The sequence below is a fragment of the Lithobates pipiens genome, unplaced genomic scaffold, assembly GCF_037356315.1.
Source record: "Lithobates pipiens isolate NorthernLeopardFrog02 unplaced genomic scaffold, aLitPip1_a1.2 Scaffold_13, whole genome shotgun sequence".
Lineage (NCBI taxonomy): Eukaryota > Metazoa > Chordata > Amphibia > Anura > Ranidae > Lithobates > Lithobates pipiens.
Window position 1 is genome coordinate 536055962 of NW_027507718.1, and position 71180 is coordinate 536127141.

At 56.3% G+C, this 71180-nt stretch overlaps 1 protein-coding gene across 1 annotated transcript; it reads right to left on the bottom strand.

The window, feature by feature from the left end:
• Positions 1-10994: 10994 nt before the first annotated feature.
• On the bottom strand, positions 10995-35143 carry CREB3 (cAMP responsive element binding protein 3). Its single transcript, XM_077478231.1, has 10 exons — positions 34999-35143; positions 19692-19814; positions 19332-19599; positions 16457-16557; positions 16263-16343; positions 14114-14220; positions 13908-13976; positions 13616-13700; positions 13418-13502; positions 10995-11993 (listed from the first exon to the last, which is right to left on the bottom strand). The coding sequence occupies exons 2-10, from the start codon at positions 19812-19814 to the stop codon at positions 11566-11568; spliced, it is 1347 nt and encodes a 448-aa protein (XP_077334357.1). The 5' UTR covers positions 34999-35143; the 3' UTR covers positions 10995-11565.
• Positions 35144-71180: the final 36037 nt, after the last annotated feature.

Genomic DNA, 71180 nt, shown 5'->3' on the forward strand with positions numbered 1-71180 from the left:
GTAAAAATAAGGTTGAAAAAATTGATTGGTGAAAAATGTTCTGTGTCCACCTGGACTCCTGGCTGGGCAGTGACGGGGGGAATGATAACTTCTCCTGAATTAGGAGGAAGCCATAAGGGGTTCTGAAGGGAATAGGGAAGGCTGGCATGGGACCTAACCCTTTGGGACTGAGGGGACACCCCACTGGTACGTGGCCTTTGCCGAGGCACTGCAGTGCTGGTGGATGGCACTGCCTCTTCACCAGAACGCCTTCGTCTGACGGGAGGACTCTCATCTTCCTCCTCTGAGGCTGTCTGTGTTCCACTGGTTAGGATAGGCTCATAGTCCACATCAGACTCAGAATATGATGAATCCGAAGCGGAGAGCTCCCCGTTGCTCTCGTCAGCCGCAAGAATATTGTATGCCTCCTCGGCTGAAAATAATCTTTGTGACATTCTCACAAATGGCACTGATATGTGGCACTGATGACACGTGACACTGACAGATTGCACTGGTGATAGATGACACTGATGTAGCAGGTCAGAGTTAGGTGGCACTGATAAGTGGCACTGATGACACGTGACACTGGCAGATGACACTTGTGACAGATGGCATGTGGCACTGATGACACGTGGCACTGATGTGGAAGGTGACACTGACAGATGGCACTGACAACAGATGGCACTGATAGATGGCACTGATGACAGATGGCACTGTGACACTGTATGGGCACTGTGTGGGCACTGATGACACGTGGCACTGATGTGGCAGTTGACACTGATGGGGCAGGTGACACTGATGTAGCAGGTGGCACTGATAAGTGGCACTGATGACACGTGACACTTGCAGATGGCACTGGTGACAGATGGCACTGATGACATGTGGCACTGATGACACGTGGCACTGGTGTGGCACTGATGTGGCAGGTGACACTGACAAGTGACACTGATGTGGCAGGTGACACTGACAGATGGCAATGACGACAGATGGCACTGAGATGGCACTGTGATGAGCACTGTGACACTGTATGGGCACTGTGTGGGCACTGATGACACGTGGCACTGATGTGGCAGGTGACACTGACAGATGGCACTGATGACAGATGGCACTGATAGATGGCACCGATGACAGATGGTAATGAGATGGCACTGTGATGAGCACTGTGACACTGTATGGGCACTGATGACATATGGCACTGATGTGGCAGGTGACACTGACAGGTGGCACTGATGTGGCAGGTGACACTGACAGATGGCACTGACAGATGGCACTGATAGATGGCACTGATGACAGATGGCACTGAGATGGCACTGTGATGAGCACTGTGGCACTGTGTGGGCACTGATGTGTGTTTTCAACTAATAAATCTACTTGCACAAATCCGTTGGCACTCTCAGATGCAGCGCAGATCCTCTCTCTCCTCACTCGCTGTCTCTGTGTGAGGAGGGAGAGCCGGCAATGAGAGATGATCTCATATGTTTACACTTGAGATCATTGGCAGGTCCGATCGCGCTGTAAACGGCTGCTGTGATTGGCCGTTTACAGTGATCTGTGACTGGCTGTGTCCAGGGGACACGGCCAGCACAGAACTTGCCCCGATGCGCGCTCGCGGGAGTGCGCATTGCGGAAGTAAACAGGAGGACGGCCTCCCGGCAATTGGCGTTTGCTCTGCAGCCGTCTTTCGGCTATATCGCAGGTGCCTAGTGGTTAAATTGATCCGTAACCTCCAAGTATTTTAGTAGACATCTCCTGACATCGAACCCGTGGAAGACACGCTCCTGTTCCCTCACAGGATTTGAACAAAAAGTAGGTAAGCAGATTTCCTGACTCCTATGAAATCTTGACGCCACCTTTGGCAAAAAGGCCGGATCGGTTCTAAAAATAATCTGATCCGGAAAAACCTGAAAAAAAGGTGCCCTCCTTGAGAGGGCTTCCCGCTCACTGACCCTCCTTGCGGTAGTGATTGCCACCAACAAAACAGTCTTAAAGGGTTAAAAATGTCACCGTACAAGACTCAATAGGCTCAAAAGGATCCCCTGTAAGAGCCTACAACACTACGGAGAGATCCCAGACCGGAAAAGGATGGGCGCTGACTGCTCTCTGCCTACCTAAAGCTTTAAAGAACCTGGAAATCCAACGATTCACTGCTAGTTGTTGTTCAAGAAATACACTTAAAGCAGAAACCTGACCCTTAAGAGTACTGAGGGCCGGTCCCTTATCTGCCCCACTCTGTAGGAACTCCAGCACTGCTACTGGACTACCAACGCTAAAGGAGCTCTCCGGGCACCAAGCATTGAATTTCTTCCAGACTTTCAAATAAATCTTGCGCATCTCTTCTTTCCTAGAATTTAGAAGAGTAGCCACCAACCTTTCGGAAGAACCCCTTACTTTTCACCATCTCCTCTTCAGTAGCCAGGCTGCCATATTCCACCTCTCCACCTGAGGGCAGCAGATTGGGCCTTGATAGAGGAGGTCTTCCCTGACCAGCAATACCCAAGGCGGTTCCACTGTCAGCTTCTTTAGGACCGAGAACCATGGCCTCCTGGGCCAGTGTGGTGCTATCAAGATCAGGGTCGTGTCCTCTGACTGGAATTTCCTCAAGACTGCGGGCAATAGAACAGAAGGGGGGGGGGGGGGAAGGCATAACACTTGGAAAAATGCCAGCTCTGAGAAAGAGAGTCCACCCCTATTGCCCCGTCCCAGTGGTTCAGAGAAAAGAAGGGGGAAGTTTTTGTGTTTTCCCTCGAAATGAAAAGGTCCACACATGGGACCCCCCACTTCTGGACAATCATCCTGTAGATGGCTTGACTCAGGACCCAGTCGCCCTCCCTCAGCTTCCTCCTGCGGAGGAAATCTGCCATATGATTTAGTTCCCCTTTCAGGTGTACTGCAGACAGTGAGAGCAACCGGACCTCGGCCCAGTTGAATATTGTTTCTGTCAGAGCCCAAAGGGAGCTGCTTCTGGTGCCCCCCCCTGTCGGTTGATGTAAGCAACTGCCGAGGAATTGTCTGAGAGGACTGGAGATGATGTCCCTGGAGCTCCAACTGAAAAGCTCTGAGAGCCAGGAAGATGGTCTTCAGCTCTCTCCAGATCGAGGACTTCCCCACGTCCTCGACTCTCCAGGATCCTTGCCCCAGACTCATCCCCAGGACAGCTCCCCAACCCGTACCGCTTGTGTCTGTTGTGATGACCTTGGATACTGGCAGTACCTATTCCAGACCCTGCGATAGATTTGCTGCCTTCCTCCACCACCACAGGGACCTCTTCACCCGTATTGGAATGAGAACCATTGAGTCCAAGGACCTCTGAGTGTGGTCCCAAACTTCCAAGATGAACAGCTGTAAAGGACGGAAGTGCAATCCCGCACACCTTACTGCTGGGAGGGCAGACGTCAGTAGACCCAAAGCTGGCATGGCCTTTCTTATGGAGGTCTGTTGATTGCATTGTAGAACTGCCAAAGCTTTGTCTATCTTGCAAACTTTCTCTCCTGGAAGGAACACTCTCTGCTGAGTTGAGTCCAGAATACAACCTAGGAACGTAACCCTCTGGGATGGAAAAAGGTTGGATTTCTCCAAATTTAAGAGCCAACCCAGATGTTCCAGCACACTCCTTGCTGCCTATAAATCCTGGACCAGCTGCTCCGGTGAAGGAGCAAAGAGGAGCAGGTCGTCCAGGTATGCGACTACTGCGATTCCACAAAGTGGCAGAAAAGCCAGAGCCTCCGCCATCACTTTGGTGAATATCCGGGGAGAAGAGGATAGCCCAAAGGGGAGGGCTTGAAAATGAAGATGTTCCATTCCCTCCCCTGACCTTACTGCCAGTCGGAGGAATCTCTGACTGTCCTCCGCGATCGCAATGCACAGATAGGCGTCTCTTAGATCTATGGAAGCCATGTAGCAATTCAGAGGAAGTAGTGTTTTCACAGAAAAAATAGAATCCATCCGAAACCTCTTGTAGGAGATTGATAGATTCAGGGGTTTCAGCTTCAAGATGAGCCTGAATTTCCCTGAGGGCTTCCAGACCACAAAAACGTGGGAATAAAACCCTCTGCCCATCTCCCCAGGTGGGACTCGTGACACTACATCCTGCTGTTCCAGCTCCTCCAGAAAACGCCAGTAAAGCTTCCGCCTTTTCCGCACACCTTGGCAAATCTGTTATTAGCAGCCTGTGTATGGGGGGGGGGGGGGGGCTTGAGAATTCCAGTCTGTGCCCCCTCCTTACAATCCCTAGAATGGACAGATTGGAGGTAACCGACTCCCACTGTGGGGGGAAAGCACCCAGTCTTCCTCCCACCGGGGTTAACTTGTCATTGGGATTTTCGGGGGCTTTTCAGGAGGGCGAAAAATCGCTCCCCATCGCCCTTTTGCCTTTGTTGGTCCAAACTTTTTTCTGAGACTCTGCCCTCGGAAAATTAAACTTCTTCTGCGGGCGAGCCTTCTTTTTAGACTGCCCCCCCCCCCCCAACTTTTTCTTTAAGGGAAAGGCCTTCTTTTTTAACGGCTGTTCAATCTAGGACAGCCTCCAAGTCAGGACCAAACAGTAAACCCCCCCCCCCCCCCCCCCCCGTGAAAGGGACTCCGCAAAGCTTGGTCTTTGAAGCATTGGCCCCCCTGCCAGGTCTTTAGCCGGAGAGCTCTCCTGGCTGAATTGGCCAAGGCAGAGGATCTAGCAGACATGCGGACTGATTCTGCTGAGGCAATCGCAATGTATGCGACCCCCTTTAAAAGAATCGGGAGAGAATCGTCTCTTTTGCGGTCCCAGCCTCAATATAAGCCTTTATGTGTGTTAGCCAGTGCTCCATGTTATGCGCCACCACTGTGACAGCCATGGCAGGCTTAAGATTCCCTCAGGTGGAGTCCCAAGTCTTCTTGAGTAGAGAATCCATCCTCTGATTAATGGGGTCTGATAGCACCCCCATATCTTCAAAGGCCAAATCTGTCTTTCTGGATACCTGAGAAAAGGCAGCATCCAGTCTAGGAGATTTGTTCCATACGGCCCCTGCAAAAGGGAATCTGCACTTTAAGGCTCTGGAAAAGAAAGGCTTCCTTTCTGGGTCTCGCCACTCCTTTTTGATGGCGTCAACCAGAACCTCATGGACCAGAAAGACCTTCCTCTTCTGCTCTCCAAGACCCTCCTACATCTGATCATGGAGAGACATCGATTTTGTTCTCCTCCTGGATACCTAGGGTGGTGCGGATGGCTGCCAAGAGCTCCTCCACCTCTTCCAAGGAGAGTTTGTAACTGGAGGTTCGAATGGAATCACCATCCATAGTCTCTCCGTCTGACTCCCTTGAGGAGTCTGAGGCTGCGTTGTCAGGCTTATCCTCAAAAGTCTGTCTGGTGCCCCCAGGTAACCCTCCACTGATAGAGGGACCTGCTGAAGGACCAGGTGTGGCATCTTGCTGCTCTGGCAGAGGATTAGCTGGGGGTTGTGGGGGCTGGAAACTCGCAAACTACCCCTTAAAAGATTGGAAGGTGCTGGAAAGCTCCTTAACGGACACTGCCAGTTCAGAATCCTGCTCCGCAGAATGTTCCCTAACCAGCCCCTCAATAGTCCCTACACAAAACTTTAGTCCAAGATTCCCCAAAGTACTCCTACATGATGGACACTTCCTCTTGATATTGTGAGGAGACCTAGACTTTTCAGTGGTCTTGCCCTGAAAAATGACAAAACAAACCCCACAGCATCAGAAACTACCAGCCCCGCAATACACCAGACCGCACCTGACACCAGGAGTGCACCCCCCCCCAGGACCGACCACCACCAGGGTCCCAGAAGTACACAGTACCTCCCTCTGACCACCTAGAGGGGAATTCACGCGTGGAGCTAAACGGGAAGATGATAAGGGAACACCACCCCAGGGTTTAACTTACCTTAGAGTGGCTGGTGATTGCTTCACCCGAAACCGATCGGGAAGCGTCCGCTTCAGACATTCCTTCCGACCAGAACAAAGAGTTGGTCAAGATCGTTGTTTCTACTGCTGACACTATAGCAAAATGAAGCTTCTACCAGCCGTCACGCAGCTCGCTTTACATCCCGTGGCTGGAACCGGAAGCCTCGTGTCAAGCGGAAGTGCTTGCCCCTGCCGGAGCTGAGGTCACCCGCCGTCCAGCACCGGAATCTAGCTCCATACTGGCCGCCACAAGCGTTCCCTCAACCCCCAAGATTGCACCGTGGTGGAGTGTTCCCTCAACCCCCAAGATTGCCCCATGGTGGAGTGTTCCCTCAACCCCCAAGATTGCACCGTGGTGGAGTATTCCCTCAACCCCCAAGATTGCCCCATGGTGGAGTATTCCCTCAACCCCCAAGATTGCCCCATGGTGGAGTATTCCCTCAACCCCCAAGATTGCTCCATGGTGGAGTATTCCCTCAACCCCCAAGATTGCCCCATGGTGGAGTATTCCCTCAACCCCCAAGATTGCCCCATGGTGGAGTGTTCCTTCAACCCCCAAGATTGCTCCATGGTGGAGTATTCCCTCAACCCCCAAGATTGCTCCATGGTGGAGTATTCCCTCAACCCCCAAGATTGCTCCATGGTGGAGTATTCCTTCAACCCCCAAGATTGCTCCATGGTGGAGTATTCCCTCAACCCCCAAGATTGCCCCATGGTGGAGTGTTCCCTCAACCCCCAAGATTGCCCCGTGGTGGAGTATTCCTTCAACCCCCAAGATTGCTCCATGGGGGAGTATTCCTTCAACCCCCAAGATTGCTCCGTGGTGGAGTGTTCCCTCAACCCCCAAGATTTCTCCATGGTGGAGTGTTCCCTCAACCCCCATGATTGCTCTGTGGTGGAGTATTCCTTCAACCCCCCAAGATTGCTCCATGGGGGAGTGTTCCCTCAATCCCCAAGATTGCTCCATGGGGGAGTGTTCCCTCAATCCCCAAGATTGCTCCATGGTGCAGTGTTCCCTCAACCCCCAAGATTGCTCCATGATGGAGTGTTCCCTCAACCCCACAAGATTGCTCCATAATGGGAGTGTTCCCTCAACCCCCATGATTGCTCCGTGGTGGAGTATTTCCTCAACCCCCAAGATTGCTCCGTGGTGGAGTGTTCCCTCAACCCCCAAGATTGCTTCATGGTGGAGTGTTCCCTCAACCCCCAAGATTGCTTCATGGTGGAGTGTTCTCTCAACCTCCAAGATTGCTCCATGGTGGCGTGTTCCCTCAACCCCCAAGATTGCTCCATGGGGGAGTATTCCCTCAACCCCCAAGATTGCTTCATGGTGGAGTATTCCCTCAACCCCCAAGATTGCTCCGTGGTGGAGTATTCCCTCAACCCCCAAGATTGCTCCGTGGTGGAGTATTCCCTCAACCCCCAAGATTTCTCCATGGTGGAGTGTTCCCTCAACCCCCATGATTGCTCTGTGGTGGAGTATTCCTTCAACCCCCAAGATTGCTTCATGGTGGAGTATTCCCTCAACCCCCAAGATTGCTCCATGGGGGAGTGTTCCCTCAACCCCCAAGATTGCTCCATGGTGGAGTGTTCCCTCAACCCCCAAGATTGCTCCATGATGGAGTGTTCCCTCAACCCCACAAGATTGCTCCGTGGGGGAGTGTTCCATCAACCCCCAAGATTGCCCCATGGTGGAGTGTTCCCTCAACCCCCATGTTTGCTCCGTGGTGGAGTATTCCCTCAACCCCCAAGATTGCTTCATGGTGGAGTGTTCCCTCAACCCCCAAGATTGCTTCATGGTGGAGTGTTCCCTCAACCCCCAAGATTGCTTCATGGTGGAGTGTTCCCTTAACCCCCAAGATTGCTTCATGGTGGAGTGTTCTCTCAACCTCCAAGATTGCTCCATGATGGGAGTGTTCCCTCAACCCCCAAGATTGCTCCATGGTGCAGTGTTCCCTCAACCCCCAAGATTGCTTCATGGTGGAGTGTTCCCTCAACCCCCAAGATTGCTTCATGGTGGAGTGTTCTCTCAACCTCCAAGATTGCTCCATGATGGGAGTGTTCCCTCAACCCCCAAGATTGCTCCATGGTGCAGTGTTCCTTCAACCCCCCAAGATTGCTTCGTGGGGGAATGTTCCCTCAACCCCCAAGATTGCTCCATGGGGGAGTATTCCCTCAACCCCCAAGATTGCTTCATGGTGGAGTGTTCCCTCAACCCCCAAGATTGCTCCATGGTGGCGTGTTCCCTCAACCCCCAAGATTGCTCCATGGTGGCGTGTTCCCTCAACCCCCAAGATTGCTCCATGGTGGCGTGTTCCCTCAACCCCCAAGATTGCTCCATGGTGGCGTGTTCCCTCAACCCCCAAGATTGCTCCATGGTGGCGTGTTCCCTCAACCCCCAAGATTGCTCCATGGTGGAGTATTCCCTCAACCCCCAAGATTGCCCCATGGTGGAGTATTCCCTCAACCCCCAAGATTGCCCCATGGTGGAGTATTCCCTCAACCCCCAAGATTGCTCCATGGTGGAGTATTCCCTCAACCCCCAAGATTGCCCCATGGTGGAGTATTCCCTCAACCCCCAAGATTGCCCCATGGTGGAGTGTTCCTTCAACCCCCAAGATTGCTCCATGGTGGAGTATTCCCTCAACCCCCAAGATTGCTCCATGGTGGAGTATTCCCTCAACCCCCAAGATTGCTCCATGGTGGAGTATTCCTTCAACCCCCAAGATTGCTCCATGGTGGAGTATTCCCTCAACCCCCAAGATTGCCCCATGGTGGAGTGTTCCCTCAACCCCCAAGATTGCCCCGTGGTGGAGTATTCCTTCAACCCCCAAGATTGCTCCATGGGGGAGTATTCCTTCAACCCCCAAGATTGCTCCGTGGTGGAGTGTTCCCTCAACCCCCAAGATTTCTCCATGGTGGAGTGTTCCCTCAACCCCCATGATTGCTCTGTGGTGGAGTATTCCTTCAACCCCCCAAGATTGCTCCATGGGGGAGTGTTCCCTCAATCCCCAAGATTGCTCCATGGGGGAGTGTTCCCTCAATCCCCAAGATTGCTCCATGGTGCAGTGTTCCCTCAACCCCCAAGATTGCTCCATGATGGAGTGTTCCCTCAACCCCACAAGATTGCTCCATAATGGGAGTGTTCCCTCAACCCCCATGATTGCTCCGTGGTGGAGTATTTCCTCAACCCCCAAGATTGCTCCGTGGTGGAGTGTTCCCTCAACCCCCAAGATTGCTTCATGGTGGAGTGTTCCCTCAACCCCCAAGATTGCTTCATGGTGGAGTGTTCTCTCAACCTCCAAGATTGCTCCATGGTGGCGTGTTCCCTCAACCCCCAAGATTGCTCCATGGGGGAGTATTCCCTCAACCCCCAAGATTGCTTCATGGTGGAGTATTCCCTCAACCCCCAAGATTGCTCCGTGGTGGAGTATTCCCTCAACCCCCAAGATTGCTCCGTGGTGGAGTATTCCCTCAACCCCCAAGATTTCTCCATGGTGGAGTGTTCCCTCAACCCCCATGATTGCTCTGTGGTGGAGTATTCCTTCAACCCCCAAGATTGCTTCATGGTGGAGTATTCCCTCAACCCCCAAGATTGCTCCATGGGGGAGTGTTCCCTCAACCCCCAAGATTGCTCCATGGTGGAGTGTTCCCTCAACCCCCAAGATTGCTCCATGATGGAGTGTTCCCTCAACCCCACAAGATTGCTCCGTGGGGGAGTGTTCCATCAACCCCCAAGATTGCCCCATGGTGGAGTGTTCCCTCAACCCCCATGTTTGCTCCGTGGTGGAGTATTCCCTCAACCCCCAAGATTGCTTCATGGTGGAGTGTTCCCTCAACCCCCAAGATTGCTTCATGGTGGAGTGTTCCCTCAACCCCCAAGATTGCTTCATGGTGGAGTGTTCCCTCAACCCCCAAGATTGCTTCATGGTGGAGTGTTCTCTCAACCTCCAAGATTGCTCCATGATGGGAGTGTTCCCTCAACCCCCAAGATTGCTCCATGGTGCAGTGTTCCCTCAACCCCCAAGATTGCTTCATGGTGGAGTGTTCCCTCAACCCCCAAGATTGCTTCATGGTGGAGTGTTCTCTCAACCTCCAAGATTGCTCCATGATGGGAGTGTTCCCTCAACCCCCAAGATTGCTCCATGGTGCAGTGTTCCTTCAACCCCCCAAGATTGCTTCGTGGGGGAATGTTCCCTCAACCCCCAAGATTGCTCCATGGGGGAGTGTTCCCTCAACCCCCAAGATTGCTTCATGGTGGAGTGTTCCCTCAACCCCCAAGATTGCTCCATGGTGGCGTGTTCCCTCAACCCCCAAGATTGCTCCATGGTGGCGTGTTCCCTCAACCCCCAAGATTGCTCCATGGTGGCGTGTTCCCTCAACCCCCAAGATTGCTCCATGGTGGCGTGTTCCCTCAACCCCCAAGATTGCTCCATGGTGGCGTGTTCCCTCAACCCCCAAGATTGCTCCATGGTGGCGTGTTCCCTCAACCCCCAAGATTGCTCCATGGTGGCGTGTTCCCTCAACCCCCAAGATTGCTCCATGATGGAGTGTTCCCTCAACCCCCAAGATTGCTCCATGGGGGAGTATTCCCTCAACCCCCAAGATTGCTCCATGGTGGAGTGTTCCCTCAACCCCCAAGATTGCTCCGTGGGGGAGTGTTCCCTCAACCCCCAAGATTGCTCCATGGTGGAGTGTTCCCTCAACCCCCAAGATTGCTCCATGGTGGAGTATTCCCTCAACCCCCAAGATTGCTCCATGGGGGATGGTGTATTCCCATATCCCCCCACCCTCCATTTTCTGACACCCCCTTTCAAGTGAGGAAAAATTTCAAACACGTCCCCATTTGGCCAAACTGGTAAAAATTTGGCCAGTCCCTGCTGAATATGGAAGTGACCATTCGCTGCAGGGTCAGCAGGGGGTGGCCAAATTTTTTAGTGGGATTTAAGAGAGGGGGGGGGGGGGGGGGGGGTGGTGACTGGCCAAACACAGAAACAAATTGCGTTCTTGGAGCGTTCCGTTATTCGTAGGTTATTCCACACATTGGGGAACATTGGAGATGGGTCGTATGTAAGGCCTATATACTGGACCAAAGATGTGACGTTTCAGTGATGACAATGGACAGTTCCAATAAAGTTTATTAAATTCAGACATGACAGAGCATACGTAAATATCTACATAAAGTATCAGTGCAGCTCATATATCTCTATACACCCCGAGAATCACATGGACCTGCTAAGTGCCTCTTGTTAACCCTGAGGGACCCCTGGCCCACCTCCATAATTGGAAATTTCTGAATAATGATGGAGGACTTTTATATACACCCGAGAATTACAGAGTCCTCCAAAGTGCCTCCTATTACCCAGATTAGTGCTGAGGAACCCCGACCCTGCTCCATAATATTGAGGAATCTGAACAATACAGGACTTTTGTATCTTTATTTACAACCCGAGAAGCACAGAGTCCTCCTAAGTGCCTCCCATCACCTTCATCAGTGCTGAGGGACCCCAGGCTCCCTTGACCCAGCTCCGAAATAATGGGACATTTCTGAATAATGTAGGACTTGTATATCTTTCTATACACCCCAAGAAGCACACAGTCCTCCCAAGTGCCTCTTTTCACCCTATGGGGGTGTGGGATTTCTGGCCCAGTAATGGGAAATGCAGTCTATGTACACAAGGCACGAAGCCATTACATTTCATCTGAATGGTGCGGGGTGATGATGACGCTTCGAGTTTTATCCAACCAGTTGGATTTGTCCGGCATGACCTGCAGCAGTTCTGACGGACCAGACAATTCGCCCCCAGGTCGGGGGTCAGGCTGTCCTTCCACTGGCTGCGTCTGTTTGGGGAGGTCGGAGGAGGAATTACTGTTAATGGAAGGTTTGGATTCTGCGGTTCCAACATCTTGAACCTCGGGGGTGTCATTCTGAGCTCCCTGCAGGGAGGGGTCCAGGTGGAGCTCCTGGTGTGAGAGGTCCAGCAGAGAGTCATCCTGGGGTGGCCCCACTGGGCTTTTCTCCAAAACAGCTTCGGGAAGAATCTCCAGAGCTTCATCCAAACCAGGTGGACCGACAACGGGGAGATCAGAGGGGAGGTTTCGCAGCTGACGAAAAAGAACTGAAAAACAAAACCAAAAACATAAAGAAGATAAAACCATCAACATGACTGGGAGGTGCCGAGAACGCCATGGAGGTCCTACAAACATGGACAAAGGTTCCCGAGAACCCCATGGACATGATACAAGGGAGGGTCAGAGGCTGAGGACATGATACAAGAGATGGTCAGAGACTGCAGAGATGATACAAAAGATGGCCAGAGGCTGAGGACATGATACAAGAGATGGTCAGAGGCTGAGGACATGATACAAGAGATGGTCAGAGGCCGAGGACATGATACAAGAGATGGTCAGAGGCTGAGGACATGATACAAGAGATGGTCAGAGGCTGAGGACATGATACAAGAGATGGTCAGAGGCTGAGGACATGATACAAGAGATGGTCAGAGGCCAAGGACATGATACAAGAGATGGTCAGAGGCTGAGGACATGATACAAGAGATGGTCAGAGGCTGAGGACATGATACAAGAGATGGTCAGAGGCTGAGGACATGATACAAGAGATGGTCAGAGGCTGAGGACATGATACAAGAGATGGTCAGAGGCTGAGGACATGATACAAGAGATGGTCAGAGGCTGAGGACATGATACAAGAGATGGTCAGAGGCTGAGGACATGATACAAGAGATGGTCAGAAGCTGAGGACATGATACAAGAGATGGTCAGAGGCCGAGGACATGATACAAGGGAGGGTCAGAGAATGAGGACATGATACAAGAGATGGTCAGAGACTGCAGAGATACAAGAGATGGTCAGAGGCTGAGGACATGATACAAGAGATGGTCAGAGGCTGAGGACATGATACAAGAGATGGTCAGAGGCTGAGGACATGATACAAGAGATGGTCAGAGGCTGAGGACATGATACAAAAGATGGCCAGAGGCTGAGGACATGATACAAGAGATGGTCAGAGGCTGAGGACATGATACAAGAGATGGTCAGAGGCTGAGGACATGATACAAGAGATGGTCAGAGGCTGAGGACATGATACAAGAGATGGTCAGAGGCTGAGGACATGATACAAGAGATGGTCAGACTGCAGACTACATTTTTCTGGACCTTTCTTGCACTAAAGGTGCCAATAATGGCCAAAAATTAATATTAATTTAAATTGATGATATTAATTAAAAAGTTGAATATAATACAATTGTATATAAATATTTTTTAAAAACTGTCATTTTCGGTATTGGTTTTCGACCTAGTACATCCTTCATTTTCGGTGCCAAAATTTTCATTCGGTGCACCCCTACCGAGAACCCCATGGATGTCCTACAAGAGAAGGAGGAGGAGGTGTCCTGGCCACCATCTACACCTCAATGGAGGAGGAGGAAAAGGTGTCCTAGCCACTGTTTACACCTCAATGGAGGAGGAGGAGGTTCCACCGTCTACACCCCAATGACCCGGGAACACATAGCAGAACACTTACCTCCACGGTGGCTCTGGGATCCAATGTTCGTCCCAAATGGATAGAGACTGGGGAAGAGGATGAGGCAGAAGGAAAGAGCCAAGACCTGCCGGGAGACACAGATATGAGTGGAGCGGACACATGGCAGACACACATTATGACGCAGGGGGCGCACACACACACACACACACACACACACACACACACACACACACTCACCATGACGCAGGTGCTGGCAGCGGTGGTTTTGCTGCCGGTTTGACTCACAAGTGCCTGCAGGTTTCTCAGTTGCTGTAATAAGGACCTAAAAACAGAAGCTTCATATCAGACATACGCCCGTTATTACACCCTACAGATGTCATGTGTCCCATTAGAGAGAACACTGCTGGCTGTGTGATGTCATGTGATCAGAGCCAATGATATGTACACAGTGACATCACTACTGCCAGTACATGGGGTGATGACATCATCTGCACAATATATAGAGAAGAATTTGGGGTAATGGACTCACATGTTCTGTTTCTGCAGCTGCTGAACCTTCTTCTGAAGAACCTGATTGTGAGCCGTACACTCCGTCACCCTATAGGGGGCAGAATAGAGGATTATATATAAAAAATGGTTTATACCCCCCCCCCCCATGTAGCTGTGTATACGGTTACCATAGAGACAGTCAGCCCGGTCCCCACGCAGACTACAGACAGTATATAGAACACTCACCGGTTCTCCAGGCCGTCCACGTATTCCTTCTTCTTCTTGCGGCTCTCCTGTGCGGATCGCTTGTTCCGGATCTTCCTGCGGACGCGTTTCAGGGCGCGTTCCTCCGTCTGTAACCATAGAGAATAACGTTACTTCCCTGTATCCTCATCACCAGAACTCCACCAATCAGACATGACCAGAGCGGAGAATAGACTGAGGAGGAAGGAAGGTGACGGGTGAAGGATGGTGGGATGTCGGTGTTGGGAGTGATCACCGGCTGGAAATGGAAGGGCTTCAAGGTGAGATGTCCCCGGCACACCGCGCCTCTCCGGAATGGATCCAAAGCTTCATCCAACCATCAAATCATAATTCCAGAAGCCACATTTCCATGCCGTACAGGACCCTTCATCAGGAATGTCATGTCACAGGAAACACTGAGGAAGGGTCCGGTGTGGCTCCTAATTTCTGGAATTATGATGTGATGGATAAAGGTTTGGACCTGTTCTGGAGATGCTCAGTGTGCCGGGAACACCAGGAGGAGAAGACTCTGATAGGTGGAGATGGGGGAGGAGAAGACTAATAGGTGGAGATGGGGAGGAGAAGATGGGGGAGGAGAAGACTGATAAGTAGAGATGGGGAGGAGAAGACTCTGATAGGTGGAGATGGGGGAGGAGAAGACTCTGATAGGTGGAGATGGGGGAGGAGAAGACTAATAGGTGGAGATGGGGAGGAGAAGATGGGGGAGGAGAAGACTGATAAGTAGAGATGGGGAGGAGAAGACTCTGATAAGTAGAGATGGGGAGGAGAAGATGGGGGAGGAGAAGACTCTGATAAGTAGAGATGGGGAGGAGAAGACTCTGGTAGGTGGAGATGGGGAGGAGAAGACTCTGATAGGTGGAGATGGGGAGGAGAAGACTCTGATAAGTAGAGATGGGGAGGAGAAGACTCTGGTAGGTGGAGATGGGGAGGAGAAGACTCTGATAAGTAGAGATGGGGAGGAGAAGACTCTGATAAGTAGAGATGGGGAGGAGAAGACTCTGGTAGGTGGAGATGGGGAGGAGAAGACTCTGATAGGTGGAGATGGGGAGGAGAAGACTCTGATAGGTGGAGATGGGGAGGAGAAGACTCTGATAGGTGGAGATGGGGAGGAGAAGACTCTGATAGGTGGAGATGGGGAGGAGAAGACTCTGATAGGTGGAGATGGGGAGGAGAAGACTCCGATAGGTGGAGATGGGGAGGAGAAGACTCCAATAGGTGGAGATGGTGAGGAGAAGACTCCAATAGGTGGAGATGGGGAGGAGAAGACTCCGATAGGTGGAGATGGGGAGGAGAAGACTCCAATAGGTGGAGATGGGGAGGAGAAGACTCCAATAGGTGGAGATGGGGGAGGAGAAGACTCTAGATAGGTGGAGATGGGGGAGGAGAAGACTCTAGATAGGTGGAGATGGGGGAGGAGAAGACTCTGATAGGTGGAGATGGGGAAGAGAAGATGGGGGAGGAGAAGACTCTGATAGGTGGAGATGGGGAAGAGAAGATGGGGGAGGAGAAGACTCCAATAGGTGGAGATGGGGAGGAGAAGACTCCGATAGGTGGAGATGGGGAGGAGAAGACTCCGATAGGTGGAGATGGGGAGGAGAAGACTCTGATAGGTGGAGATGGGGAGGAGAAGACTCTGATAGGTGGAGATGGGGAGGAGAAGACTCCAATAGGTGGAGATGGGGAAGAGAAGACTCCAATAGGTGGAGATGGGGAGGAGAAGACTCCGATAGGTGGAGATGGGGAGGAGAAGACTCCGATAGGTGGAGATGGGGAGGAGAAGACTAATAGGTGGAGATGGGGAGGAGAAGACTCTGATAGGTGGAGATGGGGAGGAGAAGACTCCAATAGGTGGAGATGGGGAGGAGAAGACTCTGATAGGTGGAGATGGGGAGGAGAAGACTCCAATAGGTGGAGATGGGGAAGAGAAGACTCCAATAGGTGGAGATGGGGAGGAGAAGACTCCGATAGGTGGAGATGGGGAGGAGAAGACTAATAGGTGGAGATGGGGAGGAGAAGACTCTGATAGGTGGAGATGGGGAGGAGAAGACTCCAATAGGTGGAGAAGACTCCGATAGGTGGAGATGGGGGAAGAGAAGACTCCGATAGGTGGAGAAGTTGGAGGTGGTCAGACCTTGGTGAGGGGGAGGTGCTGGGGTAAGACGATTCCTTCCTTCTTCAGTAGGCGGGTCTCTTCCTCAGACAGTTGAAGTGACTGAAAACCAGAAATAGTCAGTGAGGAATCTACAGGACAACCTTCCCCCACCCCCGCATTTCCCTCACCACACCCGATGCCCTTCTCTCACCCCGCACTACGAGTGTACATACCGAGGTCTGGAAGTAGACAGAGTCATCCTCATCCTCCTCTTCCTCCATACACAGAGCGATGGGATCCAGGATGTCCGAATCACGCGGCTCCACACACACATCTACAGGAAGAAGAAGAGTTCAATCTTCCATAACACATTACCAGAGAGTGTCGGAAGTCAGGACTGTCCGTACTGCCCCCATTGTCCCTCCCCCTCCAATCACAATTGGGAATTGTGATTCCAGATGTCAATTCTGAGATTGGTTAGAATCTTATTGGTAGATGAGGGACAATAAAACCAGTTCCTAATCCTGGAACACTAGACTGACTCATCAGTGAAGGAACATGAGCAGAGCCGGAGGAGGACTACAGAGGTTCAGGTGAGGACTCTGCATAGGGAGGAACATGGAGGACCAGAACCGGAGGAGGAAACAAAGGCTATAGGGAGTTATCCATATGGGTCTATCTATGGACGGTTCCTCCAGTGAGATGGGAGTCCATATGGGTCTATCTATGGACGGTTCCTCCGGTGAGACCGGAGTCCGCATGGCTCTATCTATGGACGGTTCCTCCGGTGAGACCGGAGTCCGCATGGCTCTATCTATGGACGGTTCCTCCGGTGAGATCGGAGTCCGCATGGCTCTATCTATGGACGGTTCCTCCGGTGAGACCGGAGTCCGCATGGCTCTATCTATGGACGGTTCCTCCGGTGAGACCGGAGTCCGCATGGCTCTATCTATGGGCGGTTCCTCCGGTGAGACCGGAGTCCGCATGGCTCTATCTATGGACGGTTCCTCCGGTGAGACCGGAGTCCGCATGGCTCTATCTATGGACGGTTCCTCCGGTGAGACCGGAGTCCGCATGGCTCTATCTATGGACGGTTCCTCCGGTGAGACCGGAGTCCGCATGGCTCTATCTATGGACGGTTCCTCCGGTGAGACCGGAGTCCGCATGGGTCTATCTATGGATGGTTCCTCCGGTGAGATCGGAGTCCGCATGGCTCTATCTATGGATGGTTCCTCCAGTGAGATGGGAGTCCATACGGTCCTATCTATGGATGGTTCCTCCGGTGAGATGGGAGTCCATATGGGTCTATCTATGGACGGTTCCTCCAGTGAGATGGGAGTCCATACGGGTCTATCTATTGACGGTTCCTCCGGTGAGATGGGAGTCCATACGGTCCTATCTATGGACGGTTCCTCCAGTGAGATCAGAGTCCATACGGTCCTATCTATGGACGGTTCCTCCGGTGAGATGGGAGTCCATACGGTCCTATCTATGGATGGTTCCTCCAACGAGATGGGAAGTCTATACGGGCCTATCTATGGATGGTTCCTCCAGTGAGATGGGAGTCCATACGGGCCTATCTATGGACGGTTCCTCCAGTGAGATGGGAAGTCTATACGGGCCTATCTATGGACGGTTCCTCCAGTGGGATGGGAGTCCATACGGTCCTATCTATGGACGGTTCCTCCAGTGAGATGGGAGTCCATACGGGCCTATCTATGGACGGTTCCTCCAACGAGATGGGAAGTCTAAACGGGCCTATCTATGGACGGTTCCTCCAGTGGGATGGGAGTCCATACGGTCCTATCTATGGATGGTTCCTCCAGTGAGATGGGAGTCCATACGGGCCTATCTATGGATGGTTCCTCCAGTGAGATAGGAGTCCATATGGGTCTATCTATGGATGGTTCCTCCAGTGAGATAGGAGTCCATATGGGTCTATCTATGGATGGTTCCTCCAGTGAGATAGGAGTCCATACGGTCCTATCTATGGATGGTTCCTCCAGTGAGATAGGAGTCCATATGGGTCTATCTATGGATGGTTCCTCCGGTGAGATGGGAGTCCATACGGGCCTATCTATGGATGGTTCCTCCAGTGAGATAGGAGTCCATATGGGTCTATCTATGGATGGTTCCTCCAGTGAGATGGAGTCCATACGGGCCTATCTATGGACGGTTCCTCCGGTGAGATCGGAGTCCGCATGGGTCTATCTATGGATGGTTCCTCCGGTGAGATCGGAGTCCGCATGGGTCTATCTATGGATGGTTCCTCCGGTGAGATCGGAGTCCGCATGGGTCTATCTATGGATGGTTCCTCCGGTGAGATCGGAGTGCGCATGGGTCTACATATGGATGGTTCCTCCGGTGAGATAGGAGTCGATATGGGTCTATCTATGGATGGTTCCTCCGGTGAGATGGGAGTCCATACGGGCCTATCTATGGACGGTTCCTCCAGTGAGATAGGAGTCCATACGGGCCTATCTATGGACGGTTCCTCCAGTGAGATGGGAGTCCATACGGGCCTATCTATGGATGGTTCCTCCGGTGAGATGGGAGTCCATACAGGCCTATCTATGGACGGTTCCTCCAGTGAGATGGGAGTCCATATGGGTCTATCTATGGACGGTTCCTCCAGTGAGATGGGAGTCCATACGGGCCTATCTATGGATGGTTCCTCCAGTGAGATAGGAGTCCATACGGGCCTATCTATGGACGGTTCCTCCAGTGAGATGGGAGTCCATATGGGTCTATCTATGGACGGTTCCTCCAGTGAGATGGGAGTCCATACGGGCCTATCTATGGATGGTTCCTCCAGTGAGATAGGAGTCCATATGGGTCTATCTATGGACGGTTCCTCCAGTGAGATAGGAGTCCATACGGGCCTATCTATGGACGGTTCCTCCAGTGAGATGGGAGTCCATATGGGTCTATCTATGGACGGTTCCTCCAGTGAGATGGGAGTCCATACGGGCCTATCTATGGATGGTTCCTCCAGTGAGATAGGAGTCCATACGGGCCTATCTATGGACGGTTCCTCCAGTGAGATGGGAGTCCATACGGGCCTATCTATGGACGCTTCCTCCAGTGAGATCAGAGGTCAGGTCTTACCCAAGTCTATGAAGACATCTCCTTCGCAGGTCTCGGATCGCACGCTCTGTAAGTCCCCCCCATCTTCCTGTAGCATGGAGTAGTTGTGCTCGCTCTGTACAATGCGGGGGCTGTGCGGCGGAGACGACTCCCAGTTCTCCGGAGACAGGAGACCTGCCTGACCCTCCGATATGCCGCTGTCACTGGCTGGAGGGGAGTCCGGTTCCTCACACAGAGGGCTGCCCAGGAGTTCCGTCAGGAACCCCTCCACCGCCGAGTCACAGAATCCCTAAAAAACAAGATGGACGCCAGTCACCACAAAACTCCCACCAATAGGAGGCGCTGAAACTCCACAGTGGAACTCATCACCAGATCTCTCACCTCCGTCTCGCCCACAGCCCAATCCTTCCCATAATCCTCCGGGATCACCGGAAACACGTCATTCAGGAGGAAGTCCAGGAGGTCCGAATCCTCCACCTCACCGAATTCCGCCATTAGAGACATCTGGAATGAGAAGGATCAGGATTAGAGACACGCCCCTCATCTCCAGATGGACTACCAAAGCCCCGCCCCCTCCATAATACAGATAAGACAACGCTCAGGATTGGAGCACCCCTCAGGGGGGGGTAAGGTGGGCTGATAGTGGGGGGCGGGGATAATGAGGAGGGGGAAGTAAGACTGGTGATTGTGGGAGGGGATAAGGGGGAGATAGCGGGGGAGGGGCTAATGGGGGTGTTGCGCCCCCCCCCCCCGGCTTCCTCCTTTGCTCCTTGCATGTCCCCTAACCCTCAACACCACATTCATGAGGGGAGTCATGAAGCTGACACCTGGCCCAGCACACACAAATACCCCCCCCCACCCCCTACCTCCTGGGTGCGGGGCGCCAGTCTCAGATCATGTCCCGCCTCAGATTGGGCAAACCATTCCATTGTATCTTCTGCACCCAACCCCCACCTCCACCTCCACCTCCACCTCCACCCAGATGTGCTATGAGGATCCAAGACTGAGGCCAGCCTCCAGGATCTTCCTCTGCCAAACATTACCTGCTGCCTGCGACCCCTCTGCCTGCGACCCCTCTGCCTGCGACCCCTCTGCCTGCGACCCCTCTGCCTGCAGCCCTTTGCTTGCGTCACCTCTGCCTGTGCCCCCTCTGCCTGAAGCCCTTTGCTTGCGTCACCTCTGCCTGCGACCCCTCTGCCTGCGACCCCTCTGCCTGCGACCCCTCTGCCTGCGACCCCTCTGCCTGCAGCCCTTTGCTTGCATCACCTCTGCCTGTGCCCCCTCTGCCTGCAGCCCTTTGCTTGCGTCACCTCTGCCTGCGCCCCCTCTGGCTGCAACCCTTTTGTCTGCGCCCCCTCAGCCTGCGCCCCCTCTGCCTGCAACCCTTTGCCTGCCCCCCCTCTGCCTGCAACCCTTTGCCTGCGCCCCCTCAGCCTGCGCCCCCTCAGCCTGCAACCCTTTGCCTGCCCCCCCTCAGCCTGCAACCCTTTGCCTGCGCCCCCTCAGCCTGCGCCCCCTCTGCCTGCAACCCTTTGCCTGCGCCCCCTCAGCCTGCGCCCCCTCAGCCTGCAACCCTTTGCCTGCCCCCCCTCTGCCTGCAACCCTTTGCCTGCGCCCCCTCAGCCTGCGCCCCCTCTGCCTGCAACCCTTTGCCTGCAACCCTTTGCCTGCGCCCCCTCTGCCTGCAACCCTTTGCCTGCGCCCCCTCTGCCTGCGCCCCCTCTGCCTGCAACCCTTTGCCTGCGCCCCCTCTGCCTGCGCCCCCTCTGCCTGCAACCCTTTGCCTGCGCCCCCTCTGCCTGCAACCCCTCTGCCTGCAACCCTTTTGGCTGCAACCCTTTTTGCCTGTCTCTGGCTGCAACCCTTTGCCTGTCTCTGGCTGCAACCCTTTGCCTGCGTTCCCTCTGCCTGCAGCCCTTTGCCTGCGCCCCCTCTGCCTGCGCCCCCTATGCCTGCGCCCCCTCTGCCTGCAACCCTCTGCCTGCAACCCTTTTTGCCTGTCTCTGGCTGCAACCCTTTGCCTGCGCCCCCTCTGGCCGCAACCCTTTGCCTGCGCCCCCTCTGGCCGCAACCCTTTGCCTGCGCCCCCTCTGGCCGCAACCCTTTGCCTGCGCCCCCTCTGGCCGCAACCCTTTGCCTGCGCCCCCTCTGGCTGCAACCCTTTTTGCCTGTCTCTGGCTGCAACCCTTTGCCTGCGTTCCCTCTGCCTGCAGCCCTTTGCCTGCGCCCCCTCTGACTGCGCCCCCTCTGACTGCGCCCCCTCTGCCTGCGCCCCCTCTGCCTGCGGCCCTTTGCCTGCGCCCCCTCTGGCTGCAACCCTTTGCCTGCGTTCCCTCTGCCTGCGCCCCCTCTGCCTGCGCCCCCTCTGCCTGCAACCCCTCTGCCTGCAACCCTTTTTGCCTGTCTCTGGCTGCAACCCTTTGCCTGCGTTCCCTCTGCCTGCAGCCCTTTGCCTGCGCCCCCTCTGCCTGCGCCCCCTCTGCCTGCAACCCTTTGCCTGCGCCCCCTCTGCCTGCAGCCCTTTGCCTGCACCCCCTCTGCCTGCAGCCCTTTGCCTGCGCCCCCTCTGCCTGCGCCCCCCTGCCTGCAACCCCTCTGCCTGCGCCCCCTCTGCCTGCGCCCCCTCTGCCTGCAACCCTTTGCCTGCGCCCCCTCTGCCTGCAACCCTTTGCCTGCGTTCCCTCTGCCTCTGGCCGCAACTCTTTGCCTGCGCCCCCTCTGGCCGCAGCCCTTTGCCTGCGCCCCCTCTGGCCGCAACCCTTTGTCTGCGCCCCCTCTGGCCGCAACCCATTGCCTGCGCCCCCTCTGGCCGCAACCCTTTGCCTGCGCCCCCTCTGGCTGCAACCCTTTGCCTGCGCCCCCTCTGGCTGCAACCCTTTGCCTGCACCCCCTCTGGCTGCAGCCCTTTGCCTGCGCCCCCTCTGGCTGCAGCCCTTTGCCTGCGCCCCCTATGCCTGCGCCCCCTCTGCCTGCAACCCTTTGCCTGCGCCCCCTCTGCCAGCAACCCTTTTTGCCTGTCTCTGGCTGCAACCCTTTGCCTGCACCCCCTCTGCCTGCAACCCCTCTGCCTGCAACCCCTCTGCCTGCAACCCTTTTTGCCTGTCTCTGGCTGCAACCCTTTGCCTGCGTTCCCTCTGCCTGCAGCCCTTTGCCTGCGCCCCCTCTGCCTGCGCCCCCTCTGCCTGCAACCCTTCTGCCTGCAACCCTTCTGCCTGCGCCCCCTCTGCCTGCAACCCCTTTGCCTGCGCCCCCTCTGCCTGCAACCCTTTGCCTGCGCCCCCTCTGCCTGCAACCCTTTGCCTGCGCCCCCTCTGCCTGCAACCCTTTGCCTGCGCCCCCTCTGCCTGCAACCCTTTGCCTGCGCCCCCTCTGCCTGCAACCCTTTGCCTGCGCCCCCTCTGCCTGCGCCCCCTCTGGCTGCAACCCTTTGCCTGCGCCCCCTCTGGCTGCAACCCTTTGCCTGCGCCCCCTCTGGCTGCAACCCTTTGCCTGCGCCCCCTCTGGCTGCAACCCTTTGCCTGCGCCCCCTCTGGCTGCAACCCTTTGCCTGCGCCCCCTCTGGCCGCAACCCTTTGCCTGCGCCCCCTCTGGCCGCAACCCTTTGCCTGCGCCCCCTCTGGCCGCAACCCTTTGTCTGCGCCCCCTCTGGCCGCAACCCATTGCCTGCGCCCCCTCTGCCTGCAACCCTTTGCCTGCCCCCCCTCTGCCTGCAACCCTTTGCCTGCGCCCCCTCAGCCTGCGCCCCCTCTGCCTGCAACCCTTTGCCTGCCCCCCCTCTGCCTGCAACCCTTTGCCTGCGCCCCCTCAGCCTGCGCCCCCTCTGCCTGCAACCCTTTGCCTGCGCCCCCTCAGCCTGCGCCCCCTCAGCCTGCAACCCTTTGCCTGCCCCCCCTCTGCCTGCAACCCTTTGCCTGCACCCCCTCAGCCTGCGCCCCCTCTGCCTGCAACCCTTTGCCTGCAACCCTTTGCCTGCACCCCCTCTGCCTGCAACCCTTTGCCTGCGCCCCCTCTGCCTGCGCCCCCTCTGCCTGCAACCCTTTGCCTGCGCCCCCTCTGCCTGCAACCCCTCTGCCTGCAACCCTTTTGGCTGCAACCCTTTGCCTGCGCCCCCTCTGCCTGCAACCCTTTTTGCCTGTCTCTGGCTGCAACCCTTTGCCTGTCTCTGGCTGCAACCCTTTGCCTGCGTTCCCTCTGCCTGCAGCCCTTTGCCTGCGCCCCCTCTGCCTGCGCCCCCTATGCCTGCGCCCCCTCTGCCTGCAACCCTCTGCCTGCAACCCTTTTTGCCTGTCTCTGGCTGCAACCCTTTGCCTGCGCCCCCTGTGGTCGCAACCCTTTGCCTGCGCCCCCTCTGGCCGCAACCCTTTGCCTGCGCCCCCTCTGGCCGCAACCCTTTGCCTGCGCCCCCTCTGGCCGCAACCCTTTGCCTGCGCCCCCTCTGGCCGCAACCCTTTGCCTGCGCCCCCTCTGGCCGCAACCCTTTGCCTGCGCCCCCTCTGGCTGCAACCCTTTTTGCCTGTCTCTGGCTGCAACCCTTTGCCTGCGTTCCCTCTGCCTGCAGCCCTTTGCCTGCGCCCCCTCTGACTGCGCCCCCTCTGACTGCGCCCCCTCTGCCTGCGCCCCCTCTGACTGCGCCCCCTCTGCCTGCGGCCCTTTGCCTGCGCCCCCTCTGGCTGCAACCCTTTGCCTGCGTTCCCTCTGCCTGCGCCCCCTCTGCCTGCGCCCCCTCTGCCTGCGCCCCCTCTGCCTGCGCCCCCTCTGCCTGCAACCCTTTTTGCCTGTCTCTGGCTGCAACCCTTTGCCTGCGTTCCCTCTGCCTGCAGCCCTTTGCCTGCGCCCCCTCTGCCTGCGCCCCCTCTGCCTGCAACCCTTTGCCTGCGCCCCCTCTGCCTGCAGCCCTTTGCCTGCACCCCCTCTGCCTGCAGCCCTTTGCCTGCGCCCCCTCTGCCTGCGCCCCCCTGCCTGCAACCCCTCTGCCTGCGCCCCCTCTGCCTGCGCCCCCTCTGCCTGCGCCCCCTCTGCCTGCAACCCTTTGCCTGCGCCCCCTCTGCCTGCAACCCTTTGCCTGCGTTCCCTCTGCCTCTGGCCGCAACCCTTTGCCTGCGCCCCCTCTGGCCGCAGCCCTTTGCCTGCGCCCCCTCTGGCCGCAACCCTTTGTCTGCGCCCCCTCTGGCCGCAACCCTTTGCCTGCGCCCCCTCTGGCCGCAACCCTTTGCCTGCGCCCCCTCTGGCCGCAACCCTTTGCCTGCGCCCCCTCTGGCTGCAACCCTTTGCCTGCACCCCCTCTGGCTGCAGCCCTTTGCCTGCGCCCCCTCTGGCTGCAGCCCTTTGCCTGCGCCCCCTATGCCTGCGCCCCCTCTGCCTGCAACCCTTTGCCTGCGCCCCCTCTGCCAGCAACCCTTTTTGCCTGTCTCTGGCTGCAACCCTTTGCCTGCACCCCTTCTGCCTGCCACCCCTCTGCCTGCAACCCCTCTGCCTGCAACCCTTTTTGCCTGTCTCTGGCTGCAACCCTTTGCCTGCGTTCCCTCTGCCTGCAGCCCTTTGCCTGCGCCCCCTCTGCCTGCGCCCCCTCTGCCTGCAACCCTTCTGCCTGCAACCCTTCTGCCTGCGCCCCCTCTGCCTGCAACCCCTCTGCCTGCGCCCCCTCTGCCTGCAACCCTTTGCCTGCGCCCCCTCTGCCTGCAACCCTTTGCCTGCGTTCCCTCTGCCTCTGGCCGCAACCCTTTGCCTGCGCCCCCTCTGCCAGCAACCCTTTTTGCCTGTCTCTGGCTGCAACCCTTTGCCTGCACCCCCTCTGCCTGCAACCCCTCTGCCTGCAACCCCTCTGCCTGCAACCCTTTTTGCCTGTCTCTGGCTGCAACCCTTTGCCTGCGTTCCCTCTGCCTGCAGCCCTTTGCCTGCGCCCCCTCTGCCTGCGCCCCCTCTGCCTGCAACCCTTCTGCCTGCAACCCTTCTGCCTGCGCCCCCTCTGCCTGCAACCCCTTTGCCTGCGCCCCCTCTGCCTGCAACCCTTTGCCTGCGCCCCCTCTGCCTGCAACCCTTTGCCTGCGCCCCCTCTGCCTGCAACCCTTTGCCTGCGCCCCCTCTGCCTGCAACCCTTTGCCTGCGCCCCCTCTGCCTGCAACCCTTTGCCTGCGCCCCCTCTGCCTGCGCCCCCTCTGGCTGCAACCCTTTGCCTGCGCCCCCTCTGGCTGCAACCCTTTGCCTGCGCCCCCTCTGGCTGCAACCCTTTGCCTGCGCCCCCTCTGGCTGCAACCCTTTGCCTGCGCCCCCTCTGGCTGCAACCCTTTGCCTGCGCCCCCTCTGGCCGCAACCCTTTGCCTGCGCCCCCTCTGGCCGCAACCCTTTGCCTGCGCCCCCTCTGGCCGCAACCCTTTGTCTGCGCCCCCTCTGGCCGCAACCCATTGCCTGCGCCCCCTCTGCCTGCAACCCTTTGCCTGCCCCCCCTCTGCCTGCAACCCTTTGCCTGCGCCCCCTCAGCCTGCGCCCCCTCTGCCTGCAACCCTTTGCCTGCCCCCCCTCTGCCTGCAACCCTTTGCCTGCGCCCCCTCAGCCTGCGCCCCCTCTGCCTGCAACCCTTTGCCTGCGCCCCCTCAGCCTGCGCCCCCTCAGCCTGCAACCCTTTGCCTGCCCCCCCTCTGCCTGCAACCCTTTGCCTGCACCCCCTCAGCCTGCGCCCCCTCTGCCTGCAACCCTTTGCCTGCAACCCTTTGCCTGCACCCCCTCTGCCTGCAACCCTTTGCCTGCGCCCCCTCTGCCTGCGCCCCCTCTGCCTGCAACCCTTTGCCTGCGCCCCCTCTGCCTGCAACCCCTCTGCCTGCAACCCTTTTGGCTGCAACCCTTTGCCTGCGCCCCCTCTGCCTGCAACCCTTTTTGCCTGTCTCTGGCTGCAACCCTTTGCCTGTCTCTGGCTGCAACCCTTTGCCTGCGTTCCCTCTGCCTGCAGCCCTTTGCCTGCGCCCCCTCTGCCTGCGCCCCCTATGCCTGCGCCCCCTCTGCCTGCAACCCTCTGCCTGCAACCCTTTTTGCCTGTCTCTGGCTGCAACCCTTTGCCTGCGCCCCCTGTGGTCGCAACCCTTTGCCTGCGCCCCCTCTGGCCGCAACCCTTTGCCTGCGCCCCCTCTGGCCGCAACCCTTTGCCTGCGCCCCCTCTGGCCGCAACCCTTTGCCTGCGCCCCCTCTGGCCGCAACCCTTTGCCTGCGCCCCCTCTGGCCGCAACCCTTTGCCTGCGCCCCCTCTGGCTGCAACCCTTTTTGCCTGTCTCTGGCTGCAACCCTTTGCCTGCGTTCCCTCTGCCTGCAGCCCTTTGCCTGCGCCCCCTCTGACTGCGCCCCCTCTGACTGCGCCCCCTCTGCCTGCGCCCCCTCTGCCTGCGCCCCCTCTGACTGCGCCCCCTCTGCCTGCGGCCCTTTGCCTGCGCCCCCTCTGGCTGCAACCCTTTGCCTGCGTTCCCTCTGCCTGCGCCCCCTCTGCCTGCGCCCCCTCTGCCTGCGCCCCCTCTGCCTGCGCCCCCTCTGCCTGCAACCCTTTTTGCCTGTCTCTGGCTGCAACCCTTTGCCTGCGTTCCCTCTGCCTGCAGCCCTTTGCCTGCGCCCCCTCTGCCTGCGCCCCCTCTGCCTGCAACCCTTTGCCTGCGCCCCCTCTGCCTGCAGCCCTTTGCCTGCACCCCCTCTGCCTGCAGCCCTTTGCCTGCGCCCCCTCTGCCTGCGCCCCCCTGCCTGCAACCCCTCTGCCTGCGCCCCCTCTGCCTGCGCCCCCTCTGCCTGCGCCCCCTCTGCCTGCAACCCTTTGCCTGCGCCCCCTCTGCCTGCAACCCTTTGCCTGCGTTCCCTCTGCCTCTGGCCGCAACCCTTTGCCTGCGCCCCCTCTGGCCGCAGCCCTTTGCCTGCGCCCCCTCTGGCCGCAACCCTTTGTCTGCGCCCCCTCTGGCCGCAACCCTTTGCCTGCGCCCCCTCTGGCCGCAACCCTTTGCCTGCGCCCCCTCTGGCCGCAACCCTTTGCCTGCGCCCCCTCTGGCTGCAACCCTTTGCCTGCACCCCCTCTGGCTGCAGCCCTTTGCCTGCGCCCCCTCTGGCTGCAGCCCTTTGCCTGCGCCCCCTATGCCTGCGCCCCCTCTGCCTGCAACCCTTTGCCTGCGCCCCCTCTGCCAGCAACCCTTTTTGCCTGTCTCTGGCTGCAACCCTTTGCCTGCACCCCTTCTGCCTGCCACCCCTCTGCCTGCAACCCCTCTGCCTGCAACCCTTTTTGCCTGTCTCTGGCTGCAACCCTTTGCCTGCGTTCCCTCTGCCTGCAGCCCTTTGCCTGCGCCCCCTCTGCCTGCGCCCCCTCTGCCTGCAACCCTTCTGCCTGCAACCCTTCTGCCTGCGCCCCCTCTGCCTGCAACCCCTCTGCCTGCGCCCCCTCTGCCTGCAACCCTTTGCCTGCGCCCCCTCTGCCTGCAACCCTTTGCCTGCGCCCCCTCTGCCTGCAACCCTTTGCCTGCGCCCCCTCTGCCTGCAACCCTTTGCCTGCGCCTCCTCTGCCTGCAACCCTTTGCCTGCGCCCCCTCTGCCTGCAACCCTTTGCCTGCAACCCTTTGCCTGCGCCCCCTCTGCCTGCAACCCTTTGCCTGCGCCCCCTCTGCCTTCAACCCCTCTGCCTGCGCCCCCTCTGCCTGCGCCCCCTCTGCCTGCGCCCCCTCTGCCTGCAACCCTTTGCCTGCGCCCCCTCTGCCTGCGCCCCCTCTGGCTGCAACCCTTTGCCTGCGCCCCCTCTGGCTGCAACCCTTTGCCTGCGCCCCCTCTGGCTGCAACCCTTTGCCTGCGCCCCCTCTGGCTGCAACCCTTTGCCTGCGCCCCCTCTGCCTGCAGCCCTTTGCCTGCGCCCCCTCTGCCTGCAGCCCTTTGCCTGCGCCCCCTCTGCCTGCAACCCCTCTGCCTGCAGCCCTTTGCCTGCGCCCCCTCTGCCTGCAACCCCTCTGCCTGCAACCCCTCTGCCTGCAACCCTTCTGCCTGCAACCCTTCTGCCTGCAACCCTTTTTGCCTGTCTCTGGCTGCAACCCTTTGCCTGCGCCCCCTCTGGCTGCAACCCTTTGCCTGCGCCCCCTCTGGCTGCAACCCTTTGCCTGCGCCCCCTCTGGCTGCAACCCTTTGCCTGCGCCCCCTCTGGCCGCAACCCTTTGCCTGCGCCCCCTCTGGCCGCAACCCTTTGCCTGCGCCCCCTCTGGCCGCAACCCTTTGTCTGCGCCCCCTCTGGCCGCAACCCATTGCCTGCGCCCCCTCTGGCCGCAACCCTTTGCCTGCGCCCCCTCTGGCTGCAACCCTTTGCCTGCGCCCCCTCTGGCTGCAACCCTTTGCCTGCACCCCCTCTGGCTGCAGCCCTTTGCCTGCGCCCCCTCTGGCTGCAGCCCTTTGCCTGCGCCCCCTATGCCTGCGCCCCCTCTGCCTGCAACCCTTTGCCTGCGCCCCCTCTGCCAGCAACCCTTTTTGCCTGTCTCTGGCTGCAACCCTTTGCCTGCACCCCCTCTGCCTGCAACCCCTCTGCCTGCAACCTCTCTGCCTGCAACCCTTTTTGCCTGTCTCTGGCTGCAACCCTTTGCCTGCGTTCCCTCTGCCTGCAGCCCTTTGCCTGCGCCCCCTCTGCCTGCGCCCCCTCTGCCTGCAACCCTTCTGCCTGCAACCCTTCTGCCTGCGCCCCCTCTGCCTGCAACCCCTCTGCCTGCGCCCCCTCTGCCTGCAACCCTTTGCCTGCGCCCCCTCTGCCTGCAACCCTTTGCCTGCGCCCCCTCTGCCTGCAACCCTTTGCCTGCGCCCCCTCTGCCTGCAACCCTTTGCCTGCGCCTCCTCTGCCTGCAACCCTTTGCCTGCGCCCCCTCTGCCTGCAACCCTTTGCCTGCAACCCTTTGCCTGCGCCCCCTCTGCCTGCAACCCTTTGCCTGCGCCCCCTCTGCCTTCAACCCCTCTGCCTGCGCCCCCTCTGCCTGCGCCCCCTCTGCCTGCAACCCTTTGCCTGCGCCCCCTCTGCCTGCGCCCCCTCTGGCTGCAACCCTTTGCCTGCGCCCCCTCTGGCTGCAACCCTTTGCCTGCGCCCCCTCTGGCTGCAACCCTTTGCCTGCGCCCCCTCTGGCTGCAACCCTTTGCCTGCGCCCCCTCTGCCTGCAGCCCTTTGCCTGCGCCCCCTCTGCCTGCAGCCCTTTGCCTGCGCCCCCTCTGCCTGCAACCCCTCTGCCTGCAGCCCTTTGCCTGCGCCCCCTCTGCCTGCAACCCCTCTGCCTGCAACCCCTCTGCCTGCAACCCTTCTGCCTGCAACCCTTTTTGCCTGTCTCTGGCTGCAACCCTTTGCCTGCGCCCCCTCTGGCTGCAACCCTTTGCCTGCGCCCCCTCTGGCTGCAACCCTTTGCCTGCGCCCCCTCTGGCTGCAACCCTTTGCCTGCGCCCCCTCTGGCCGCAACCCTTTGCCTGCGCCCCCTCTGGCCGCAACCCTTTGCCTGCGCCCCCTCTGGCCGCAACCCTTTGTCTGCGCCCCCTCTGGCCGCAACCCATTGCCTGCGCCCCCTCTGGCCGCAACCCTTTGCCTGCGCCCCCTCTGGCTGCAACCCTTTGCCTGCGCCCCCTCTGGCTGCAACCCTTTGCCTGCACCCCCTCTGGCTGCAGCCCTTTGCCTGCGCCCCCTCTGGCTGCAGCCCTTTGCCTGCGCCCCCTATGCCTGCGCCCCCTCTGCCTGCAACCCTTTGCCTGCGCCCCCTCTGCCAGCAACCCTTTTTGCCTGTCTCTGGCTGCAACCCTTTGCCTGCGCCCCCTCTGCCTGCAACCCCTCTGCCTGCAACCCCTCTGCCTGCAACCCTTTTTGCCTGTCTCTGGCTGCAACCCTTTGCCTGCGTTCCCTCTGCCTGCAGCCCTTTGCCTGCGCCCCCTCTGCCTGCGCCCCCTCTGCCTGCAACCCTTCTGCCTGCAACCCTTCTGCCTGCGCCCCCTCTGCCTGCAACCCCTCTGCCTGCGCCCCCTCTGCCTGCAACCCTTTGCCTGCGCCCCCTCTGCCTGCAACCCTTTGCCTGCGCCCCCTCTGCCTGCAACCCTTTGCCTGCGCCCCCTCTGCCTGCAACCCTTTGCCTGCGCCTCCTCTGCCTGCAACCCTTTGCCTGCGCCCCCTCTGCCTGCAACCCTTTGCCTGCGCCCCCTCTGCCTGCAACCCTTTGCCTGCGCCCCCTCTGCCTTCAACCCCTCTGCCTGCAACCCCTCTGCCTGCGCCCCCTCTGCCTGCGCCCCCTCTGCCTGCAACCCTTTGCCTGCGCCCCCTCTGCCTGCAACCCTTTGCCTGCGCCCCCTCTGGCTGCAACCCTTTGCCTGCGCCCCCTCTGGCTGCAACCCTTTGCCTGCGCCCCCTCTGGCTGCAACCCTTTGCCTGCGCCCCCTCTGGCTGCAACCCTTTGCCTGCGCCCCCTCTGCCTGCAGCCCTTTGCCTGCGCCCCCTCTGCCTGCAGCCCTTTGCCTGCGCCCCCTCTGCCTGCAACCCCTCTGCCTGCAGCCCTTTGCCTGCGCCCCCTCTGCCTGCAACCCCTCTGCCTGCAACCCCTCTGCCTGCAACCCTTCTGCCTGCAACCCTTTTTGCCTGTCTCTGGCTGCAACCCTTTGCCTGCGCCCCCTCTGGCTGCAACCCTTTGCCTGCGCCCCCTCTGGCTGCAACCCTTTGCCTGCGCCCCCTCTGGCTGCAACCCTTTGCCTGCGCCCCCTCTGGCCGCAACCCTTTGCCTGCGCCCCCTCTGGCCGCAACCCTTTGCCTGCGCCCCCTCTGGCCGCAACCCTTTGCCTGCGCCCCCTCTGGCCGCAACCCTTTGCCTGCGCCCCCTCTGGCCGCAACCCTTTGCCTGCGCCCCCTCTGGCCGCAACCCTTTGCCTGCGCCCCCTCTGGCCGCAACCCTTTGCCTGCGCCCCCTCTGGCCGCAACCCTTTGCCTGCGCCCCCTCTGGCCGCAACCCTTTGCCTGCGCCCCCTCTGGCCGCAACCCTTTGCCTGCGCCCCCTCTGGCCGCAACCCTTTGCCTGCGCCCCCTCTGGCCGCAACCCTTTGCCTGCGCCCCCTCTGGCCGCAACCCTTTGCCTGCGCCCCCTCTGGCCGCAACCCTTTGCCTGCGCCCCCTCTGGCTGCAACCCTTTGCCTGCGTTCCCTCTGCCTGCAGCCCTTTGCCTGCGCCCCCTCTGCCTGCGCCCCCTCTGCCTGCAACCCCTCTGCCTGCAACCCCTCTGCTTGCAACCCTTTTTGCCTGTCTCTGGCTGCAACCCTTTGCCTGCGCCCCCTCTGCCTGCAACCCTTTGCCTGCGCCCCCTCTGGCTGCAACCCTTTGCCTGCGCCCTCTCTGGCTGCAACCCTTTGCCTGCGCCCCCTCTGGCTGCAACCCTTTGCCTGCGCCCCCTCTGGCTGCAACCCTTTGCCTGCGCCCCCTCTGGCTGCAACCCTTTGTCTGCGCCCCCTCTGGCCGCAACCCTTTGCCTGCGCCCCCTCTGGCCGCAACCCTTTGCCTGCGCCCCCTCTGGCCGCAACCCTTTGCCTGCGCCCCCTCTGGCTGCAACCCTTTGCCTGCGTTCCCTCTGCCTGCAGCCCTTTGCCTGTGCCCCCTCTGCCTGCGCCCCCTCTTCCTGCAACCCCTCTGCCTGCAACCCCTCTGCCTGCAACCCCTCTGCCTGCAACCCCTCTGGCTGCAACCCTTTGCCTGCGTTCCCTCTGCCTGCGCCCCCTCTGCCTGCAACCCCTCTGCCTGCAACCCCTCTGCCTGCAACCCCTCTGCCTGCAACCCCTCTGCCTGCAACCCTTTTTGCCTGTCTCTGGCTGCAACCCTTTGCCTGCGTTCCCTCTGCCTGCAGCCCTTTGCCTGCGCCCCCTCTGCCTGCGCCCCCTCTGCCTGCAACCCTTTGCCTGCGCCCCCTCTGCCTGCAGCCCTTTGCCTGCGCCCCCTCTGCCTGCGCCCCCTCTGCCTGCAACCCCTCTGCCTGCAACCCCTCTGCCTGCGCCCCCTCTGCCTGCAACCCTTTGCCTGCAACCCTTTGCCTGCGCCCCCTCTGCCTGCAACCCTTTGCCTGCGCCCCCTCTTCCTGCAACCCTTTGCCTGCGCCCCCTCTTCCTGCAACCCTTTGCCTGCGCCCCCTCTGCCTGCAACCCTTTGCCTGCGCCCCCTCTGGCTGCAGCCCTTTGCCTGCGCCCCCTCTGGCTGCAGCCCTTTGCCTGCACCCCCTCTGCCTGCAACCCCTCTGCCTGCAACCCCTCTGCCTGCACCCCCTCTGCCTGCGCCCCCTCTGGCTGCAACCCTTTGCCTGCGCCCCCTCTGCCTGCAACCCTTTGCCTGCGCCCCCTCTGCCTGCAACCCTTTGCCTGCGCCCCCTCTGCCTGCAACCCTCTGCCTGCGCCCCCTCTGCCTGCAACCCTTTGCCTGCGCGCCCTCTGGCTGCAACCCTTTGCCTGCGCCCCCTCTGGCTGCAACCCTTTGCCTGCGCCCCCTCTGGCTGCAGCCCTTTGCCTGCGCCCCCTCTGCCTGCAACCCTTTTCCTGCGCCCCCTCTGCCTGCAACCCTTTGCCTGCGCCCCCTCTGCCTGCAACCCTTTGCCTGCGCCCCCTCTGCCTGCAACCCTTTGCCTGCGCCCCCTCTGCCTGCAACCCTTTGCCTGCGCCCCCTCTGCCTGCAACCCTTTGCCTGCGCCCCCTCTGCCTGCAACCCTTTGCCTGCGCCCCCTCTGGCTGCAACCCTTTGCCTGCGCCCCCTCTGGCTGCAACCCTTTGCCTGCGCCCCCTCTGGCTGCAGCCCTTTGCCTGCGCCCCCTCTGCCTGCAACCCTTTTCCTGCGCCCCCTCTGCCTGCAACCCTTTTCCTGCGCCCCCTCTGCCTACAACCCTTTGCCTGCGCCCCCTCTGCCTGCAACCCTTTGCCTGCGCCCCCTCTGCCTGCAACCCTTTGCCTGCGCCCCCTCTGCCTGCGCCCCCTCTGCCTGCAACCCTTTTGGCTGCAACCCTTTGCCTGCGCCCCCTCTGCCTGCGCCCCCTCTGCCTGCGCCCCCTCTGCCTGCGCCCCCTCTGCCTGCGCCCCCTCTGTTTTCTGTAAATTTACACATAAAGTCAGTTCCAGTTTGCACCTAAGCTAGTGCCGTCTAGTTTTTGGGTGCAATTTTAAGCTACAACACTTGATTGCTGGTTCTAGATTGGAGACGGCTATATCATGACGGAAGGACCCAAGGAGGAGAGGAGATACCGGCCGCCATGGAAGAGGAATTGGAAAGGAGGATGGGAGAGGTGCAGAGGACGCGGTATCAGAGCGCAGAGGAGCCGGTATCAGAGCACAGAGGGACGGTATCAGAGGGGCCGGTATCAGAGGGGCCGGTATCAGAGCGGGTCCTGCTGGGATGTGATGATTCTGTGGGGTGGAAGGATTTGGCTGTCTGGGGCTCTTATTAGAGGAACCAGAGACTGGGAGAAATCTCTGAATACACCCGCGACGTCTCTTATCTGCCCCACACCCACCCGTGACGTCTCTTATCTGCCCCACGCCCACCCGTGACGTCTCTTATCTGCCCCACGCCCACCCGCGACGTCTCTTATCTGCCCCACGCCCACCCGCGACGTCTCTTATCTGCCCCACGCCCACCCGCGACGTCTCTTATCTGCCCCACGCCCACCCGCGACGTCTCTTATCTGCCCCACGCCCACCCGCGACGTCTCTTATCTGCCCCACGCCCACCCGCGACGTCTCTTATCTGCCCCACGCCCACCCGCGACGTCTCTTATCTGCCCCACGCCCACCCGCGACGTCTCTTATCTGCCCCACGCCCACCCGCGACGTCTCTTATCTGCCCCACGCCCACCCGCGACGTCTCTTATCTGCCCCACGCCCACCCGCGACGTCTCTTATCTGCCCCACGCCCACCCGCGACGTCTCTTATCTGCCCCACGCCCACCCGCGACGTCTCTTATCTGCCCCACGCCCACCCGCGACGTCTCTTATCTGCCCCACGCCCACCCGCGACGTCTCTTATCTGCCCCACGCCCACCCGCGACGTCTCTTATCTGCCCCACGCCCACCCGCGACGTCTCTTATCTGCCCCACGCCCACCCGTGACGTCTCTTATCTGCCCCACGACCACCCGTGACGCCTCTTATCTGCCCCACGACCACCCGTGACGTCTCTTAACTGCCCCACGACCACCCGTGACGTCTCTTATCTGCCCCACGACCACCCGTGACGTCTCTTATCTGCCCCACACCTACCCGTGACGTCTCTTATCTGCCCCACGACCACCCGTGACGTCTGTTATCTGCCCCACACCCACCCGTGACGTCTCTTATCTGCCCCACGACCACCCGTGACGTCTCTTATCTGCCCCACACCCACCCGTGACGTCTCTTATCTGCCATGCCACTACCTGAGAGGGGTGATATTGCCCCAGGAGGGGGGGGGGAAGGGTGATATTGCCCCAGGAAGGGGGGGTACCTCTGTACTCCCCTCTCGGGCCCTCTGATTGGCCAGGCTGTAGGAGTGGGCGGGGCTGAGGGTATAGATGAGGACACGCCCCCAGTGATAGGGAACGATGGTTGGGGAGGGGATTGTAGATCTTAGGAAGTGAATGGCCGCCCTGTACAGGTGAAGGGTCGGTCGGTGTAGGGGGATCGGTAGTGTGTAGGTCGGTCAGTGTGGGGGGAGGGGAGGTCGGTGGTGTAGGTCGGTCGCTCCTCACCTCTCAGCCGATCTGTGACACTCCTTTCCTTTCTCACTTCCGGGTTCCAACACAACACGGATGACGTCACGTGGAGCGCAGTGCACGCCGGGACATGTAGTTCCTCTTCCCCCCCTTCCCGAACCTACCGCGCAGCCGCGGAGCGCCACGTCTACAACCACGCCCCCCTCTTCCCGCCCCGCCATTGGCCACCTGCCCGAAAGAGTCCTCCCCGCTGCCTGCTGATTGGCCCGCCATCTTTGTTATGGGCGGAAATGGAAATGGGACTTATTAAATGTCTGATCCAAGCAGAGAACGTCATGTGACCAAATGTCCCCCTGACATTGGTCACTCCTCTGTGTACACGTCATATACGGATGTTTATAAGAGATCAACTTTATTCCCCGTCTATGGAGACATTGTTACTCCTTCATCGCCATATTCTGCGACCCCATCCCCCCATGTGACCCCATCCCCCCATGTGATCCAATCCCCCATGTGACCCCACCCCCAATGTGATCCCATCCCCCAATGTGATCCCATCCCCCAATGTGACCTCATCCCCCATGTGATCCCATCCCCCAATGTGATCCCATCCCCCATGTGACCCCATCCCCCATGTGATCCCATCCCCCAATGTGATCCCATCCCCCATGTGACCCCATCCCCCATGTGATCCCATCCCCCCATGTGATCTCATCCCCCAATGTGATCCCATCCCCCATGTGACCCCATCCCCCCATGTGACCCCATCCCCCCATGTGATCTCATCCCCCAATGTGATCCCATCCCCCATGTGACCCCATCCCCCCATGTGACCCCATCCCCCCATGTGATCCCATCCCCCATGTGATCTCATCCCCCAATGTGATCCCATCCCCCATGTGACCCCATCCCCCCATGTGACCCCATCCCCCCATGTGATCTCATCACCCCATGTGATCCCATCCCCCCCATGTGATCCCATCCCCCCATGTGATCCCATCCCCCATGTGATCTCATCCCCCAATGTGATCCCATCCCCCATGTGACCCCATCCCCCAATGTGATCCCATCCCCCAATGTGACCCCATCCCCCATGTGACCCCATCCCCCCATGTGACCCCATCCCCCCATGTGATCTCATCACCCCATGTGATCCCATCCCCCCCATGTGATCCCATCCCCCCATGTGATCCCATCCCCCATGTGATCTCATCCCCCAATGTGATCCCATCCCCCATGTGACCCCATCCCCCCATGTGATCCCATCCCCCATGTGATCCCATCCCCCATGTGATCCCATCCCCCATGTGACCCCATCCCCCATGTGACCCCATCCCCCATGTGATCCCATCCCCCATGTGACCTCATCCCCCCATGTGACCCCATCCCCCATGTGACCCCATCCCCCAATGTGATCCCATCCCCCCATGTGACCCCATCCCCTATGTGACCTCATCCCCCAATGTGATCCCATCCCCCAATGTGATCCCCATCCCCAATGTGATCCCATCCCCCAATGTGATCCCATCCCCCATGTGACCCCATCCCCAATGTGATCCATCCCCCAATGTGATCCCATCCCCCAATGTGATCCCATCCCCCCATGTGATCCCATCCCCCAATGTGACCCCATCCCCCAATGTGATCCCATCCCCCAATGTGATCCATCCCCCAATGTGATCCATCCCCCAATGTGATCCCATCCCCCAATGTGATCCCATCCCCCCATGTGATCCCATCCCCCAATGTGACCTCATCCCCCAATGTGATCCCATCCCCCAATGTGATCCATCCCCCATGTGACCTCATCCCCCATGTGACCCCATCCCCCAATGTGATCCCATCCCCCCATGTGATCCCATCCCCCAATGTGATCCCATCCCCCATGTGACCTCATCCCCCAATGTGATCCATCCCCCAATGTGATCCCATCCCCCAATGTGATCCCATCCCCCAATGTGATCCCATCCCCCCATGTGATCCCATCCCCCAATGTGATCCCATCCCCCATGTGACCTCATCCCCCAATGTGATCCATCCCCCATGTGATCTCATCCCCCAATGTGATCCATCCCCCATGTGATCCATCCCCCATGTGATCCCATCCCCCATGTGACCCCATCCCCCATGTGACCTCACCCCCCAATGTGATCCCATCCCCCATGTGACCTCATCCACCAATGTGATCCCATCCCCCATGTGATCCCATCCCCCAATGTGATCCATCCCCCATGTGACCTCATCCCCCAATGTGATCCCATCCCCCAATGTGATCCATCCCCCATGTGACCTCATCCCCCATGTGACCTCATCCCCCAATGTGATCCCATCCCCCATGTGACCTCATCCACCAATGTGATCCCATCCCCCATGTGATCCCATCCCCCAATGTGATCCCATCCCCCAATGTGATCCCATCCCCCCATGTGATCCCATCCCCCAATGTGATCCCATCCCCCATGTGACCTCATCCCCCATGTGATCCCATCCCCCATGTGATCCATCCCCCATGTGATCCCATCCCCCAATGTGATCCCATCCCCCAATGTGATCCCATCCCCCCATGTGATCCCATCCCCCAATGTGATCCCATCCCCCATGTGACCTCATCCCCCAATGTGATCCATCCCCCATGTGATCTCATCCCCCAATGTGATCCATCCCCCATGTGATCCATCCCCCATGTGATCCCATCCCCCATGTGACCCCATCCCCCATGTGACCTCACCCCCCAATGTGATCCCATCCCCCATGTGACCTCATCCACCAATGTGATCCCATCCCCCATGTGATCCCATCCCCCAATGTGATCCATCCCCCATGTGACCTCATCCCCCAATGTGATCCCATCCCCCAATGTGATCCATCCCCCATGTGACCTCATCCCCCATGTGACCTCATCCCCCAATGTGATCCCATCCCCCATGTGACCTCATCCACCAATGTGATCCCATCCCCCATGTGATCCCATCCCCCAATGTGATCCATCCCCCATGTGACCTCATCCCCCAATGTGATCCCATCCCCCAATGTGATCCCATCCCCCAATGTGATCCCATCGCCCAATGTGATCCCATCCCCCAATGTGATCCCATCCCCCATGTGACCTCATCCCCCAATGTGATCCCATCCCCCAATGTGATCCATCCCCCAATGTGATCCATCCCCCCATGTGATCCCATCCCCCAATGTGATCCCATCCCCCAATGTGATCCATCCCCCATGTGACCTCATCCCCCAATGTGATCCCATCCCCCATGTGACCCCATCCCCCATGTGACCCCATCCCCCAATGTGATCCATCCCCCATGTGATCCCATCCCCCATGTGACCTCATCCCCCATGTGATCCCATCCCCCAATGTGACCTCATCCCCCAATGTGATCCCATCCCCCAATGTGATCCATCCCCCATGTGACCTCATCCCCCAATGTGATCCCATCCCCCAATGTGACCTCATCCCCCAATGTGATCCCATCCCCCAATGTGATCCATCCCCCATGTGACCTCATCCCCCAATGTGATCCCATCCCCCAATGTGATCCCATCCCCCCATGTGATCCCATCCCCCAATGTGATCCCATCCCCCATGTGACCTCATCCCCCAATGTGATCCATCCCCATGTGATCTCATCCCCCAATGTGATCCATCCCCATGTGATCCCATCCCCCAATGTGATCCATCCCCCAATGTGATCCATCCCCCCATGTGACCCCATCCCCCATGTGATCCCATCCCCCATGTGACCCCATCCCCCATGTGATCCCATCCCCCAATGTGATCCATCCCCCATGTGATCTCATCCCCCAATGTGATCCATCCCCCAATGTGATCCCATCCCCCAATGTGATCCATCCCCCAATGTGATCCCATCCCCCATGTGACCTCATCCCCCAATGTGATCCATCCCCCATGTGATCTCATCCCCCATGTGATCCCATCCCCCAATGTGATCCATCCCCCATGTGATCCCATCCCCCAATGTGATCCCCCACCCCCCATGTGACCCCATCCCCCATGTGATCCCATCCCCCAATGTGATCCATCCCCCATGTGACCCCATCCCCCATGTGATCTCATCCCCCAATGTGATCCATCCCCCAATGTGATCCCATCCCCCAATGTGATCCATCCCCCATGTGACCCCATCCCCCAATGTGATCCATCCCCCATGTGATCTCATCCCCCAATGTGATCCATCCCCCAATGTGATCCCATCCCCCAATGTGATCCATCCCCCAATGTGATCCATCCCCCATGTGATCTCATCCCCCATGTGACCCCACCCCCCATGTGATCTCATCCCCCATGTGATCCCATCCCCCAATGTGATCCATCCCCCATGTGACCCCATCCCCAATGTGATCCCATCCCCCAATGTGATCCCATCCCCCAATGTGATCCCATCCCCCATGTGACCCCATCCCCCATGTGATCCCATCCCCCATGTGACCCCATCCCCCATGTGATCCCATCCCCCATGTGACCTCATCCCCAATGTGATCCCATCCCCCAATGTGATCCATCCCCCATGTGACCTCATCCCCCAATGTGATCCCATCCCCCATGTGACCCCATCCCCCATGTGATCCCATCCCCCATGTGACCCCATCCCCCCATGTGACCCCATCCCCCATGTGACCCCATCCCCCAATGTGATCCATCCCCCATGTGATCCCATCCCCCAATGTGATCCATCCCCCATGTGATCCCATCCCCCATGTGATCCCATCCCCCAATGTGATCCATCCCCCAATGTGATCCATCCCCCATGTGATCCCATCCCCCAATGTGATCCATCCCCCATGTGACCCCATCCCCCAATGTGATCTCATCCCCCAATGTGATCCATCCCCCATGTGACCCCATCCCCCAATGTGATCCATCCCCCATGTGATCCCATCCCCCAATGTGATCCATCCCCCATGTGATCCCATCCCCCAATGTGATCCCATCCCCCATGTGATCCCATCCCCCAATGTGATCCATCCCCCATGTGATCCCATCCCCCATGTGATCCCATCCCCCAATGTGATCCATCCCCCATGTGATCCCATCCCCCAATGTGATCCATCCCCCATGTGATCCCATCCCCCAATGTGATCCATCCCCCATGTGACCCCATCCCCCCATGTGATCTCATCCCCCAATGTGATCCCATCCCCCATGTGATCCCATCCCCCAATGTGATCCATCCCCCATGTGACCCCATCCCCCATGTGACCCCATCCCCCAATGTGATCCATCCCCCATGTGATCCCATCCCCCAATGTGATCCCATCCCCCAATGTGATCCATCCCCCATGTGACCTCATCCCCCATGTGACCCCATCCCCCATGTGACCCCATCCCCCATGTGATCCCATCCCCCATGTGACCCCATCCCCCATGTGACCCCATCCCCCAATGTGATCCCATCCCCCATGTGATCCATCCCCCATGTGATCCCATCCCCCATGTGATCCCATCCCCCATGTGATCCCATCCCCCAATGTGATCCCATCCCCCATGTGATCCCATCCCCCAATGTGATCCATCCCCCATGTGATCCCATCTCCCAATGTGATCCCATCCCCCATGTGACCCCATCCCCCATGTGATCCCATCCCCCAATGTGATCCATCCCCCATGTGTTCCCATCCCCCATGTGATCCCATCCCCCATGTGACCCCATCCCCCCATGTGATCCCATCCCCCCATGTGATCTCATCCCCCAATGTGATCCATCCCCCATGTGACCCCATCCCCCATGTGATCTCATCCCCTAATGTGATCCCATCCCCCATGTGACCTCATCCCCCAATGTGATCCCATCCCCCATGTGACCTCATCCCCCAATGTGATCCCATCCCCCCCATGTGATCCCATCCCTCATGTGACCCCATCCCTCATGTGACCCCATCCCCCATGTGATCCATCCCCCAATGTGATCCATCCCCCCATGTGATCCCATCCCCCCATGTGATCTCATCCACCAATGTGATCCATCCCCCATGTGATCCCATCCCTCATGTGACCCCATCCCCCATGTGACCCCATCCCCCATGTGATCCATCCCCCAATGTGATCCATCCCCCATGTGATCCCATCCCCCATGTGACCCCATCCCCCATGTGACCCCATCCCCCATGTGATCCCATCCCCCAATGTGATCCCATCCCCCATGTGACCTCATCCCCCATGTGACCCCATCCCCCATGTGACCTCATCCCCCATGTGACCCCATCCCCCCATGTGATCTCATCCCCCAATGTGATCCCATCCCCCATGTGACCTCATCCCCCATGTGATCCCTTCCCCCATGTGACCTCATCCCCCCATGTGATCCCATCCCCCCATGTGACCCCACCCCCCATGTGATCCCATCCCCCATGTGACCCCATCCCCCATGTGACCCCATCCCCCATGTGATCCCATCCCCCCATGTGATCCCATCCCCCATGTGACCCCATCCCCCATGGGACCCCATCCCCCATGTGATCCATCCCCCATGTGACCTCATCCCCCATGTGACCCCATCCCCCCATGTGACCCCACCCCCCATGTGACCCCATCCCCCATGTGATCCCATCCCCCCATGTGATCCCATCCCCCATGTGACCCCATCCCCCATGTGACCCCATCCCCCATGTGATCCCACCCCCCCATGTGATCCATCCCCCATGTGACCTCATCCCCCATGTGACCCCATCCCCCCATGTGACCTCATCCCCCATGTGACCTCATCCCCCATGTGACCCCATCCCCCCATGTGATCTCATCTCCCCATGTGATCTCATCCCCCATGTGACCCCATCCCCCATGTGACCCCATCCCCCATGTGATCCCATCCCCCCATGTGATCCCATCCCCCATGTGACCCCATCCCCCATGTGACCACATCCCCCATGTGATCCCATCCCCTATGTGACCCCATCCCCCATGTGATCCCATCCCCCATGTGATCTCATCCCCCATGTGATCCCATCCCCCCATGTGACCCCGTCCCCCCATGTGATCCCGTCCCCCCATGTGACCCCGTCCCCCCATGTGATCCCATCCCCCCATGTGATCCCATCACCCCATGTGATCCCATCCCCCATGTGACCTCATCCCCCATGTGATCCCATCCCCCATGTGACCCCATCCCCCATGTGATCCCATCCCCCCATGTGATCCCACCCCCCATGTGTCCCCATCCCCCCATGTGACCCCATCCCCCATGTGTCCCCATCCCCCCATGTGACCTCATCCCCCCATGTGACCCCATCCCCCATGTGTCCCCATCCCCCCATGTGACCTCATCCCCCCATGTGATCCCATCTCCCATGTGACCCCATCCCCCCATGTGTCCCCATCCCCCCATGTGACCTCATCCCCCAATGTGACCCCATCCCCCCATATGTCCCCATCCCCCCATGTGACCTCATCCCCCAATGTGACCCCATCCCCCAATGTGACCCCACCCCCCATGTGATCCCATCCCCCCATGTGATCCCATCACCCCATGTGATCCCATCCCCCATGTGACCTCATCCCCCATGTGATCCCATCCCCCATGTGACCCCATCCCCCATGTGATCCCATCCCCCCATGTGATCCCACCCCCCATGTGTCCCCATCCCCCCATGTGACCCCATCCCCCATGTGTCCCCATCCCCCCATGTGACCTCATCCCCCCATGTGACCCCATCCCCCATGTGTCCCCATCCCCCCATGTGACCTCATCCCCCCATGTGATCCCATCTCCCATGTGACCCCATCCCCCCATGTGTCCCCATCCCCCCATGTGACCTCATCCCCCAATGTGACCCCATCCCCCCATATGTCCCCATCCCCCCATGTGACCTCATCCCCCAATGTGACCCCATCCCCCAATGTGACCCCACCCCCCATGTGATCCCATCCCCCATGTGACCCCACCCCCCATGTGATCCCATCCCCCATTTGACCCCACCACTCATGTGACCCCATACCCACATGTGACCCCATCCCCCCATGTGACCCGTACCCCCCATATGACTCCATCCCCCCATGTGACCTGATCCCCCATGTGACCTTGTACCCCACATGTGACCCCATCCCCCCATGTGACCCCATCCCCCCATGTGATCCCATCCCCCCATGTGATCCCATCCCCATGTGAGTCCCATACCCCGTGTGACCTCATCCCCCCGTGTGACCCTGTTCCCACATGTGACCCCATCCCCCCATGTGACCCCATCCCCCCATGTGATCCCATCCCCCCATGTGATCCCACTCCCATGTGATCCCATCCCCCATGTGACCTCATCCCCCATGTGATCCCATCCCCCATGTGACCCCATCCCCCATGTGATCCCATCCCCCCATGTGATCCCACCCCCCATGTGTCCCCATCCCCCCATGTGACCCCATCCCCCATGTGTCCCCATCCCCCCATGTGTCCCCATCCCCCCATGTGACCTCATCCCCCCATGTGACCCCATCCCCCATGTGTCCCCATCCCCCCATGTGACCTCATCCCCCCATGTGATCCCATCTCCCATGTGACCCCATCCCCCCATGTGTCCCCATCCCCCCATGTGACCTCATCCCCCAATGTGACCCCATCCCCCAATGTGACCCCACCCCCCATGTGATCCCATCCCCCATGTGACCCCACCCCCCATGTGATCCCATCCCCCATTTGACCCCACCACTCATGTGACCCCATACCCACATGTGACCCCATCCCCCATGTGACCCGTACCCCCCATATGACTCCATCCCCCCATGTGACCTGATCCCCCATGTGACCTTGTACCCCACATGTGACCCCATCCCCCCATGTGACCCCATCCCCCCATGTGATCCCATCCCCCCATGTGATCCCATCCCCATGTGAGTCCCATACCCCGTGTGACCTCATCCCCCCGTGTGACCCTGTTCCCCCATGTGACCCTGTACCCCCATGTGACCTTATCCCCCTATGTGACACCATCCCCCATGTGACCCCATCCCCCATGTTACCTCGTACCCCCATGTGACCACATACCATGTGACCCCATCCCCCATGTGACACTGTACCCCCATGTGACCTCGTACCCCACATGTGACCCCTTACCCCTATGTGACACTGTACCCCCATATAACCCCATCCCCCCATGTGACCCTGTACCCCCATGTAACCCCATCCCCACGTGACCCCGTACCCCCATGTGAGCCCCATACCCCCGTACCCCCATGTCACCATGTACTCCCATGTGACCTCGTACCCCTATGTGAACTCATCGTCCCATGTGAGCGCATCACCCCGTGTTACCCCTTATCCCATGTGAGCTTCTACCCCCATGTGTCCTCTGCTGTAGTGCCATGTGTTACCAGTGGAGGCCACCAGAGTCCACCCCGTGACCTCCATTCCTGTTACAGGTCAGTATCCTCTGCTGTAGTGCAATGTGTGACCTGTGGAGGCCAGCAGGGTCCAACCCGTGACCTCCATTCCTTTCAAAGTTTAGTGTCCTCTGTTATAGTGCCATGTGTGACCAGTGGAGGCCACCAGAGTCAACCCCATGACCTCCATTCCTGTTACAGGTCAGTGTTCTCCGCTGTAGTGCTATGTGTGACCAGTAGAGGCCACCAGAGTCCACCCCGTGACCTCCATTCCTGTTACAGGTCAGTGTCCTCTGCTGTAGTGCCAAGTGTGACCAGTAGAGGCCACCAGAATCCACCCCGTGACCTCCATTCCTGTTACAGGTCAGTGTCCTCCGCTGTAGTGCTATGTGTGACCAGTAGAGGCCACCAGAGTCCACCCCGTGACCTCCATTCCTGTTACAGGTCAGTGTCCTCCGCTGTAGTGCCAAGTGTGACCAGTAGAGGCCACCAGAATCCACCCCGTGACCTCCATTCCTGTTACAGGTCAGTGTCCTCCACTGTAGTGCCAAGTGTGACCAGTAGAGGCCACCAGAATCCACCCCGTGACCTCCATTCCTGTTACAGGTCAGTGTCCTCCGCTGTAGTGCCAAGTGTGACCAGTAGAGGCCACCAGAATCCACCCCGTGACCTCCATTCCTGTTACAGGTCAGTGTCCTCCGCTGTAGTGCTATGTGTGACCAGTAGAGGCCACCAGAGTCCACCCCGTGACCTCCATTCCTGTTACAGATCAGTGTCCTCTGCTTCAGTGCAGGTGTGACCAGTAGAGGCCACCAGAGACTACCCCGTGACCTCCATTCCAGTTGCAGGTCAGTGTCCTCCGCTGTAGTGCTATGTGTGACCAGTAGAGGCCACTAGAGTCCACCCCGTGACCTCCATTCCTGTTACAGGTCAGTGTCCTCCGCTGTAGTGCCAAGTGTGACCAGTAGAGGCCACCAGAATCCACCCCGTGACCTCCATTCCTGTTACAGGTCAGTGTCCTCCACTGTAGTGCCAAGTGTGACCAGTAGAGGCCACCAGAATCCACCCCATGACCTCCATTCCTGTTACAGGTCAGTGTCCTCCACTGTAGTGCCAAGTGTGATCAGTAGAGGCCACCAGAGTCCACCCCGTGACCTCCATTTTTTTTTTATAGGTCAGTGTCCTCTGCTGTAGTGCCTGTCATGGTCTATTTTAGCTCCTTGCTGTACCCACTCCTTGTAATATGGTGTATGGCCCGGTGTTGGGGGACCCGGGAGGTGATTTGTGTCAAGGGATGGGTCTCAGGGATGATGCCCCCATTGATTTGTGGCCTGTTGGCACTGATGGGTCGGTCGGGATCATGGTACACAGATCATTCATGGTACACACATCATGTTATGTAGACCTTTCATGGTTCACAGATCATGGTACATAGACCTCTCAAGGTACGTAGACATTTCATGGTACGGAGATCATGGTACACAGACCTTCCATATTACGGAGATCATGGTACATAGACCTTTCATGGCACAGAGATCATGGTATACGCAGATCATGGTACATAGACCTTTCATATTACGGAGTTCATGGTACATAGACCTTTCATATTATGGAGATCATGGTACACAGACCTTTCATGGTAGGGAGACCTTTCATGGCACAGAGATCATGGCACAGAGATCATGGTACGTAGACCTTTCATGGTACGAAGATCATGGTACGTAGACCTTCCATATTACGGAGATCATGGTACGCAGATCATGGTACATAGACCTTTCATGGTAGGGAGACCTTTCATGGTACGCAGATCTTTCATGGTAGGGAGACCTTTCATGGCACAGAGATCATGGCACAGAGATCATGGTACATAGACCTTTCATGGTAGGGAGACCTTTCATGGTACGCAGATCATGGTACATAGACCTTTCATATTACGGAGATCATGGTACATAGACCTTTCATATTACGGAGATCATGGTACACAGACCTTTCATGGTAGGGAGACCTTTCATGGCACAGAGATCATGGCACAGAGATCATGGTACATAGACCTTTCATGGTACGGAGATCATGGTACGCAGATCATGGTACATAGACCTTTCATGGTACGAAGATCATGGTACGTAGACCTTCCATATTACGGAGATCATGGTACGCAGATCATGGTACATAGACCTTTCATGGTAGGGAGACCTTTCATGGTACGCAGATCTTTCATGGTAGGGAGACCTTTCATGGCACAGAGATCATGGCACAGAGATCATGGTACATAGACCTTTCATGGTAGGGAGACCTTTCATGGTACGCAGATCATGGTACATAGACCTTTCATATTACGGAGATCATGGTACATAGACCTTTCATATTACGGAGATCATGGTACACAGACCTTTCATGGTAGGGAGACCTTTCATGGCACAGAGATCATGGCACAGAGATCATGGTACGCAGATCATGGTAGGGAGACCTTTCATGGTACGCAGATCATGGTACATAGACCTTTCATGGTACGAAGATCATGGTACGCAGATCATGGTACGCAGATCATGGTACATAGACCTTTCATGGTAGGGAGACCTTTTATGGTACGCAGAGCTCGGTGTCCTGGAACAAGACCCGGCTCCACCCATCGCTGACTTCGGCTATAATGAGAACTAGTTCTGCTTATTACGAGAAGTTCCATAATTAGTGATTTGGTAAGTTCTGTTTTTCTCGCAGTGGGTGGGGGTGGGGTGAGAAGAGGAAATTATCAGATGTCTTGTGGAGTAATTCTTCCCGAAGAACTGCCAGACGGCCTCCCCCTCCCCCATTCCGAAAAGCAGCCTTATAGAGGGACATGTGGGGTGGGGTTAGGTATTGCTGACCTTCCCCTGAAAATGCTAAATGCCTGGCTGTGTCTCTGAGTCTAAGACCTGAAGGAGGAGTATACAGATCAGGAACATACAAAGTCCTCATTTATGTACTTCATTGGGGTCATTCAACCATTGGACCATTACAATCACCAGATCTATGGATTCATGAGAAGGGATCTATGAGTCTGTGTGACCCTTCCGAGTATTGATTACCTCTCTTAGAGATCACATGACTCCCCAGACAAGGCCTTCAACTGCCTTTCTCTCCAAAAGGATGACACCATCTTTATTCAGGCCTCATCCAATGTCACCATCCAAGACTGAGATGCTAGCACACACCTCCCAACTTTCTGAGATGGGAATAAGGGACACCTATCAGCAAAAGTATGCAGGCCTAGGACACGCCCCTTGCCACACCTTCTTAAAGGAGAATGGTAAAAAAAACAAGATTGGTTAAACCCACAAGTGTTTTTTTACCACTAATATTGGAACTTACAAATGCAGCAATTTAGGAATCAGGTAAAAGGTTTAGCTCTGGAAAACACTTTTTATAGATAAAAAGTGCATTTTATGTACAACTATATGGATCAGAGCAACATGAGGGACAAATGAGGAGGAAAGAGGGACAGTCCCTCCAAATCCGGGACTAGCATCATACCAGAACCCACCAGAATCATTCTAATGGGCTCTGCTATGTGTGATCTCTCTGGTGGGCTCTGCTATGTAGGATCTCTCTGGTGGGCTCTGCTATGTAGGAGCTAGTGATGGACGCATACGCGGCCGATAGTTCGCGAACCGTAACGTTCGCGGCGGGCCCCATCGACTTCAATGGGAGGCGAACTTTGCAAACCTACAGGTCAAATTTGCAGCCACAAAATAATTATTAGCTGTGCAAACATAGTCCCACCCCATGGCCAATGACATAACACATGTATGAGGTGAATTTGGGATCGACAACTACAAGCATTCTTTTTTTATATGGGAAATTGTTGTGACAATTCAGGACTGTGGAGCGCATGAAGGCAATGGAGGAGAGGGAAGGTCAGGGTAGGCAAAGAAGAGGGTGCAGAAGATGATCACCAGCAGCGTGACATACAGCAATGACATCTGCACCGTGATAGAGTGATCTGACACCAGCACCGTAATAGAGAGCACTGACACCAGCACCGTGACATACAACAATGACACCTGCACCGTGATAGAGTGATCTGACACCAGCACCATAATAGAGAGCACTGACATTAGCAGCGTGACATAAAGCACTGACACCAGCACCGTGATATACAGCACTGACACCAGCACCGTGATAGAGAGCACTGACATCAGCAGCGTGACATAAAGAACTGACACCAGCCCGTGATATACAGCACTGACAGCAGCACCGTGATAGAGAGCACTGACATCAGCAGCGTGACATAAAGCACTGACACCTGCACCGTAAGCAGCCCCAGGAGGAAGTCAGCATAGCACAGGGATGGTGGGAGCCCCTCATAATGAGCATAGCACAGGGATGGTGGGAGCCCCTCATAATGAGCATAGCACAGGGATGGTGGGAGCACCTCATAATATGCACAGCAGAGGTACAGCCCCAGGAGGAAGTCAGCTCAGCACAGGGATGGTGGGAGCCCCTCATAATAAGCAGCCCCAGGAGGAAGTCAGCACAGGGATGGTGGGAGCCCCCCATAATGAGCACAGCACAGGGATGGTGGGAGCCCCTCATAATGAGCATAGCACAGGGATGGTGGGAGCCCCTCATAATATGCACAGCAGAGGTACAGCCCCAGGAGGAAGTCAGCACAGCACAGGGATGGTGGGAGCCCCTCATAATAAGCAGCCCCAGTAGAAATATGACACCACTCAACCTCTTCAAACAGGAGGGTAGGGGCATATAGTACGGTGTGCTTTTTTTGGACAAGGAAGTGAGCCAAATGAAGAAAGAAGGTCTCTGTGCTCGATTAAAAAAATAGTTTATAGACATATACATGGTCTACTGGTCACATGTGTTGAATTCCTCCGAGATCCATGCCTCATTCATTTTTAGAAATGTGAGGTAGTTAACACTGTGGTGAGCTAGGCGAGTACGCTTATCGGTCACGATCCCCCCTGCTGCGCTGAACGTCCTTTCGGACAGGACACTGGACGAGGGGCAAGCCAACAGTTCGATTGCAAATTGGGCAAGCTCTGGCCAGAGGTCAAGCCTGCCCACCCAGTAGTCCAGGGGTTCATCACTCCTCAGAGCGTCCACATCGGCCATTAACCCGATGTAGTCGGACACCTGACGGTCCAGGCGTTCCCTGATGCTGGATCCGGATGACACCTGTCGATGGGTCGGCTGAAAGAATGACCTCATATCCGAAGTCACCAACACATCTTCAAACCGGCCTCTTCTTGCAGGCGCTGTTGGATTGGTACCCGCAACTCCTTCTCTGGGAGTGGGAATTGCTCCTCTGCCGGCGCACGCAAAAGCAGAATGCAGCATTTCTCGAAGCAAGGCCTGGAAGTGCTGCATTCTGCCAGCCCTCTGTGACGGCGGTAACATTTCCGCCATTTTGTGTTTGTACCGGGGGTCTAAGTATGTTGCCACCCAGTACTGGTCCTTGAAATTTTTATAAGGGGATCCCTGTTAAAACACTGGAGCATGAAGGCCCCCATTTGCACTAAAGTGGAAGTGGTGTGGTGGCCTGGCTCCTGCTCATCATCCAGGATAATGTCGTCCTCTTCATTCTCCTCTCCCCATCCACGCACAACAGGGATCCCAGAAAGGTTTAAAGCATGCTCTTCTTGCTCCCCCTCATCCGCCCCGGCACCATCCTCCTCTGACTCCTCTTCAGACTCCTGTTGTTCACTTGTCTCAGATAGAGTAGCCCCCCCTGGGAATTCATCCAGCATTGCGACTTCCTCATCTTCCCGCTCCTGCTCCTCCACAGCTTGATCAATGACATGATGCAATGCACGCTCCATAAAGAAGGCATAAGGTACCATGTCACTGATGGCGCCATGGCTGTGACTGACCAGTTTGGTGATCTCCTCAAATGGCCGCAGAAGTCTGCATGCGTTGCGCTTGAGCAGCCACTGGCATGGTGAAAAAAAAAACAGCTCCCCAGAACCTGTTCTGCCGCAGAGTTCATACAGGTAGTCGTTAACTGCACGTTTCTGCTGAAGCAGCCTATCAAGCATATAGAAGGTTGAGTTCCATCGCGTCGGGCAATCGCAAATAAGACGTCTGACCGGCAGATTGTGTCGCCGCTGAATGTCAGCAAGGCGAGCCATGGCCGTGTAAGATCTTCTGAAATGGGCCGAGATTTTCCTTGCCTGTCGCAAGATGTCCTGGACCCCAGGGTATTTGACAACGAATCGCTGCACGACCAAGTTTAAGATGTGTGCCATGCATGGCACGTGCGTAATTTTGCCCTGTTTTCAATGCGCTAAGCAGATTGGCACCGTTGTCACACACCACTTTACCAACTGTCAAATTGAGCGGTGTTAGCTACTGATCTGCCTGTGAACGCAAAGCTGAAAGGAGTGCCGGGCCAGTGTGGCTCTTGGCTTCCAGGCACAACAGACGCAGCACGGCATGGCAACGTCTCACCTGGCATGTGGAATAGGTTCTGGGGAGCTTGGGCGGCGCAGCGGAAGAGACGCTAGCAGCGGAAAAGGAGGAGTCAGTTGAGGAGGATGAAGTAGGAGGAGGAGAAGAAGAGGCAGGCCTGCATGCAATCCGTGGCGGTAAAACCAAATCTACACGGGTGCCACACTTGACGGCCGTCAGAAGGTTCACCCAGTGGGCAGTAAAAGTGATATACCTTCCCTGCCCGTGTTTGCTAGACCATGTGTCTGTGGTCAGATGTATCTTGGCACCGACACTGTGTGCCAGAGATACATTCACTTGCCGCTGAACATGGCCATATAGCTCTGGGATGCCCTTCTCTGAGAAATACTTCCTTCCTGGGACTTTCCATTGTGGTGTTCCAATGGCCACAGATTTTTGAAAGGCCTCGGAGTCCACCAGTTTATATGGCAGTAGTTGGTGGGCTATGAGTTCTGACAAGCCAGCCGTCAACCGTTGGGCAAGAGGGTTATCCGGCGTCATAATTTTTTTACGCTCGAACATTAAGCCCACGGAAGCCTGCCCTTTTGCAGAAAAACGTGAGCTTGGCGTGATGGAAGGTGGAGTGGAGGACAATTGTGAGGAGAGAGAAGGAGAAGTAGAAGACGAGGCTGGACGGTGAGAGCCTGCAGTGTGGCTTTGTGTGTTCCGTTGCTCCCACTCGGCTCGGTGATGGCTGCTCATGTGCCTTCTTAAGGCGGTCGTCCCTAGGTGAGTGTTGGGTTTACCACGACTAATGCGTTGACTGCAAAGATTGCAGATTGCAACACTATTGTCAGCAGCGGACACGTTAAAAAAAGCCCACACTGCGGAGCCATGTGCCGGTGTCCTGGGAGCGCCAGATGTGACCGTACATGGTCGATGACTCGCTCCTGATACATTTGCAGTCTGCTTTGTCCCTCCTGTGCAATGTAAGTTATTCCTGCTTCTCCTCCCTATCTGCTGGTCCATATCTCCCTCTGAACTCCCCTCCTCTTCCTCTCTTGTGGGCGCCCACGTGACATCACTAGACACGTCATCATCAACGTCACCTTCCCCACCGCTATAAGTAGAGATCTCGGAGTAGGCAGCAACACCGGGGACCAACCTCCTCCTTGGGCTGATCTGGGTACTGTCGTCAGACTGCTGAGTGGCAGTTGTTGCTGCCTCATCTTCCTGATCCAATACCAAGAGTGGCTGCGCATCGGCGGCCCAGTGGTGTAGTGGTTAGCACTCTCACCTAGCAGTAAGAAGGGTCGCTGGTTCAAATCCCAACCACGACACTACCTGCCTTGAGTTTGCATGTTCTCTCTGTGCCTGCGTGGGTTTCCCCCGGGCACTCCGGTTTCCTCCCACAATCCAAAGACATGCAGGTAGGTAAATTGGCTTCTGTTCAAAATTGGCCCTAGGATATGAATGGGGGCCTTGGATTGTGGGCTCCTTGAGGGTAAGGACCAACATGAGTGTGCAATGTACGGGGATGGGGACAATTGTAGACACTCACTCAGGTTGAACTGGATGGACTGGTGTCTTTATTCAACCTAACTAACTATGAAACTATGGATCGGAAAATAATTCCTGTGACTCAAGCAGAGGGTATATGGTGGTGGTGTTGGTGGCAGTGTCTTTGGGGGTGCACATAGCAGAGAGTGAAGAAGAGGGTGCAGATCGAGAGGATGAGGAGGGTGCAGAAGAGTAAGGCTGAATGAGCCACTCAACCAAGTCTGGTGCATCCTTTGATGTAATCGCACGCACCTTTTGCAATTTGCCACTTTTGCTCAGGCCTGTTGCTCCTGCCCTACCCCTACCACCCCTGCGGAAGGGCCTGCCTCTTCCTCTGCCTGTCATTTTTTAAATGACCCTGTGACAAAAGTCTCTAGAGAAGTGCAGTATGTATGTGGAAGAAGGTATATAACACCCCGCTTCAATCTGTCGTTTTTGGGGGCCACTGGTCTATCACACCAGTTATAATACTTTTTTTTTATTTTTTTATTGCGTTTGTCACTCTTTGTAGTATCGCTGCAGAACCGCTCAGCAGTCACAATGCTGCACAGTGGAAATGCACTATACTATGCTTTCTATATGTGCAAGTATTTTATACGTGTATTACACCCCTATATACTGCACACCAAATAGTACACCTATACCAGTCCTTAGAAGGACCTTTGTGGACCTAATAGTAGCTAGTGAATTGCAGACTGTCCCTGCTCCAAAAACCAAACTGTCCCTCCCTACACTGAGAAACGACCGCTGCAGAATCAGTCAGCAGCACTGCATGCAGTGCACTATAATATGCTTTCTATATTTGAAAGAAAGTATATTATACGTGTATTACAACCCTATATACTGTACACCTATAAAAGGACCTTTGTGGACCTAGTAGCAAGGGATTTGCAGACTGTCCCTGCTCAGAACACCAAACTGTCCCTCAGTCCCTACACTGATAAAAGACAGCTGCAGAATCGGGCAGCAGCACAGCAGTCAGCAGTGCACCATAATATACTTTGTACATTTGAAAGAAAGTATATTATACGTGTACAACCCTATATACTCTACACCTATACCAGTCCTTAAAAGGACCTTTGTGGACCTAATAGTAATAGCTAGTGATTAAACTGACTGTCCCTGCTCCACACAGCGTCCTGTCCCTACACTGACAAAAGACAGCTGCAGAATTGGTCAGCAGTGCACTCAGCAATCACCAGCACAGCAGTCAGCAGCAGTGAACCAGAACCCTATATACTGTACTACATCTATACCAGTCCTTAAAAAGGACTTTTGTGGCCCTAATAGCTAGTGATTTGTGTCACTACAGTCTCTCCCTGCTCCACACAGCGTCCTGTCCCTACACTGACAAAAGACAGAATGTAAAATGGCCGCCAGATCAGGTCTATTTATAAAGGTAGGGGGAATGTCCAATTGTCCATGTGCTGAAATGTCTCAATTAGCTGTCCTGTACCCCATGATGGATGTGTCATCATGGGTCAAAGTTCTTCACAATGTAAACAAATATGGCCGCCGCGAACAGCGCCAGAAGTCTGCCGGTTTGGTGAATCGCGAACTAGCAAAATTTGCCGCGAACCGACCGCCGGGTGAACCGCAAAGGCCATCTCTACTCATGTCATGTCCATCAACCAGAGTACGAGAACTGTTTCCGATTACGCCATTGACTTCCGAACTCTGGCAGCAGAGGCCACTTGGAACAATGAGGCCCTTGTGGCTGCTTTTCTCATGGTCTCTCAGATAACAGCAAAGATGAGATAGTAGCCTGAGACATGCCCACTGAGCTGGAGAATAGGCTTGTGCAATTCGTTTCGTAAAGAATCGAAATTCAGCCGAATTTTGCATCTTTCGGACATTCGGATGCATCCGAATGTCCGAATAAAAAAATAACGGATTACAACGAATACGAAAGAAATATAACGAATGAATAGAATGATTCTGTAATTCTTTAAAGATCTAATGAAACAAAAGGTCAGCTCAAAGTAAATCTTAAAGTCCAATCAGCTAATTAATTTTGTGCCGGAGGTTGGATTACTGGCAAAGTGCATTCCAGAGAACTGAGTTAGAAGGCTGTTGTATTTTATTTGAGCGAGACGTTGTCATTGTGTGTGTTAAAAGATTCAATAAACAAACGACTTTCCAAACTACGAATCATTATCACCAATGTCTATACATACATAAATAGCGAATTTCAACGATTACGAACGAATGAATTCAACACTCTACGAATAATAACGAATTATCCGAAAACGTATTAACGTAACATAATTAATGTAACAGAACTAAATGATGTATTTTAAGAATGACAACGAACCAAAACTAACCAAAATTTTCCGTTGTGCACAAGTCTACTGGAGAAGTTGATCACTTTTCCCATTCTCATTGACTCCAGACTCTGAGAGAGACCTTCCTTTAAGGAGCGCTTGCGGAAGCCTCCTGTATGTTTGGCTCCGAGCTTTGTAGTTCCACCCATGCCTCCCGTGCCTCCCATAGCTCTTGGTACCAAGTCTGCCAGTGAGGTAGAACCCATGCAGTTGGGCTTCACGCGTCTCTCTGCCGATGAGAGAACCTTTAGGAGGAGGGAGAGGTTGTGCCTTTATTGTGGCCAGGCAGGTCACTTTTTGAAGTCTTGGCCTACCCGTCCAGGGAACGCCCGAACCTTGAGGTCCTGTCATGGACAGACCTTAGGTTATCCAGAAGGATAAGCCCCTGGTTTTGGTCACCCTTTCTTGGGCTGAGTCGTCCATCGAGATACAGGCTCTAACCGACTGATGGGAGACCTCTAAAGCCTGCCCATGTGACTCATGAGACTGTTCTATTGACCATGGCCGTAGGGGCTCTTCACCTTGAGACAATCCAATTCCAAGTCATTTCCTCTCCTCATTTTCCAGTGGTTATTGGTTATCCTTGGTTACAGAAGCACAAGTCCTCTTTTGATTGGATTTGTGCTGAGGTTCTTTCCTGGATGCCTCAATGCAGTAAGACATGTTTTCAGAAAGTGGCTAAAGTGCACCTCTTCACTCTCCCCCCTTCCGGAAGAGTACCACGAATTTAGTTTACTTGGTTACTTAGTTTACACCACAAATTTACTTCGGCAAAGGTTAAGCCTGTAGTTTGCCTCCACACCGTATGATTGCGCAATTGACCTTCAACCTTGTGCCACACCCCCTTGTGGCCGGGTTTACCCGTTGTCTGTCTCGGGGGACAAAGCCACGGAGGAGTATACTGCCGACGCATTTTCTCAGGGATTCATCCACAAATCCTCATCTCTGGCTGGTGCTGGCTTCCTCTTTGTGAAGAAGAAGAAGAGTGAACTGAGACCTTTTATTTATTATAGGGGTCTCAATCGTTTCACCATTAAGAATACTTATCCAATTCCATTGACTACAGAGTTATTTGACCGCCTCAAGGGAGCAACATTTTTCACAAAGCTGCACTTGAGAGGGGCATACAATCTCGTGAGGATCAAGGAGGGCGACGAGTGGACAAATGCGATTAATACTAGAACAGGCCATTAAGAGTACCTCGTAATGCTGTTTGGCCTTTGCAATGCTCTGGCGGTGTGTCCTCCCGGATTTGTTGCAGCAATGTGTGGTGGTATATATCTCAACGATATTCTCATATTTTCCAAGTCCCTAGAGAGTCATCACACAGATATCTGTCGTGTGCTTTAGAGGCTGAGAGAAAATAACCTGTAATGTAAACTGGAGAAGTGCGAGTTCCATCGTGAACAGGTTCCATTCCTGGGTTATGTCATTTCTACTGCTGGTTTTTCGATGGACCCAGAGAAACTTTCAGCAGTCCTACAGTGGGCCCGACCCGTGGATTTACGTCCACTGCAATGTTTTCTTGGCTTTGGCAATTATTATCGGAAGTTTGTTCGTAACTTCTCGTCTCTGGTCAAACCCCTGACTGATATGACCAGAAAGGATGGTAATCCACAGAGTTGGTCTCCAGTGTCCATTAAGGCCTTTGAGAGTCTCAAGGCTGCCTTTGTTTCAGCTCCTGTGTTGGCACATCCTGATCCTACGCTAACGCTTGTTCCGTGTGTGCTAAGAGTAAGACACCACAACACATTTCAGTGGGCTTCCTACAACCCTTACCCAAGAGAGAGAGGCCTTGGACCCACCTGTTTATGGATTTTATTGTGGAGTTACCCAACTCCCAGGGAAACACAGTTATCCTTATGGTGGTTGACCGGTTCTCGAAAATGTCCCATTGTATTCCACTTAAGAAGTTACCCACATCCAAAGAACTGGCTTCCATTTTTGATCGGGGGATCTTTTGATTACATGGGCTATCCAAGTTGATCGTCTTGGACAGGGGTAGTCAGTTCGTATCCAGGTTTTGGCGAGCCTTTTGTGCACAGTTGGGAATTCAGCTTTCCTTCTCCTCTGCATATCCCCTGCAGTCTAATGGGGCATCCGAACAAGCCAACCAGTCCTGGGAACAGTTTCTATGTTGCTATATTTCTAACCATCATAACAACTGGTCAGATCTCTTACCGTGGATGGAGTTTGCTTACAATAGTGCTGTCAATAACGCTTCCAGATTGTCTCCATTCATGGCGAATTATGCTTTTCAACCATCCATGTTGCCTGATTCATTTGTTCCTCAGAGTATTCTTGCATTAGATGAGCATCTCTGTGGTCTTCGTCCACTTGGGTACAGGTCCAAGAGTCCTTGCAACGTGCTAACGATAGGTAAATCTCCATGCTGACTGCCAACGCCTACCTGCGCCTTCCTACCAAGTTGGGGACAGGGTCTGGCTGTCATCTCGCAACCTCCGACTCCATTTTCGCTCACTGAAATTGACACCTCGACTTATTGGGCCTTTCCTTATTCTCTGTAGGATCAACCCAGTGGCTTACGCTTTAGACCTTCCTTCTAATATGCGTATTTCGAATGTATTTCTTGTCTCCTTATTAAAACCTTTGATGTGCAACCGCTTTACCACCTCTGTGCCACGTCCTCACCCTGTACAGGTTGAGAACCATGAGGAGTATGAAGTACAGTCCATTGTTGACTCCTGTAGATTCTGTGGGCGCATAGAGTACCTGAATCATTGGAAAGGGTACGTTCCGGAGGAGCGCTCTTGGGTCCGATCCTCAGATGTACATGCCCCTGCCCTCCTCCATGCTTTCCATAGATGTTTTGCCCTCAAATCTGGTGGTCCTCTGGGGAGGGGTCATTGAGGGGGTACTGTCAGGGCTGGGCTCAGCCCTCCCTCCTCAGAGCTCAGGTTGCTCATCTGTTGGTTAATTGCCAGAACTAATTGTTCCACAGTCCCTCACCGGGTGATCATATCCTGCTTGTTAACAAGCCCTGAGGGCTATTTAAGCTGTATGGATTAGACCTCCTGTGCCTTGGCCTACATATCTGGAGACTCTCTGCTCTGTTCCTGTTGAAGACTTGTCTGATGTCTCTTCTTGTTCCTGACAACCCAGAACTTTCTCAGGACAGGATTATAGTCCGGATTATATCATTTAGGGACTTTGTCAGGACAGGATTATGGCCGGTAATGAATAGACGTTTTCTATGAATACATGCCTAATGATGGAATGATGGCTGTCAGGTGCCCAGACTGAGCACTGGGGTTCCATTGCATTGCGTATACTCAGAATATAGTGATCCGTATACTCAGAAGAAGGAGATCTGTATACTCAGAAGATGACCCGTATACTCAGAATATAGTGATCCGTATACTCAGAATATAGTGATCCATATACTCAGAATATAGTGATCCATATACTCAGAAGAAGGAGATCTGTATACTCAGAAGGAGATCCGTATACTCAGAAGAAGGAGATCTGTATACTCAGAAGAAGATGACCCCGTATACTCAGAATAAAGTGATCTGTATACTCAGAAGGTGACCCGTATACTCAGAAGAAGGTGATGTGTATACTCAGAAGGAGATCCGTATATTCAGAATAAAGTGATCTGTATACTCAGAATAAAGTGATGAGTATACTCAGAATAAAGTGATCTGTATACTCAGAATAAAGTGATGAGTATACTCAGAAGAAGGAGATCCGTATATTCAGAATAAAGTGATCTGTATACTCAGAATAAAGTGATGAGTTGTCAGTACTAGAATCCCTTTAGGACCCAGCACAACTCACCTGACACAGCCTGTGTCTGGGAAACAACAGTGATTGGCCAGCTCACGTTTAAATCACCTGTATCAGCATTCAGTCAGCGCTCGTGTTAGAGTTCACTTGTGTTTGATCCAGCTGATATTTGCTCTGTGACTTTCTTGTTTGACCCGGCTTGTGTGACCCTCCTTGCTCGCTTCTGATTCTGTACCGTTTGGATTCTGATCTACCTGTGTATGACACAGCTTGCCTAGACTACGCTTTGCCTGATTCTACTAGTACCCTCATCTGCAGCAGTGAACCACAAGGTCCAGCAATCATCTATCCTCATCTACAGCAGTGAACTACAAGGTCCAGCAATCACCTACCTTCGTCTGCAGCGGTGTACTACAAGTCCCAGCTGACCTGCTCTGCTTAGACCTGCTCATGGTATGTGCTTTGAACTCTTTGTATAATCAGCACACCTGAACTGTTACTTGTTATCTGCACCTAGCCTGACATGAGTATACTCAGAAGAAGGAGATCCGTATACTCAGAATAAAGATATCTGTATACTCAGAAGAAGGAGATCTGTATACTCAGAAGAAGGAGATCCGTATATTCAGAATAAAGTGATGAGTATAATCAGAAGAAGGAGATCTGTATACTCAGAATAAAGTGATCTGTATACTCAGAATAAAGATATCTGTATACTCAGAAGAAGGAGATCTGTATACTCAGAAGAAGGAGATCCGTATACTCAGAATAAACTGATCTGCATACTCAGAATAAAGATATCTGTATACGTAGTCTGCCTACCAGCAGAAGGTGTGATCCCGGCTCACATGGTGAACAGAAAACCACATTGTACAGAAATGAGAGGCGATGTGTTACGGGAACTTCCTGTATGTGAGAGAGCGAGACACCGAGACCTACAGATATGAGTATTGGGGAGGTCAGGGAGGTGGAGACAGCATGTGATGAAGGATGGTGAGATGGTGGTGGTGTGTGATGAAGGATGAGGAGATGGTGGTGGTGTGTGATGAAGGATGGGGAGGTGTGTGATGAAGGATGAGGAGATGGTGGTGGTGTGTGATGAAGGATGAGGAGATGGTGGTGGTGGTGTGTGATGAAGGATGAGGAGATGGTGGTGGTGTGTGATGAAGGATGAGGAGATGGTGGTGGTGGTGTGTGATGAAGGATGAGGAGATGGTGGTGGTGTGTGATGAAGGATGAGGAGATGGTGGTGGTGGTGTGTGATGAAGGATGGTGAGATGGTGGTGGTGTGTGATGAAGGATGAGGAGATGGTGGTGGTGTGTGATGAAGGATGGGGAGGTGTGTGATGAAGGATGAGGAGATGGTGGTGGTGTGTGATGAAGGATGAGGAGATGGTGGTGGTGGTGTGTGATGAAGGATGAGGAGATGGTGGTGGTGTGTGATGAAGGATGAGGAGATGGTGGTGGTGGTGTGTGATGAAGGATGAGGAGATGGTGGTGGTGTGTGATGAAGGATGAGGAGATGGTGGTGGTGGTGTGTGATGAAGGATGGGGAGATGGTGGTGGTGTGTGATGAAGGATGGGGAGATGGTGGTGGTGTGTGATGAAGGATGGGGAGATGGTGGTGGTGTGTGATGAAGGATGGGGAGATGGTGGTGGTGTGTGATGAAGGATGGGGAGATGGTGGTGGTGGTGTGTGATGAAGGATGGGGAGATGGTGGTGGTGGTGTGTGACGAAGGATGAGGAGATGGTGGTGGTGGTATGTGATGAAGGATGGTGGTGGTGTGTGATGAAGGATGAGGAGATGGTGGTGGTGTGTGATGAAGGATAGGGACATGGTGGTGGTGTGTGATGAAGGATGAGGAGATGGTGGTGGTGTGTGATGAAGGATGAGGAGATGGTGGTGGTGTGTGATGAAGGATAAGGAGGTGGTGGTGTGTGATGAAGGATGGGGAGATGGTGGTGGTGTGTGATGAAGGATGAGGAGATGGTGGTGGTGGTGTGTGATGAAGGATGAGGAGATGGTGGTGGTGTGTGATGAAGGATGAGGAGATGGTGGTGGTGTGTGATGAAGAATGGGGAGATGGTGGTGGTGTGTGATGAAGGATGAGGAGATGGTGGTGGTGGTGTGTGATGAAGGATGGGGAGATGGTGGTGGTGGTGTGTGATGAAGGATGGGGAGATGGTGGTGGTGGTGTGTGACGAAGGATGAGGAGATGGTGGTGGTGGTATGTGATGAAGGATGGTGGTGGTGTGTGATGAAGGATGAGGAGATGGTGGTGGTGTGTGATGAAGGATGGGGACATGGTGGTGGTGTGTGATGAAGGATGGGGACATGGTGGTGGTGTGTGATGAAGGATGGGGACATGGTGGTGGTGTGTGATGAAGGATGAGGAGATGGTGGTGGTGTGTGATGAAGGATGAGGAGATGGTGGTGGTGTGTGATGAAGGATGAGGAGATGGTGGTGGTGTGTGATGAAGGATGAGGAGATGGTGGTGGTGTGTGATGAAGGATGAGGAGATGGTGGTGGTGTGTGATGAAGGATGAGGAGATGGTGGTGGTGTGTGATGAAGGATGAGGAGATGGTGGTGGTGTGTGATGAAGGATGAGGAGATGGTGGTGGTGTGTGATGAAGGATGAGGAGATGGTGGTGGTGTGTGATGAAGGATGAGGAGATGGTGGTGGTGTGTGATGAAGGATGAGGAGATGGTGGTGGTGTGTGATGAAGGATGGGGACATGGTGGTGGTGTGTGATGAAGGATGAGGAGATGGTGGTGGTGTGTGATGAAGGATGAGGAGATGGTGGTGGTGTGTGATGAAGGATGAGGACACCACCACCATCTCCTCATCCTTCATCACACACCACCACCATCTCCTCATCCTTCACCACACACCACCACCATCTCTTCATCACACACCACCACCTCCTTATCCTTCATCACACACCACCACCATCTCCTCATTCTTCATCACACACCACCACCATCTCTTCATCACACACCACCACCTCCCCATTCTTCATCACACACCACCACCATCTCTTCATCACACACCACCACCTCCCCATTCTTCATCACACACCACCACCACCTCTTCATCACACACCACCACCACCTCTTCATCACACACCACCATGAGGATTATGAAGTACAGTCAATTGTTTACTCCTGTAGGTTCCGTGGGCCCATACAGTACCTGGTGCATTGGAAAGGGTACGGTCCGGAGGAACGCTCTTGGGTCTCACTCGTACATGCCCCTGTCCTCCTCTGTAATTTCCATAGACATTTTCCCCTCAAGCTTGGTGGTCCTCCGAGGGGGAGGGGTCATTGAGGAGGGGGAACTGTCAGGGATGGGCTCAGCCCTTCCTTCTCTGAGCTGGCCCCTCAGCTGTCGGCTAATTGCCAGCTCCCAGCTCTCCCGACAGTTACTCACCTGTTGATGATATCCTGCTCGTCAGTCCTGCCTACTTAAGCCGTCCAGTCCAGAGGATCTGTCTTTGCCTTGGTCAACATCACAGAGACGTTCTCCTGCATTCCTGTTCAAAGACTTGCTTTACTGACATCCCTTCTGGCTCCAGATCCTGCTTTCTATTCCACTACATTGATCCCTGACTTCTGGCTTGGCTGACTATCCATTACGGTTACTGAACTTTGGCTATGTTTTGACTACGTTTGTTATTTTTACTTTTATTATTAAAGAGGAAGTAAACCCTGATAGGTTTTACTTCCTCTTTTGCTCGCTGCAAATGAAAATCATAATGGGCTAGTATGCACCGCATACTAGCCCATTATGTGCCACTCACCTGCAAAAGCATCTAGCGGTGTCCCCTATGTAGGCAGTGTCCATCTACTTGTCCCTCTTCATTCCGGGCCATGGACTCTGGCTCTGTGATTGGCCCGAGGCACCTGACTTCACTCCCGTTCATGCGCATGGGAGCCGCGATTAACGGCACAGGCTAGGGAAGAAACGGCACTTCGTTTTGTTTCTTCCCTGCGCATACGCCGGTGGAATTTTCGGTGGACTACAAGTGAAATACCTCCTAAACAGCGTATGTTTAGGAGATATTTCCACTACCTATAGGTAAGCCTTATTCTAGGCTTACCTATAGGTAGAAGTCCAAAAAGTGGGGTCACAACCACTATAAACAAGTGGGATTTAACTGTATTTCTGTGTCGGACAGATTTCATGGTTTCTGACAGGTGTAAGGTGCCAGACAGTCTGATCCCCTAGGCTGGTGTAAGGTGCCGGACAGTCTGGTCCCCTAGGCTGGTGTAAGGTGCCGGACAGTCTGGTCCCCTAGGCTGGGGTAAGGTGCCGGGCAGTCTGGTCCCCTAGGCTGGTGTAAGGTGCCAGACAGTCTGGTCCCCTAGGCTGGTGTAAGGTGCCGGACAGTCTGGTCCCCTAGGCTGGGGTAAGGTGCCGGGCAGTCTGGTCCCCTAGGCTGGTGTAAGGTGCCAGACAGTCTGGTCCCCTAGGCTGGTGTAAGGTGTCGGGCAGTCTGGTCCCCTAGGCTGGTGTAAGGTGCCGGGCAGTCTGATCCCCTAGGCTGGTGTAAGGTGCCAGGCAGTCTGATCCCCTAGGCTGGTGTAAGGTGTCGGGCAGTCTGGTCCCCTAGGCTGGTGTAAGGTGCCGGGCAGTCTGGTCCCCTAGGCTGGTGTAAGGTGCCAGGCAGTCTGATCCCCTAGGCTGGTGTAAGGTGCCAGGCAGTCTGATCCCCTAGGCTGGTGTAAGGTGTCGGGCAGTCTGGTCCCCTAGGCTGGTGTAAGGTGCCGGGCAGTCTGGTCCCCTAGGCTGGTGTAAGGTGCCGGGCAGTCTGGTCCCCTAGGCTGGTGTAAGGTGCCGGGCAGTCTGGTCCCCTAGGCTGGTGTAAGGTGCCGAGCAGTCTGGTCCCCTAGGCTGGTGTAAGGTGCCGGGCAGTCTGGTCCCCTAGGCTGGTGTAAGGTGCCGGACAGTCTGGTCCCCTAGGCTGGTGTAAGGTGCCGGACAGTCTGATCCCCTAGGCTGGTGTAAGATGCCGGACAGTCTGATCCCCTAGGCTGGTGTAAGATGCCGGGCAGTCTGGTCCCCTAGGCTGGTGTAAGGTGCCGGGCAGTCTGATCCCCTAGGCTGGTGTAAGGTGCCAGGCAGTCTGATCCCCTAGGCTGGTGTAAGGTGCCGGGCAGTTTTGTCCCCTAGGCTGGTGTAAGGTGCCGGACAGTCTGGTCCCCTAGGCTGGTGTAAGGTGCCGGGCAGTCTGATCCCCTAGGCTGGTGTAAGGTGCCAGGCAGTCTGATCCCCTAGGCTGGTGTAAGGTGCCGGGCAGTCTGGTCCCCTAGGCTGGTGTAAGGTGCCAGACAGTCTGGTCCCCTAGGCTGGGGTAAGGTGCCGGGCAGTCTGGTCCCCTAGGCTGGTGTAAGGTGCCAGACAGTCTGGTCCCCTAGGCTGGTGTAAGGTGTCGGGCAGTCTGGTCCCCTAGGCTGGTGTAAGGTGCCGGGCAGTCTGATCCCCTAGGCTGGTGTAAGGTGCCAGGCAGTCTGATCCCCTAGGCTGGTGTAAGGTGTCGGGCAGTCTGGTCCCCTAGGCTGGTGTAAGGTGCCGGGCAGTCTGGTCCCCTAGGCTGGTGTAAGGTGCCGGGCAGTCTGGTCCCCTAGGCTGGTGTAAGGTGCCGGGCAGTCTGGTCCCCTAGGCTGGTGTAAGGTGCCGAGCAGTCTGGTCCCCTAGGCTGGTGTAAGGTGCCGGGCAGTCTGGTCCCCTAGGCTGGTGTAAGGTGCCGGACAGTCTGGTCCCCTAGGCTGGGGTAAGGTGCCGGGCAGTCTGGTCCCCTAGGCTGGTGTAAGGTGCCAGACAGTCTGGTCCCCTAGGCTGGTGTAAGGTGTCGGGCAGTCTGGTCCCCTAGGCTGGTGTAAGGTGCCGGGCAGTCTGATCCCCTAGGCTGGTGTAAGGTGCCAGGCAGTCTGATCCCCTAGGCTGGTGTAAGGTGTCGGGCAGTCTGGTCCCCTAGGCTGGTGTAAGGTGCCGGGCAGTCTGGTCCCCTAGGCTGGTGTAAGGTGCCGGGCAGTCTGGTCCCCTAGGCTGGTGTAAGGTGCCGGGCAGTCTGGTCCCCTAGGCTGGTGTAAGGTGCCGAGCAGTCTGGTCCCCTAGGCTGGTGTAAGGTGCCGGGCAGTCTGGTCCCCTAGGCTGGTGTAAGGTGCCGGACAGTCTGGTCCCCTAGGCTGGTGTAAGGTGCCGGACAGTCTGGTCCCCTAGGCTGGTGTAGGGTGCCGGGCAGTCTGATCCCCTAGGCTGGTGTAAGATGCCGGACAGTCTGATCCCCTAGGCTGGTGTAAGATGCCGGGCAGTCTGGTCCCCTAGGCTGGTGTAAGGTGCCGGGCAGTCTGATCCCCTAGGCTGGTGTAAGGTGCCAGGCAGTCTGATCCCCTAGGCTGGTGTAAGGTGCCGGGCAGTTTTGTCCCCTAGGCTGGTGTAAGGTGCCGGACAGTCTGGTCCCCTAGGCTGGTGTAAGGTGCCGGGCAGTCTGATCCCCTAGGCTGGTGTAAGGTGCCAGGCAGTCTGATCCCCTAGGCTGGTGTAAGGTGCCGGGCAGTCTGGTCCCCTAGGCTGGTGTAAGGTGCCGGACAGTCTGGTCCCCTAGGCTGGTGTAAGGTGCCGGGCAGTCTGATCCCCTAGGCTGGTGTAAGGTGCCAGGCAGTCTGATCCCCTAGGCTGGTGTAAGGTGCCGGGCAGTCTGGTCCCCTAGGCTGGGGTAAGGTGCCGGGCAGTCTGGTCCCCTAGGCTGGTGTAAGGTGCCAGACAGTCTGGTCCCCTAGGCTGGTGTAAGGTGTCGGGCAGTCTGGTCCCCTAGGCTGGTGTAAGGTGCCGGGCAGTCTGATCCCCTAGGCTGGTGTAAGGTGCCAGGCAGTCTGATCCCCTAGGCTGGTGTAAGGTGTCGGGCAGTCTGGTCCCCTAGGCTGGTGTAAGGTGCCGGGCAGTCTGGTCCCCTAGGCTGGTGTAAGGTGCCGGGCAGTCTGGTCCCCTAGGCTGGTGTAAGGTGCCGGGCAGTCTGGTCCCCTAGGCTGGTGTAAGGTGCCGAGCAGTCTGGTCCCCTAGGCTGGTGTAAGGTGCCGGGCAGTCTGGTCCCCTAGGCTGGTGTAAGGTGCCGGACAGTCTGGTCCCCTAGGCTGGTGTAAGGTGCCGGACAGTCTGATCCCCTAGGCTGGTGTAAGATGCCGGACAGTCTGATCCCCTAGGCTGGTGTAAGATGCCGGGCAGTCTGGTCCCCTAGGCTGGTGTAAGGTGCCGGGCAGTCTGATCCCCTAGGCTGGTGTAAGGTGCCAGGCAGTCTGATCCCCTAGGCTGGTGTAAGGTGCCGGGCAGTTTTGTCCCCTAGGCTGGTGTAAGGTGCCGGACAGTCTGGTCCCCTAGGCTGGTGTAAGGTGCCGGGCAGTCTGATCCCCTAGGCTGGTGTAAGGTGCCAGGCAGTCTGATCCCCTAGGCTGGGGTAAGGTGCCGGGCAGTCTGGTCCCCTAGGCTGGTGTAAGGTGCCAGACAGTCTGGTCCCCTAGGCTGGTGTAAGGTGCCGGGCAGTCTGGTCCCCTAGGCTGGTGTAAGGTGCCGGGCAGTCTGGTCCCCTAGGCTGGTGTAAGGTGGCGGGCAGTCTGGTCCCCTAGGCTGGTGTAAGGTGCCGGGCAGTCTGATCCCCTAGGCTGGTGTAAGGTGCCGGGCAGTCTGGTCCCCTAGGCTGGTGTAAGGTGCCGGGCAGTCTGGTCCCCTAGGCTGGTGTAAGGTGCCGGGCAGTCTGGTCCCCTAGGCTGGTGTAAGGTGCCGGGCAGTCTGGTCCCCTAGGCTGGTGTAAGGTGCCGGACAGTCTGGTCCCCTAGGCTGGTGTAAGGTGCCGGACAGTCTGATCCCCTAGGCTGGTGTAAGATGCCGGACAGTCTGATTCCCTAGGCTGGTGTAAGATGCCGGACAGTCTGGTCCCCTAGGCTGGTGTAAGGTGCCGGGCAGTCTGATCCCCTAGGCTGGTGTAAGGTGCCAGGCAGTCTGATCCCCTAGGCTGGTGTAAGGTGCCGGGCAGTTTTGTCCCCTAGGCTGGTGTAAGGTGCCGGACAGTCTGGTCCCCTAGGCTGGTGTAAGGTGCCGGGCAGTCTGATCCCCTAGGCTGGTGTAAGGTGCCAGGCAGTCTGGTCCCCTAGGCTGGTGTAAGGTGCCGGACAGTCTGGTCCCCTAGGCTGGTGTAAGGTGCCGGGCAGTCTGGTCCCCTAGGCTGGGGTAAGGTGCCGGGCAGTCTGGTCCCCTAGGCTGGGGTAAGGTGCCGGGCAGTCTGGTCCCCTAGGCTGGTGTAAGGTGCCAGACAGTCTGGTCCCCTAGGCTGGTGTAAGGTGCCGGGCAGTCTGATCCCCTAGGCTGGTGTAAGGTGCCGGGCAGTCTGGTCCCCTAGGCTGGTGTAAGGTGGCGGGCAGTCTGGTCCCCTAGGCTGGTGTAAGGTGGCGGGCAGTCTGGTCCCCTAGGCTGGTGTAAGGTGCCGGGCAGTCTGGTCCCGTAGGCTGGGGTAAGGTGCCGGGCAGTCTGGTCCCCTAGGCTGGGGTAAGGTGCCGGGCAGTCTGGTCCCCTAGGCTGGGGTAAGGTGCCGGGCAGTCTGGTCCCCTAGGCTGGTGTAAGGTGCCAGACAGTCTGGTCCCCTAGGCTGGTGTAAGGTGCCGGGCAGTCTGGTCCCCTAGGCTGGTGTAAGGTGCCGGACAGTCTGATCCCCTAGGCTGGTAAGTCTGGAGCACTGCAGTACGGAGACTCTCTGGGACAAAGCAGCGGTCACAAGGTTTATCAGGAGGAGCATGGACCTGAGCAGCAAGAATTTTGCCACCCAAAGGAGAAGTGAGACTGGTGAGAACCGTAGCCAAGATACGAGCAGGAGGAATCACAGGAACCGGAACCGACTTGGAAGTGGAGGAAAATTGCAGTGACAAGGCGTCAGCCTTACATTCTTAGTCTTGAATATGAATGAGACAATGTAATTGGAACGTGGCAAGAAAAGAGCCCATCACACCCTTCTGGGAGAGAGTCGCTTAGCCTCAGACAAGAATGTGAGGTTCTTATGGTCAGTAAGAATAAGAACGGGCACAGTGGTACCTTCAAGGAGATGTCTCCATTCTTTCAGGGCTAAAATGATCGCCAACAGCTCTCTGTCACCAATCTCATAATTGCATTCAGCAGGTGACAATTTCTTGGAAAAGTTGCCACACGGATGCATAGCGCTCTCAGAGTTAGGACGTTGAGACAGAAGGGTGCCAACTCCAGTCTCAGAAGCATCAACTTCTAGGATAAAAGGCAACGTAGGATCAGGATGTGCCAACATAGGAGCAGAAACAAAGGCAGCCTTGAGAGTCTCAAAGGCCTTAATGGACTCCGGAGACCAACTCTGTGGGTTACCGTCCTTTCTGGTCATATCAGTCAGGGGCTTGACCAGAGACGAGAAGTTACAAATAAACTTCCGATAGTAGTTGGCAAAGCCCAGGAAACGCTGCAGAGGACGTAAACCCACGGGGTCGGGGCCACTGTAGGACTGCCGAAAGTTTCTCTGGGTCCATTGAAAAACCAGCAGTGGAAATGACAGCCCAGGAATGTAACCTGTTCACGATGGAACTCGCACTTCTCTGGTGTGGAGGCAAACTACCGGCTTGACCTTTATCAAAGACATCACTAAAATTGCGGTACTCCTCCGGCAGGGAGGGGAGTGAAGCGGTGCACAGGACCTTGGATACCTTCAGGAAACATGTCTCACTGCATTGTGGTGACCAGAAGAGAACCTCAGCACAGAGCCAATCAAAAGAGGGGTTGTGCCTCTGTAACCAAGGATAACCAATAACCAGCGGAAACCTGGGTGAGGAAATAACTTGGAATTGGATTATCTCATGGAGAAGAGCCCCTACGGCCATGGACAATGGAACCGTCTCATGAGTCACATGGGCAGGCTGTAAAGGTCTCCCGTCAAGAGCCTCAATGGCAAGTGGAGTGTCACGCAGCTGCAGCGCAATCGAGTGCTGCGAAACAAATGCAGCATCAATGAACAGGCCTGCAGCCCCAGAGTCGATTAGAGCCTGTATCTCGATGGACGACTCAGCCCAAGAAAGGGTGACCAAAACCAGGGGCTTATCCTTCTGGATAACTGGGGATGAAACAACGCCACCTAAGGTCTGTCCATGACAGGACCTCAAGGTCCGGGCGTTCCCTGGACGGGTAGGACAAGACTTCAAAAAGTGACCTGCCTGGCCACAATAAAGGCACAATCTCTCCCTCCTCCTAAAGGCTCTCTCATCCGCAGAGAGACACGTGAAGCCCAGGTGCATGGGTTCATCTTCACTGACCAACTCGGTACCAGGAGGCATGGGAGGTGAGGGAGGCATGGGAGGTGAGGGGAGGCATGGGAGGTGAGGGGGATGAGGGAGGTATGGGGGGTGAGGGAGGCACGGGAGGTGAGGGAGGTATCATGGGAGGTGAGGGGAGGCATGGGAGGTGAGGGAGGCATGGGAGGTGAGGGGAGGCATGGGAGGTGAGGGGAGGCATGGGGAGGCATGGGAGGTGAGGGGAGGCATGGGAGGTGAGGGGAGGCATGGGAGGTGAGGGGAGGCATGGGAGGTGAGGGGAGACACGGGAGGTGAGGGGAGGCATGGGAGGTGAGGGAGGCACGGGAGGTGAGGGAGGTATTATGGGAGGTGAGGGGAGGCATGGGAGGTGAGGGAGGCACGGGAGGTGAGGGGAGGCACGGGAGGTGAGGGAGGTATTATGGGAGGTGAGGGGAGGCATGGGAGGTGAGGGAGGCACGGGAGGTGAGGGGAGGCACGGGAGGTGAGGGAGGCACGGGAGGTGAGGGAGGCACGGGAGGTGAGGGGAGGCACGGGAGGTGAGGGAGGCACGGGAGGTGAGGGAGGCACGGGAGGTGAGGGGAGGCACGGGAGGTGAGGGAGGCACGGGAGGTGAGGGAGGCACGGGAGGTGAGGGGGGCACGGGAGGTGAGGGGGGCACGGGAGGTGAGGGGGGCACGGGAGGTGAGGGAGGCACGGGAGGTGAGAGAGGCACGGGAGGTGAGGGAGGCACGGGAGGTGAGGGGGGCACGGGAGGTGAGGGAGGCACGGGAGGTGAGGGAGGCACGGGAGGTGAGGGAGGCACGGGAGGTGAGGGGGGCACGGGAGGTGAGGGAGGCACGGGAGGTGAGGGGGGCACGGGAGGTGAGGGGGGCACGGGAGGTGAGGGAGGCACGGGAGGTGAGAGAGGCACGGGAGGTGAGGGAGGCATGGGTGGGACTACAAAGCTCGGAGGAAAACGTACAGGAGGCTTCCGCAAGCGCTCCTTAAGAGAAAGTCTTTCTCTGAGTCTGGAGTCAATGAGGATGGCAAACGAGATCAAGCTCTCCAGCTCAGTGGGTATATCTCGGGCGGCTATCTCATCCTTGATGGAATCCGAGAGACATGAGAAAAAGCAGCCACGAGGGCCTCATTGTTCCAAGCAACCTCTGCTGCCAGAGTACGGAATTCAATGGCGTAGTCGGCAACAGTTCTCGTACTCTGTCTGATGGACATGAGACACTTGGCAGCAGAAGCGGAGTGTGGGGAACGTCAAAAACCCTTTTAAAGGAGGCCACAAACTGAGGGGAACTCAAGACAACAGGATTTTGCGTCTCCCATAGAGGGTTAGCCCAGACCAAGGATCCCTCAGAAAGCAAAGATATCACAAAACCTACTTTTCTTCTGTGCGTGGGAAACGCCTGGGGCAGCATTTCGAAGTATATCTCAACCTGATTGAGAAACTCTCTGTATTGAACTGGATCGCCCCCAAATCGCTGGGGAAGCGGAGCAGAACCAGACATACCTCTTATAGAGGTAATACTCGAGGCGGGTGCTGCACAGAGACTGGCGCAGCAGCAGGGACGGCCTGCGACTCAGGTTGTACCAGAGCACCCACCGTGGGGGATTCCAGGTGAGCCGTGCGATTCAGGAGCGTTTGTAACGCCAAGGAAAACTGTGGTGCCCACAATGGGCATCACTGATTGGCATGCATTATTGTTTGGCACTGATTGGCATCCATCAGCACGAAACCATACAATACAATGTTGCCTATCAGTGCCCGTCTGTGCTGCCTATCCATGCCAATCCGTGCCAGCTATCAGTGCCAATTTGTGCCACCTATCAGTGTCCATCCGTGTTGCCCATCAGTGCCACATATCAGTGCCCATCAATGCCACCTCATCAGTGCCACTTCATTGGTACCAGCTCATCAGTGCCGCCCCATCAGTGAAGGAGAAAACTTACTTATTTACAAAGTTTTGAAACTGGAACAAAAAAAAAAAAAAAGACCAGCCAGTCTTCATACAGGAACTCAGGAGACCTCTCTATACAGGTGCCCAAGGAGAAGGCCGACATCACCCGGACTGGGCGTCTTCAGGCAGGACTGACGAGCAGGACCATCAATAGGTGAGTCACTGGGGAGAGATAGGAGCCGGTAATTAGCCGACGGCTGAGACCAGCCCTGACATTCCTGTGCCTAGGCACTCCACATAAAGCATTTCTTGTGCCTAGGCACTCCAGATAAAGCACTTCCTGTGCCTAGGCAGTCTAGATAAAGCACTTCCGGTGCCTAGGCACTCCACATAAAGCATTTCTTGTGCCTAGGCACTCCACATAAAGCACTTCCTATGCCTAGGCACTCCAGATAAAGCACTTCCTGTGCCTAGGCAGTCTAGATAAAGCACTTCCGGTGCCTAGGCACTCCACATAAAGCACTTCCTGTGCCTAGGCAGTCTAGATAAAGCACTTCCTGTGCCTAGGCACTCCAGATAAAGCACTTCCTGTGCCTAGGCACTCCAGATAAAGCACTTCCTGTGCCTAGGCACTCCAGATAAAGCACTTCCTGTGCCTAGGCACT

Coding starts and splice junctions, on each gene's coding strand:
- CREB3 (XM_077478231.1), bottom strand. CDS start 19,814: ATGTCTCTAATGGCGGAATTCGGTGAGGTGGAGGATTCGGACCTCCTG. Junction 16,344..16,456: donor CTGTCTACTTCCAGACCTCG/GTATGTACACTC, acceptor TCTGGTTTTCAG/TCACTTCAACTGTCTGAGGA. Junction 13,701..13,907: donor CAGCTGCAGAAACAGAACAT/GTGAGTCCATTA, acceptor TTCTGTTTTTAG/GTCCTTATTACAGCAACTGA.